General features: G+C 44.3%; 1 protein-coding gene across 1 annotated transcript; it reads left to right on the top strand.

Annotated features, from left to right (window-relative positions):
• Window positions 1–8,628: 8,628 nt before the first annotated feature.
• LOC139580385 (complement C1q tumor necrosis factor-related protein 1-like) lies at window positions 8,629–30,985 on the top strand. Its single transcript, XM_071409013.1, has 4 exons — window positions 8,629–8,846; window positions 25,098–25,477; window positions 25,732–25,868; window positions 27,020–30,985. The coding sequence occupies exons 2-4, from the start codon at window positions 25,098–25,100 to the stop codon at window positions 27,568–27,570; spliced, it is 1,068 nt and encodes a 355-aa protein (XP_071265114.1). The 5' UTR covers window positions 8,629–8,846; the 3' UTR covers window positions 27,571–30,985.
• Window positions 30,986–64,524: the final 33,539 nt, after the last annotated feature.

The following is a 64,524-nucleotide window of genomic DNA, read 5'->3' as shown; positions in this document are numbered from 1 at the left end:
TACCACCCCTGTATATAGCCTCCACATTGACTCTGTACCGGTACCTCCTGTATATAGTCTCCACATTGACTCTGTACCGGTACCTCCTGTATATAGCCTCCACATTGACTCTGTACCGGTACCACCCCTGTATATAGCCTCCACATTGACTCTGTACCGGTACCACCCCTGTATATAGCCTCCACATTGACTCTGTACCGGTACCACCCCTGTATACAGTCTCCACATTGACTCTGTACCGGTACCTCCTGTATATAGTCTCCACATTGACTCTGTACTGGTACCTCCTGTATATAGCCTCCACATTGACTCTGTACCGGTACCACCCCTGTATATAGCCTCCACATTGACTCTGTACCGGTACCCCCTGTATATAGCCTCCACATTGACTCTGTACCGGTACCCCCTGTATATAGCCTCCACATTGACTCTGTACCGGTACCTCCTGTATATAGTCTCCACATTGACTCTGTACCGGTACCACCCCTGTATATAGCCTCCACATTGACTCTGTACCGGTACCACCCTGTATATAGCCTCCACATTGACTCTGTACCGGTACCACCCCTGTATATAGCCTCCACATTGACTCTGTACCGGTACCTCCTGTATATAGCCTCCACATTGACTCTGTACCGGTACCACCCCTGTATATAGCCTCCACATTGACTCTGTACCGGTACCACCTGTATATAGCCTCCACATTGACTCTGTACTGGTACCCCCCTGTATATAGCCTCCACATTGACTCTGTACCGGTACCCCCCTGTATATAGCCTCCACATTGACTCTGTACCGGTACCACCCCTGTATATAGCCTCCACATTGACTCTGTACCGGTACCACCTGTATATAGCCTCCACATTGACTCTGTACCGGTACCACCCCTGTATATAGCCTCCACATTGACTCTGTACCGGTACCTCCTGTATATAGCCTCCACATTGACTCTGTACCGGTACCACCCCTGTATATAGTCTCCACATTGACTCTGTACCGGTACCACCCTGTATATAGCCTCCACATTGACTCTGTACTGGTACCTCCTGTATATAGTCTCCACATTGACTCTGTACCGGTACCACCCTGTATATAGCCTCCACATTGACTCTGTACCGGTACCACCCCTGTATACAGTCTCCACATTGACTCTGTACCGGTACCTCCTGTATATAGTCTCCACATTGACTCTGTACTGGTACCTCCTGTATATAGCCTCCACATTGACTCTGTACTGGTACCCCCTGTATATAGTCTCCACATTGACTCTGTACTGGTACCTCCTGTATATAGCCTCCACATTGACTCTGTACCGGTACCACCCCTGTATATAGCCTCCACATTGACTCTGTACCGGTACCCCCTGTATATAGCCTCCACATTGACTCTGTACCGGTACCACCTGTATATAGCCTCCACATTGACTCTGTACTGGTACCTCCTGTATATAGCCTCCACATTGACTCTGTACTGGTACCTCCTGTATATAGCCTCCACATTGACTCTGTACTGGTACCTCCTGTATATAGTCTCCACATTGACTCTGTACTGGTACCCCCTGTATATAGCCTCCACATTGACTCTGTACCGGTACCACCCCTGTATATAGTCTCCACATTGACTCTGTACCGGTACCACCTGTATATAGCCTCCACATTGACTCTGTACCGGTACCACCTGTATATAGCCTCCACATTGACTCTGTACTGGTACCACCTGTATATAGCCTCCACATTGACTCTGTACCGGTACCACCTGTATATAGTCTCCACATTGACTCTGTACCGGTACCACCCCTGTATATAGCCTCCACATTGACTCTGTACCGGTACCACCTGTATATAGCCTCCACATTGACTCTGTACCGGTACCCCCTGTATATAGCCTCCACATTGACTCTGTACCGGTACCCCCTGTATATAGTCTCCACATTGACTCTGTACCGGTACCCCCTGTATATAGTCTCCACATTGACTCTGTACCGGTACCCCCTGTATATAGCCTCCACATTGACTCTGTACCGGTACCTCCTGTATATAGCCTCCACATTGACTCTGTACCGGTACCACCCCTGTATATAGCCTCCACATTGACTCTGTACCGGTACCCCCTGTATATAGCCTCCACATTGACTCTGTACCGGTACCACCCCTGTATATAGCCTCCACATTGACTCTGTACCGGTACCACCCCTGTATATAGCCTCCACATTGACTCTGTACCGGTACCTCCTGTATATAGCCTCCACATTGACTCTGTACCGGTACCACCCCTGTATATAGCCTCCACATTGACTCTGTACCGGTACCTCCTGTATATAGCCTCCACATTGACTCTGTACCGGTACCACCCCTGTATATAGTCTCCACATTGACTCTGTACTGGTACCACCTGTATATAGCCTCCACATTGACTCTGTACCGGTACCTCCTGTATATAGCCTCCACATTGACTCTGTACCGGTACCTCCTGTATATAGCCTCCACATTGACTCTGTACTGGTACCACCCCTGTATATAGTCTCCACATTGACTCTGTACCGGTACCTCCCTGTATATAGCCTCCACATTGACTCTGTACCGGTACCTCCTGTATATAGCCTCCACATTGACTCTGTACCGGTACCACCCCTGTATATAGCCTCCACATTGACTCTGTACCGGTACCACCTGTATATAGCCTCCACATTGACTCTGTACCGGTACCACCCCTGTATATAGCCTCCACATTGACTCTGTACCGGTACCCCCTGTATATAGCCTCCACATTGACTCTGTACCGGTACCCCCTGTATATAGCCTCCACATTGACTCTGTACCGGTACCTCCTGTATATAGCCTCCACATTGACTCTGTACCGGTACCACCCCTGTATATAGCCTCCACATTGACTCTGTACCGGTACCTCCTGTATATAGCCTCCACATTGACTCTGTACCGGTACCACCCCTGTATATAGTCTCCACATTGACTCTGTACTGGTACCACCTGTATATAGCCTCCACATTGACTCTGTACCGGTACCTCCTGTATATAGCCTCCACATTGACTCTGTACCGGTACCTCCTGTATATAGCCTCCACATTGACTCTGTACTGGTACCACCCCTGTATATAGTCTCCACATTGACTCTGTACCGGTACCTCCCTGTATATAGCCTCCACATTGACTCTGTACCGGTACCTCCTGTATATAGCCTCCACATTGACTCTGTACCGGTACCACCCCTGTATATAGCCTCCACATTGACTCTGTACCGGTACCACCTGTATATAGCCTCCACATTGACTCTGTACCGGTACCACCCCTGTATATAGCCTCCACATTGACTCTGTACCGGTACCCCCTGTATATAGCCTCCACATTGACTCTGTACCGGTACCCCCTGTATATAGCCTCCACATTGACTCTGTACCGGTACCACCCTGTATACAGTCTCCACATTGACTCTGTACCGGTACCACCTGTATATAGCCTCCACATTGACTCTGTACCGGTACCACCCCTGTATATAGCCTCCACATTGACTCTGTACCGGTACCACCCCTGTATATAGCCTCCACATTGACTCTGTACCGGTACCACCTGTATATAGCCTCCACATTGACTCTGTACCGGTACCACCTGTATATAGTCTCCACATTGACTCTGTACCGGTACCACCCCTGTATATAGTCTCCACATTGACTCTGTACCGGTACCACCTGTATATAGTCTCCACATTGACTCTGTACCGGTACCACCCCTGTATATAGCCTCCACATTGACTCTGTACTGGTACCACCCCTGTATATAGTCTCCACATTGACTCTGTACCGGTACCACCCCTGTATATAGCCTCCACATTGACTCTGTACCGGTACCACCCCTGTATACAGTCTCCACATTGACTCTGTACCGGTACCACCCCTGTATATAGCCTCCACATTGACTCTGTACCGGTACCTCCTGTATATAGCCTCCACATTGACTCTGTACCGGTACCACCCCTGTATATAGCCTCCACATTGACTCAGTACCGGTACCCCCTGTATATAGCCTCCACATTGACTCTGTACCGGTACCACCTGTATATAGCCTCCACATTGACTCTGTACCGGTACCACCCCTGTATATAGCCTCCACATTGACTCTGTACCGGTACCTCCTGTATATAGTCTCCACATTGACTCTGTACCGGTACCACCCCTGTATATAGTCTCCACATTGACTCTGTACCGGTACCCCCTGTATATAGTCTCCACATTGACTCTGTACCGGTACCCCCTGTATATAGTCTCCACATTGACTCTGTACCGGTACCACCCCTGTATATAGCCTCCACATTGACTCTGTACCGGTACCACCCCTGTATACAGTCTCCACATTGACTCTGTACCGGTACCTCCTGTATATAGTCTCCACATTGACTCTGTACTGGTACCTCCTGTATATAGTCTCCACATTGACTCTGTACCGGTACCTCCTGTATATAGTCTCCACATTGACTCTGTACTGGTACCTCCTGTATATAGCCTCCACATTGACTCTGTACCGGTACCACCCCTGTATATAGCCTCCACATTGACTCTGTACCGGTACCCCCTGTATATAGTCTCCACATTGACTCTGTACCGGTACCTCCTGTATATAGCCTCCACATTGACTCTGTACCGGTACCCCCTGTATATAGTCTCCACATTGACTCTGTACCGGTACCTCCTGTATATAGCCTCCACATTGACTCTGTACCGGTACCACCCCTGTATACAGTCTCCACATTGACTCTGTACCGGTACCTCCTGTATATAGTCTCCACATTGACTCTGTACCGGTACCACCTGTATATAGCCTCCACATTGACTCTGTACCGGTACCACCCTGTATATAGTCTCCACATTGACTCTGTACCGGTACCACCTGTATATAGCCTCCACATTGACTCTGTACCGGTACCCCCTGTATATAGTCTCCACATTGACTCTGTACCGGTACCACCCCTGTATATAGCCTCCACATTGACTCTGTACCGGTACCCCCTGTATATAGTCTCCACATTGACTCTGTACCGGTACCCCCTGTATATAGTCTCCACATTGACTCTGTACCGGTACCCCCTGTATATAGCCTCCACATTGACTCTGTACCGGTACCTCCTGTATATAGCCTCCACATTGACTCTGTACCGGTACCACCCCTGTATATAGCCTCCACATTGACTCTGTACCGGTACCCCCTGTATATAGCCTCCACATTGACTCTGTACCGGTACCACCCCTGTATATAGCCTCCACATTGACTCTGTACCGGTACCACCCCTGTATATAGCCTCCACATTGACTCTGTACCGGTACCTCCTGTATATAGCCTCCACATTGACTCTGTACCGGTACCACCCCTGTATATAGCCTCCACATTGACTCTGTACCGGTACCTCCTGTATATAGTCTCCACATTGACTCTGTACCGGTACCTCCCTGTATATAGTCTCCACATTGACTCTGTACCGGTACCTCCTGTATATAGCCTCCACATTGACTCTGTACCGGTACCTCCTGTATATAGCCTCCACATTGACTCTGTACTGGTACCACCCCTGTATATAGTCTCCACATTGACTCTGTACCGGTACCTCCCTTTATATAGCCTCCACATTGACTCTGTACCGGTACCTCCTGTATATAGCCTCCACATTGACTCTGTACCGGTACCACCCCTGTATATAGCCTCCACATTGACTCTGTACCGGTACCACCTGTATATAGCCTCCACATTGACTCTGTACCGGTACCACCCCTGTATATAGCCTCCACATTGACTCTGTACCGGTACCCCCTGTATATAGCCTCCACATTGACTCTGTACCGGTACCCCCTGTATATAGCCTCCACATTGACTCTGTACCGGTACCACCTGTATATAGCCTCCACATTGACTCTGTACCGGTACCACCCTGTATACAGTCTCCACATTGACTCTGTACCGGTACCACCTGTATATAGCCTCCACATTGACTCTGTACCGGTACCACCCCTGTATATAGCCTCCACATTGACTCTGTACCGGTACCACCTGTATATAGCCTCCACATTGACTCTGTACCGGTACCCCCTGTATATAGCCTCCACATTGACTCTGTACCGGTACCACCCCTGTATATAGCCTCCACATTGACTCTGTACCGGTACCACCCCTGTATATAGCCTCCACATTGACTCTGTATCGGTACCCCCTGTATATAGCCTCCACATTGACTCTGTACCGGTACCACCTGTATATAGCCTCCACATTGACTCTGTACCGGTACCACCCCTGTATATAGCCTCCACATTGACTCTGTACCGGTACCCCCTGTATATAGCCTCCACATTGACTCTGTACCGGTACCACCTGTATATAGCCTCCACATTGACTCTGTACCGGTACCACCCTGTATACAGTCTCCACATTGACTCTGTACCGGTACCACCTGTATATAGCCTCCACATTGACTCTGTACCGGTACCACCCCTGTATATAGCCTCCACATTGACTCTGTACCAGTACCCCCTGTATATAGCCTCCACATTGACTCTGTACCGGTACCCCCTGTATATAGCCTCCACATTGACTCTGTACCGGTACCACCTGTATATAGCCTCCACATTGACTCTGTACCGGTACCACCCCTGTATATAGCCTCCACATTGACTCTGTACTGGTACCACCCCTGTATATAGCCTCCACATTGACTCTGTACCGGTACCCCCCTGTATATAGTCTCCACATTGACTCTGTACCGGTACCACCCCTGTATATAGCCTCCACATTGACTCTGTACCGGTACCACCTGTATATAGTCTCCACATTGACTCTGTACCGGTACCACCCCTGTATATAGCCTCCACATTGACTCTGTACCGGTACCACCTGTATATAGTCTCCACATTGACTCTGTACCGGTACCACCTGTATATAGTCTCCACATTGACTCTGTACTGGTACCACCTGTATATAGTCTCCACATTGACTCTGTACCGGTACCACCCCTGTATATAGCCTCCACATTGACTCTGTACCGGTACCACCTGTATATAGCCTCCACATTGACTCTGTACCGGTACCACCCCTGTATATAGTCTCGCTATTGTTATTTTACTGCTGATCTTTAATTATTTGTTACTATTATCTCTTACTTTTTTTTGGTATTGTTTTAAAACTGCAGAGTCAATGTGCGGGGGCACCGGTTAGTCGAGGTAATTGAGGTAATATGTACATGTAGGTAGAGTTATTAAAGTGACTAAGCATAGATAATGCAAATATACAATATAGTGCAGAGCCCTATTTTTAACCAGAGCCCTATGAGGCAGCAATCATCTGTCAAGCATTCATTTCTTCTTTAGAATGGAGAGTTTTGATTTACAGAAATCACTGAGCCTTGTCATCACGACAAGGAGCTGGTTACAGAATGTGTGTGTGTGTGTGTGTGTCTAAGGTAAGTGAGTGACTAAGGTAAGTGAGTGAAGTTAGGATTTCCATCAAACAGTAGACGGTTCTTGGCGTTGTTGTGACAATAACTCCGTCAACTTAATGTTCACGTCAGCAGAAAGGCATGGTTTAAGTAGTTCGATATGTCAGCATCCTTTTAAGACCTCTGCTATAATGACTAGACATGTAGCAGCATGAGGGGTATTGTTTTCTGACATCTTGACTATTCTGGCTTCTTTCCAAGTCGACAAATGTAAATGTCAGTCCTGTTTAATTAAATCCTTCTCACATCACAGTGTTATTATCATCACGATATCCAATCAGACCTTTTGTACCCTCAGGCTCAACTTGGATTACTTAAACATGTGTAACGGATGTGAAATGGCTAGCTAGTTAGCGGGTACGCGCTACTAGCATTTCAATCAGTTACGTCACTTGCTCTGAGACTTAAGTAGGGTTTCCCCTTGCTCTGCAAGGGCCGTGGCCTTTGTGGAGCGATGGGTAACGATGCTTCGTGGGCGACCGTTGTTGATGTGTGCAGAGGGTCCCTGGTTCGCGCCCGTGTCGGGGCGAGGGGACGGTTTAAAGTTATACTGTTACATTGATGCTGTTGACCCGGATCACTGGTTGCTGCGGAAAAGGAGGAGGTTGAAAGGGGGGTGAGTGTAACGGATGTGAAATGGCTAGCTAGTTAGCGGGTACGCGCTACTAGCATTTCAATCAGTTACGTCACTTGCTCTGAGACTTAAGTAGGGTTTCCCCTTGCTCTGCAAGGGCCGTGGCTTTTGTGGAGCGATGGGTAACGATGCTTCGTGGGCGACCGTTGTTGATGTGTGCAGAAGGTCCCTGGTTCGCGCCCGGGTCGGGGCGAGGGGACGGTTTAAAGTTATACTGTTACACATGTACATCATTCAAAACGATTGACCTACAACAGATGATTCTCAACAAAACGTTGGAAGAACAATCTGTTTCATTTGTCCAGACAAACTGTTGAATCTACTTACAGCTACTTCACACCTCTATCAATTCAACTCAATTCAAAGGGCTTTATTGACAAGGGAAACATGTTTATATTGCCAAAGCAAGTGGAATAGATCATAAACAAAAGTGAAATAAACAATCCCCCCCCACCCCTCTCCACTTGTTTCAAGGATCCGGTCTTTCCGCAAGCAGCAGGCAGCAGTGTACAGTGTTAGTAGGGAAGCGTTGGAGGTGGAGGACTCTCACACACTGACTGGCTGCAGGGATCTGAGGAAGACTAACTGGGATATAACCTGGATAAACTAACGGTGGGATAGACGTGGGCTAGACCAGGCTAAACCAGGCTACAACCAAGTCAAAGAAACAAGCAGGATCTTTTCCATATAGCCTGAGTGTTGTGGCTCTATAACCACAGAAGAGGTGAGTGTTGTCATATTATCTAGAATGCTCATTTTGTTGCGTTGAATCTGAACGTCAGGAATATGGTGCAGATATATATTACATTGTATTCATACTGAACGAACACATTCGGCTGAGATCCAGTTTCTATTGTTTTTGCCAATTAAATGTGTTAACAAAGCCTGTCAAGACACGCCCACACACACAGCTTCTGTGGAGCCTTGACAAACCATTCCTAGATTTCGTACTCATTTGAATAATACCTAGCATGCGTTGCAAGTGTTTGTTTTCACATGTATGCTCTTATCTGGAGTGACGTACAGTCGGTGCATTCAACTAAAGTAGGAAAACAACAACATATCACAGTCGTATCAACAGCAACAAAGATCATCTGTAACCGTTACTCAGAGTGTTACTGTAGTTAGTCATCTGTGGGTTTATTGTGTATGTTGGAGTGTTTTGAAAATCGTTGCTGCCAGTTTTAAAGTGTTTGAAAAAGCTAACAGAAGTGGATTTCTCCGATGAAGAGGTCAGAAAAGTATTATTGTAATATAACACTCAATTTATTGAAAGTTCCTGGACTTTTGCAACCCTGCTCCCGTGACAATGTAGTCAGAGATGGAAATACCTGGCTCTGTCCCAAATAGCACCCAATTCCCTCTGTAGTGAACTACATTCGACCAGGGCCCGTAGGGAATAGGGTGTGATCTGGGACGGATCCCTTGTCTCTCTGTTAGACACAGAACAATGGAAATGGTATGAACACAATATGACATTATAGTGATATAATCAGAGAACAGAAGCAGAGTGTTTGAGAGGGATAGGCATTGGAGTGTCCTGAGGAGGCAAAGCAGTGAAATGTGAAATGTTGGACAGGAATTCTTTGGGCATGCCATCACAAAGACTTCAGGCTGCTGCTAAACCTGCTGCTACTGCTCAACTTATGTCTTGCCATGTGAGAGAGAGAATGAGAGGGAGAGAGAGGGAGGAAGGGAGGGAGGGGGAGAGAGAGAGGGAGGGAGAGAAGGAGAGAGGGAGGGAGAGAGAGCCCAGGGAGAGCCCAGGGAGAGCGAGAGACCCTTAAATTGAAAATTGAATTGAAAGAGAGTGAGCGAGGGAGGGAGAGAGGGAAAGACAAGGGGGTGGGGGGGGAGCCCAGAGAGAGGGAGAGCAGGAGAGAGAGTGTCAGAGAAAGGGAGAGAGGGAGGGACAGAGGAGAGAGAGAGCGTCCAGAGAGAGGGAGAGCAGGAGAGAGAGAGAGAGTCAGAGAATATGTAAAACAATGTGTTAATGTAATACTTGGACCTTACATAGCAATGTTCTTCTACAGTAGTTCCCAATACTTTTTCTGCCGTCAAAAAGACACTGCACTTGTTCAGTTGTTGTCTGCATATTGTACCAGGTGAGTACAGGTCTGTTTTTAGCCTTCACTATGTCATTAACAGGTCTACGTCCCAAATAGTACCCTATTACCTATTTAGTGCACTACTTTTGGCCAGGACCCACAGAGCTCTGATCTAAAGTAGTGTACTATATGGGGAATAGGGTGCCATTTGGGATGCACCCAACGTGTTTTGTTTATTTGGTGATGCTCTGTCACGCTACAGGTGAAGATGCTCCTGGCATTTTATCATCACTGTGTGCGTGTGTGTGTGTGTGTGCGTGCGTGTGTCTGGTACTCTACGTAAGGTCGTCACGTTTCATACCACTACTGATGGACAGCAGGCTACTGAAGCTGCTCCTCAACTAAAACAATGACACACATACAAGATGGGGAATATCCCTGGGGGTCGACTGGTTACGTCCCAAATAGAAACCCTATTCTCTATTTAGTGCACAAGGGCTCTGGTCAAAAGTTGTGCACTATGTAGGGAAATGGGACGTAGCTTCTACCCCTAACCACAGACCTGGGATCAGATTAATCTTTCATCGGGTCAGATTAACAGATAGAAAACATATATGAGTTTGTATCAATGGAGCAACGCAGAACTATTTCTCAGGGAATAGGCATCAGGGGGGAACGGTTAGGGTGGGATCCAATATTTACTGCCCTCTCAGTGTGTGTGTGTGTGTGTGTGTGTGTGTGTGTGGGGGGGGGGGGGGGGGGGGGGGTTACACAACATATAAGAGATGCATGAAGCTACTTGTCTGTATTATTGAACACTCAGTCAACAAACAGACACACACAGTTGTTGTTGACTTCTGTACCTTACATCTCCTTTTGTCCTGGCAGTCAATATGCAGGAAGACAGGCACAGACACACCAACACACGCAATTATGAAGACATGTAGGTAAGGCAATTAGTCACACGTGTGCACACACACACACACACACACACGCACATTTTCTGACTTTAGACATTCCACCACAGACAAGATCCAGCAGAATCTTCGCTGCATGAGTACAGTTAGTTTTACTGGCGATGGGTCTGCTGTACTACTAGGTTTCTGTTTGTCTCGTCATCAGGAACGGCTCTTTCCATGACATAGACTGACCAGGTGAATCTACGTGGAATCTACAATTCCTTAAATCCACTTCAATCAGTGTAGATGAAGGGGAGGAGACAGGTTAAAGAAGGATTTTTAAGCCTTGAGACAATTTGATTGAATTGCCTTTGAACGTGGTATGGTAGTAGGTGCCAGGCACACCGGTTTGAGTGTGTCAAGAACTGCAACGCTGCTGGGTTTTTCATGCTCAACAGTTTCCGTGTGTATCAAGAATGGTCCACCACCCAAAGGCGGCCAGACAAATTGGGGAGGGGGAGGGGTGCAACTCAATATTAGGAAGGTGTTCTTAAAAGTTTGTACACTCAGTGTATATGGATCTACACAACAAATGGCCTGGGACATGGACTTATGATAAAACATTTTCTGTGTTCATTTTTTTTTTTAAATCAACACTGAAAGTGTGGAGTCTGTGAACCCATATAGACACCGGAACAGTGTTAAATTAAACACTGCTTAGAGTAAAGCCTTATTCAAATATTTCCCGGAGTGCCTTGCTTTTCGAGTAAATTGTAGATTTACCACCCTTGACTGTATATGTGGGCAAATGGAGTGCATCTCAATATTAGGAAGGTGTTCCTAATGTTTTGTACATTTCACTGTTTGCCGAATCAAGGGTCCCAATAACTTCAGCATCCACCGTTGGAATATGAAAGATTTATAGGGAGTGGAGAGGTCACAACATAACCCGTATCAAAGAGACTGCGGTGACAACACTGGGACTTGCTCCAGTTTCTGAGGCTCTGGATGACACGCACGCACACACACACACACACACACACACACACACACACACACACACACACACACACACACACACACACACACACACACACACACACACACACACACACACACACACACACACACACACACACACACACACACACACACACACACACACACGCAGGACTTTCCCTTGATGGCCCCTGATGCAGGGTTCTCAGATATTCTCCTTCAGAAGAGAACCACTGGGTGTGTGTGTGTACAGTATGTGTGTGTGTGGGCGTGCTGGTGTGTGTTTTACATTGCTTCCTGTGCACACACACACACACACACACACACACACACACACACACACACACACACACACACACACACACACACACACACACACACACACACACACACACACACACACACACACACACACACACACACACACACACACACACATACACACACACACACACACACACACACACACACACACACATCCCCAGTGGTTGAGCCCACACACACAAAGAGTTCCCTGGAGATATGGGAAGCAATAACACTGTGAAGGTCAGGACTGTGGTTCGAGATGGACCATTTCTCTCACCGTTCCCTAAACTCACCAGTCCGAGGACTGACGTAATACTGTAGTATATGTGTGTGTGTGTTTGTGTGTGTGTGTGTGTGTGTGTGTGTGTGTGTGTGTTTGTGTGTGTGTGTGTGTGTGTGTGTGTGTGTGTGTGTGTGTGTGTGTGTGTGTGTGTGTGTGTGTGTGTGTGTGTGTGTGTGTGTGTGTGTGTGTGTGTGTGTGTGTGTGTGTGTGTGTGTGCCACTGTAGTGTAAACATCTCTGGAGCGGATCTGAAGGGAAGAGAGGGGAGGGTTAGGAAGATATCAAACTTGGGATTGTAAACATGATAGGGGCCAACTAAAACAAAACATTTAAGAATCGTCCTTTGTTCAAAATGACGTCTTATGAGAGAACAGAAAGTTAATTCTTTACTATTTGAACACTGGTTTTGTCAGTTATCTGCTTGAAATATTACAAATGTACATTAATAACTTAAAAGGGGGATACAAAGGGTGATAAAGCGCCCTCGGTTTGCTGTAAATAGTCACAACCACTGTTTCTAATAAACTTCAATGAGTAAAATGGATCAGAGTATACAAAACAAACACTTAGTTACCATCTCCAAAAAACAAACACTTAGTTACCATCTCCAAAACAAACACTTAGTTACCATCTCCAAAAAACAAACACTTAGTTACCATCTCCAAAACAAACACTTAGTTACCATCTCCAAAACAAACACTTAGATACCATCTCCAAAACAAACACTTAGTTACCATCTCCAAAACAAACACTTAGTTACCATCTCTAAAACAAACACTTAGTTACCATCTCCAAAACAAACACTTAGTTACCATCTCCAAAACAAACACTTAGTTACCATCTCTAAAACAAACACTTAGTTACCATCTCCAAAACAAACACTTAATTACCATCTCCAAAACAAACACTTAGTTACCATCTCCAAAACAAACACTTAGTTACCATCTCCAAAACAAACACTTAGTTACCATCTCCAAAACAAACACTTAGTTACCATCTCCAAAACAAACACTTAGTTACCATCTCGAAAACAAACACTTAGATACCATCTCTAAAACAAACACTTAGATACCATCTCTGTAAACAAACACTTAGTTACCATCTCCAAAACAAACACTTAGATAGCATCTCTAAAACAAACACTTAGTTACCATCTCTAAAACAAACACTTAGATACCATCTCTAAAACAAACACTTAGTTACCATCTCTAAAACAAACACTTAGTTACCATCTCAAAAACAAACACTTAGTTACCATCTCTAAAACAAACACTTAGATACCATCTCTAAAACAAACACTTAGTTACCATCTCCAAAACAAACACTTAGATACCATCTCTAAAACAAACACTTAGATGCCATCTCTAAAACAAACACTTAGATACCATCTCCAAAACAAACACTTAGTTACCATCTCCAAAACAAACACTTAGTTACCATCTCCAAAACAAACACTTAGATACCATCTCTAAAACAAACACTTAGTTACCATCTCCAAAACAAACACTTAGTTACCATCTCTAAAACAAACACTTAGTTACCATCTCCAAAACAAACACTTAGTTACCATCTCCAAAACAAACACTTAGATACCATCTCTGTAAACATCAACTGGGAAAACCACTTGGAAAATAATTCCAGAATTCTTTAAGCCCATTTTACTGTTGTGGAATTGGGTACCATTTAGGATGGATCCTCTGTCTCCAATAGCTTCCCCGTTCCTCCTGCGTCTGGATTTCAGAGAGGAGAGACCTAATAAAAGAGCAGAGGGTGAAGGGTAGACCTGGTCTGGCTTTTACCCTATGGTATCCTGTTCACTATATAATGCACTACTGTTGACCACCAGAGCCCTATGGGCCCTCGTCAAAAGTAGAGCACCATAAAGGGAATAGGGTGCCATTTGGGAAGCAACAAGTTGCATGAAGAATCAGTGTTAGAGGTCAGAGTTCATAAAGTGAACACATGAGATTAACCAGGGGATTAGAGATTCAGCTGTGGCCACAACGCCTTTCAACTTCTTCAGATGCACCTGGCATCAGGGTTATCATGCTCTCAGATGAGGAGACAAAGTCATGCACGCACACACACGCATTCACACACACACACGCATTCACACACACACACACACACGCATTCACACACACACACACACACACACACACACACACACACACACACACACACACACACACACACACACACACACACACACACACACACACACACACACACACACACACACACACACACACACACACACACACACACACACACACACACACACACACACACACACAGACAGACTGATTATACACTTGATATATTCTCTCCTGTTTCATTGACTAGTGTCTTCTCTCTCGCTCTCTCTCGTCCATCCTTGTTAACCGTGACATTCCTGTTTATTCATACTTCAGATTCTTTATTGTTAGTCTCTTGCCATATTACACTGCGTATAAACCTTCTCTGTCAGTACAGACAGTCCCTTCTCTTTCTGTTGAAAGTCTATTCTCTCCTTGCGTTCCAAATGGCAAACTATTCCCTTTCTAGTCTGCTACTTTTGTACTGCACTATGTAGGAAATAGGGCTCTGATCTAAACTAGTGCACTATATGGGGAATAGGGCTCTGATCTAAACTAGTGCACTATATGGGAATAGGGCTCTAATCTAAACTAGTGCACTATATGGGGAATAGGGCTCTGATCTAAACTAGTGCACTATATGGGGAATAGGGCTCTAATCTAAACTAGTGCACTATATGGGGAATAGGGCTCTAATCTAAACTAGTGCACTATATGGGGAATAGGGCTCTGATCTAAACTAGTGCACTATATGAGGAATAGGGCTCTAATCTAAACTAGTGCACTATGTAGGGAATAGGGCTCTAATCTAAACTAGTGCACTATATGGGGAATAGGGCTCTGATCTAAACTAGTGCACTATATGGGGAATAGGGCTCTAATCTAAACTAGTGCACTACTATTGCAACGTGCTCTGCTTCACGGAAACATGGCTAACTCAAGGGACGCTAACGGAGTCGGTGCAGCCAGCTGGTTTCTTCATGCATCGCGCCGACAGAAACAAACATCTTTCCGGTAAGAAGAGGGGCGGGGGGGTATGCCTTATGATTAACGAGAAGTGGTGTGATCATCATAACAACACACAGGAACTCAAGTCATTCTGTTCACCTGATCTAGAACTCCTCACAATCAAATGTCGACCGCATTATCTACCAAGGGAATTCTCTTCAATCATAATCACAGCCGTATATATTCCCCCCCAAGCAGACACATCGATGGCCCTGAACGAACTTTATCTGACTCTTTGTAAACTGGAAACCACACACCCTGAGGCTGCATTCATCGTAGCTGGGGATTTTAACAAGGCTAATCTAAAAACAAAACTCCCTAAATTCTATCAGCATATCGATTGTGCTACCAGGGCTGGAAAAACACTAGACCATTGTTATACTAATTTCCGCGACGCTTATAAGGCCCTCCCCCGCCCCCCTTTCGGAAAAGCTGACCACGACTCCATTTTGTTGATTCCAGCCTACAAACAGAAACTCAAACAACAAGCTCCCGCGCTCAGGTCTGTTCAACGCTGGTCCGACCAATCTGAATCCACGCTTCAAGACTGCTTCGATCACGCGGATTGGAATATGTTCCGCATCGCGTCCAACAACAATATTGACGAATATGCTGATTCGGTGAGCGAGTTCATCAGGAAGTGCATTGACGATGTCGTACCCACAGCAACGATAAAAACATTCCCAAACCAGAAACCGTGGATTGACGGCAGCATTCGCGTGAAACTGAAAGCGCGAACCACTGCTTTTAACCAGGGCAAGGTGACCGGAAGCATGACCGAATACAAACAGTGTAGCTATTCTCTCCGCAAGGCAATCAAACAGGCTAAGTCTCAGTACAGAGACAAAATCGAGTCGCAATTCAACAGCTCAGACACAAGAGGTATGTGGCAGGGTCTACAGTCAATCACGGATTACAAAAAGAAAACCAGCCCCGTCGCGGACCAGGATGTCTTGCTCCCAGACAGGCTAAACAACTTTTTTGCCCGCTTTGAGGACAATACAGTGCCACTGACACGGCCCCCTACCAAAACCTGCGGGCTCTCCTTCACTGCAGCCGAGGTGAGTAAAACATTTAAACGTGTTAACCCTCGCAAGGCTGCAGGCCCAGACGGCATTCCCAGCCGCGTCCTCAGAGCATGCGCAGACCAGCTGGCTGGTGTGTTTACGGACATATTCAATCAATCCTTATCCCAGTCTGCTGTTCCCACATGCTTCAAGAGGGCCACCATTGTTCCTGTTCCCAAGAAAGCTAAGGTAACTGAGCTAAACGATTACCGCCCCGTAGCACTCACTTCCGTCATCATGAAGTGCTTTGAGAGACTAGTCAAGGACCATATCACCTCCACCCTACCGGACACCCTAGACCCACTCCAATTTGCTTACCGACCCAATAGGTCCACAGACGACGCAATCGCAACCACACTGCACACTGCCCTAACCCATCTGGACAAGAGGAATACCCATGTGAGAATGCTGTTCATCGATTACAGCTCAGCATTTAACACCATAGTACCCTCCAAACTCGTCATCAAGCTCGAGACCCTGGGTCTCGACCCCGCCCTGTGCAACTGGGTCCTGGACTTCCTGACGGGCCGCCCCCAGGTGGTGAGGGTAGGTAACAACATCTCCACCCCGCTGATCCTCAACACTGGGGCCCCACACTGGTGCGTTCTGAGCCCTCTCCTGTACTCCCTGTTCACCCACGACTGCGTGGCCATGCACGCCTCCAACTCAATCATCAAGTTTGCGGATGACACTACAGTGGTAGGCTTGATTACCAACAACGACGAGACGGCCTACAGGGAGGAGGTGAGGGCCCTCGGAGTGTGGTGTCAGGAAAATAACCTCACACTCAACGTCAACAAAACAAAGGAGATGATTGTGGACTTCAGGAAACAGCAGAGGGAGCACCCCCCTATCCACATCGACGGGTCAGTAGTGGAGAAGGTGGAAAGTTTTAAGTTCCTCGGTGTACACATCACGGACAAACTGAATTGGTCCACCCACACAGACAGCGTTGTGAAGAAGGCGCAGCAGCGCCTCTTCAACCTCAGGAGGCTGAAGAAATTCGGCTTGTCACCAAAAGCACTCACAAACTTCTACAGATGCACAATCGAGAGCATCCTGTCGGGCTGTATCACCGCCTGGTACGGCAACTGCTCCGCCCACAACCGTAAGGCTCTCCAGAGGGTAGTGAGGTCTGCAGAACGCATCACCAGGGGCAAACTACCTGCCCTCCAGGACACCTACACCACCCGATGTCACAGGAAGGCCATAAAGATCATCAAGGACAACAACCACCCAAGCCACTGCCTGTTCACCCCGCTATCATCCAGAAGGCGAGGTCAGTACAGGTGCATCAAAGCAGGGACCGAGAGACTGAAAAACAGCTTCTATCTCAAGGCCATCAGACTGTTAAACAGCCACCACTAACATTTAGCGGCCGCTGCCAACATACTGACTCAACTCCAGCCACTTTAAAAATGGGAATTGATGGAAATTATGTAAAAATGTACCACTAGCCACTTTAAACAATGCCACTTAATACAATGTTTACATACCCTACATTACCCATCTCATATGTATATACTGTACTCTATATCATCTACTGCATCTTGCCATCTTTATGTAATACATGTACCACTAGCCACTTTAAACTATGCCACTTTATGTTTACATACCCTACAGTACTCATCTCATATGTATATACCGTACTCTATACCATCTACTGCATCTGCCATGCCGTTCTGTACCACCACTCATTCATATATCTTTATGTACATATTCTTTATCCCTTTACACTTGTGTGTGTGTGTAAGGTAGTAGTTGTGGAATTGTTAGGTTAGATTACTGTTGGTTATTACTGCATTGTCGGAACTAGAAGCACAAGCATTTCGCTACACTCGCATTAACATCTGCTAACCATGTGTATGTGACTAATAAAATTTGATTTGATTTGATTTATGTAGGGAATAGGGCTCTAATCTAAACTAGTGCACTATATGGGGAATAGGGCTCTGATCTAAACTAGTGCACTATATGGGGAATAGGGCTCTAATCTAAACTAGTGCACTATGTAGGGAATAGGGCTCTAATCTAAACTAGTGCACTATGTAGGGAATAGGGCTCTAATCTAAACTAGTGCACTATGTAGGGAATAGGGTGCCATGTGGGACGTACAGTAGTGTTTGTCTGATTTACCACCACATTGGTTCACAGATATGCACCACAGCACAGACCTTTGCTCAATGGTCAAGTCGTAGTGCTGTTTTATCTGGTCTCAGCCTGATGACCTAGAGGCCGGAGAGGGACTATACCTGACAGGAACACTGTTTTATCTGGTCTCAGTCTGATGACCTAGAGGCCGGAGAGGGACTATACCTGACAGGAACACTGTTTTATCTGGTCTCAGCCTGATGACCTAGAGGCCGGAGAGGGACTATACCTGACAGGAACACTGTTTTATCTGGTCTCAGTCTGATGACCTAGAGGCCGGAGAGGGACTATACCTGACAGGAACACTGTTTTATCTGGTCTCAGCCTGATGACCTAGAGGCCGGAGAGGGACTATACCTGACAGGAACACTGTTTTATCTGGTCTCAGTCTGATGACCTAGAGGCCGGAGAGGGACTATACCTGACAGGAACACTGTTTTATCTGGTCTCAGCCTGATGACCTAGAGGCCGGAGAGGGACTATACCTGACAGAAACACTGTTTTATCTGGTCTCAGCCTGATGACCTAGAGGCCGGAGAGGGACTATACCTGACAGGAACACTGTTTTATCTGGTCTCAGCCTGATGACCTAGAGGCCGGAGAGGGACTATACCTGACAGGAACACTGTTTTATCTGGTCTCAGCCTGATGACCTAGAGGCCGGAGAGGGACTATACCTGACAGGAACACTGTTTTATCTGGTCTCAGCCTGATGACCTAGAGGCCGGAGAGGGACTATACCTGACAGGAACACTGTTTTATCTGGTCTCAGCCTGATGACCTAGAGGCCGGAGAGGGACTATACCTGACAGGAACACTGTTTTATCTGGTCTCAGCCTGATGACCTAGAGGCCGGAGAGGGACTATACCTGACAGGAACACTGTTTTATCTGGTCTCAGCCTGATGACCTAGAGGCCAGAGAGGGACTATACCTGACAGGAACATTGTTTTATCTGGTCTCAGCCTGATGACCTAGAGGCCGGAGAGGGACTATACCTGACAGGAACACTGTTTTATCTGGTCTCAGCCTGATGACCTAGAGGCCGGAGAGGGACTATACCTGACAGGAACACTGTTTTATCTGGTCTCAGCCTGATGACCTAGAGGCCGGAGAGGGACTATACCTGACAGGAACACTGTTTTATCTATTCTCAGTCTGATGACCTAGAGGCCGGAGAGGGACTATACCTGACAGGAACACTGTTTTATCTGGTCTCAGCCTGATGACCTAGAGGCCGGAGAGGGACTATACCTGACAGGAACACTGTTTTATCTGGTCTCAGCCTGATGACCTAGAGGCCGGAGAGGGACTATACCTGACAGGAACACTGTTTTATCTGGTCTCAGCCTGATGACCTAGAGGCCGGAGAGGGACTATACCTGACAGGAACACTGTTTTATCTGGTCTCAGCCTGATGACCTAGAGGCCGGAGAGGGACTATACCTGACAGGAACACTGTTTTATCTGGTCTCAGCCTGATGACCTAGAGGCCGGAGAGGGACTATACCTGACAGGAACACTGTTTTATCTGGTCTCAGCCTGATGATTGGACTTCAAAAGCACAGCTCTTCTCCAAAGTAGCTACTCGCTTTAAACGTCGATCACACTGCATCACAGGAAACAAAAAAAACAAAACATGTTAATAACTGCTGTGATGTCATTTCCTTGATACGGAGAGAGGAGAGTTAATGGTGATTATAGACTTTAGGGTGATACTATCTCCTAATTGGAGAAGGAAAACAATCAAGCCTTACCAGTACACTGAAAGGTAATGATCTACCCTTTGTTTCAATAGATTAATAAGTACTTTGATTATCCCCAGAGGAGATTCATAATAGCAGCAGACAGAAAGACACAAATACTGAGAGAGACCAAAAAACGAAATACAAAGCGAGGAGCCATGTGGACATAAAACATATGACCTATAATTTCAGATTAGGCTGCACTTTCCTCCTGGTCCTTATGTGAAAACAACATCTCACACATGATCCGTCAGCTGACTCTCACTCATGCCATAGTCCTGATCTGAAGAGTAACATAACATTCCTCTCACACTTCTTCAGGGTGAGAGAGCAGTGACCCTCATTAACTTGACCTTTGATCTTCAAAACATATCTGATCGTCAGGGCGGTTCAAGGGCATTATGTCATCACTACCTTAAAGACGTCCAAAGAACATCAAATTCTCCAGCATAATTTCTCTTGAGTTAGTCAAATCAAATCAACGTTTATTTGTCATGTGTGCCGAATACAACAGTGAAATGCTTACTTACAGGCCCTAACCAACAGTGCAATTTTTAAGTAAAAAATAGGTATTAGGTGAACAATAGATTAGGAAATAATAAAACAACAGTAAAAAGACAGTGAAAAATAACAGCTGTGAGACTATATACAGTAGCGAGGCTATATACAGGCACCGGTTAGTCGGGCTGATTGAGGTAGCATGTACATGTTGGTATGGTTAAAGTGACTATGCATATATTATTAACAGACAGTAGCAGCAGCGTAAAAGAGGGGGTGGTGGGTGGCGGGACACAATGCAGATAGTCCGGGTAGCCAATGTGAGGGGCCACCGGTTAGTCGGGCTAATTGAGGTAGTATGCACATGAATGTATAGTTAAAGTGACTATGCATATATGATAAACAGAGGGTAGCAGCAGCGTAAAAAGAGGGGTTGGGGGGGGACACAATGCAAATAGTCCGGGTAGCCATTTGATTACCTGTTCAGGAGTATTATGGCTTGGGGGTAAAAGCTGTTGAGAAGCCTTTTGGTCCTAGACTTTGCGATCCAGTACAGCTTGCCATGTGGTAGTAGAGAGAACAGTCTATGACTAGGGTGGCTGGGTACTTTGACAATTTTTAGGGCCTTCCTCTGACACCGCCTGGTATAGAGGTCCTGGATGGTAGGCAGCTTACCCCCAGTCATGTACTGGGCAGTTCGCACTACCCTATGCAGTGCCTTGCGGTCTGAGGCCGAGCAGTTGCCGTACCAGGCAGTGATGCAACCAGTCAGGATGCTCTCGATGTTGCAGCTGTAGAACCTTTTGAGGATCTGAGGACCCATGCCAAATCTTTTTAGTTTCCTGAGGGGAAATAGGTTTTGTCGTGCCCTCTTCACGACTGTCTTGGTATGTTTGGACCATTATAGTTTGTTGGTGATGTAGACACCAAGGAACTTGAAGCTCTCAACCTGCTCCACTACAGCCCCGTCGATGAGAATGGGGGCGTGCTTGGTCCTCCTTTTCCTGTAGTCCACAATCATCTCCTTAGTCTTGGTTACATTGAGGGTTAGGTTGTTATTCTGGCACCACCCGGCCAGGTCTCTGGCCTCCTCCCTATAGGCTGTCTTGTAGTTGTCGGTGATCTGGCCTACCACTGTTGTGTCAGCTGCACGCTTAATGATGGTGTTGGAGTCGTGCCTGGCCACGCAGTCGTGGGTGAACAGGGAGCGCAGGAGGGGACTGAGCACGCACCCCTGGGGAGTTCCAGTGTTGAGGATCAGTGTGCCAGTTGTGTTGCTACCTACCCTCACCACCTGGGGGCGGCCCGTCAGGAAGTCTAGGATCCAGTTGCAGAGGGATCCTTAGCTTAGTGATGAGCTTTGAGGGTACTATGGTATTGAACGCTGCGCTGTAGTCAATGAATAGCATTCTCACGTAGGTGTTCCTTTTGTCCAGGTGGGAAAGGGCAGTGTGGAGTGCAATAGAGATTGCGTCATCTGTGGATCTGTTTGGGCGGTATGTAAATTGGAGTGGGTCTAGGGTTTCTGGGATAATGGTGTTGATGTGAGCCATTACCAGCCTTTCAAAGCACTTCATGGCTATGGATGTGAGTGCTACGGGTCTGTAGTAATTTAGGCAGGTTGCCTTTGTGTTCTTGGGCACAGGGACTATGGTGGTCTGCTTGAAACATGTTGGTATTACAGACTCAATCAGGGACATGTTGAAAATGTCAGTGAAGACACCTGCCAGTTGGTCAGCGCATGCCCGGAGCACACGTCCTGGTAATCCGTCAGGCCCCTGTTTAAAGGTCTTACTCACGTCGGCTACGGAGAGCGTGATCACACAGTCATCCGGAACAGCTGATGCTCTCATGCATGCCTCAGTGTTGCTTGCCTCGAAGCGAGCATAGAAGGGGTTTAGCTTGTCTGGTATGCTCGTGTCACTGGGCAGCTCACAGCTGTGCTTCCATGTGTAGTCTGTAATCGTTTGCAAGCCCTGCCACATAAGACAAGCGTCGGAGCCGGTGTTGTACAATTCAATCTTAGCCCTGTATTGGCGCTTTGCCTGGTTGATGGTTCGTCGGAGGGCATAGCAGGATTTCTTATGAGCTTCCGGGTTAGAGTCCCGCACCTTGAAAGCGGCAGCTCTACCCTTTAGCTCAGTGCGAATGTTGCCTGTAATCCATGGCTACTGGTTGGAGTATGTACGTACAGTCACTGTGGCGACGACGTCCTCGATGCACTTATTGATAAAGCCAGTGACTGATGTGGTGTACTCCTCAATGCCATCTGAAGAATCTCGGAACATGTTCCAGTCTGTGATAGCAAAACAGTCCTGTAGTTTAGCATCTGCTTAATCTGACCACTTTTTATAGACCGAGTCACTGGTGCTTCCTGCTTTCATTTTTGCTTGTAAGCAGGAATCAGGAGGACAGAATTGTGGTCAGATATAAATGGAGGGTGAGGGAGAGCTTTGTACACGTCTCTGTGTGTGGAGTTAAGGTGGTCTAGAATTTTTTCCCTCTGGTTGCGCATTTAACATGCTGAGATGAGATGTTAATCTCTATCAAGGAAACTGATTTAAGTTTCCTTGCATTAAAGTCTCCGGCCACTAGGAGCGCCGCCTCTGGGTGAGCGGTTTCCTGTTTGCTTATTTTCTTATACAGCTGACTGAGTGCGGTCTTAGTGCCAGCATCTGTCTGTGGTGGTAAATAGACAGCCACGAAAAGTATAGCTGAAACCTCTCTTGTCAAATAGTGTGGTCTACAGTTTATCATAAGATACTCTACTTCAGGCGAGAAAAATCTAGAGACTTCCTCAGATTTCGTGCACCAGCTGTTGTTAACAAATATGCACAGACCGCCTTGTCGGCTGTTAGCAGTATATACCGTGCAGTATATACCGTGCTTCCTGCTTGTTTAAGAAAAAATATTAATCTGATCCGAGGTGAGTGATCGCTGTCCTGATATCCAGAAGCTCTTTTTTGCCGTAAGATACGGTGGCAGAAACATGATGTACAAAATAATTTACAAATAATGTGAAGAAAAACACATAATAGCACAATTGGTTAGTCGCCTGTAAAACGGCTGCCATTTCTTCCAGCGCCATTTGAATGGATCCCCATTAGCTGCTGTGTCTAATGTGTGAAATTAGTTAGTGAAATTAGTTAGTCTCATGTGTGAAATTAATTAGTTTGTGTTAAATTAATTAGTCTAATGTGTGAAAAACAAAACAAATGTTTTGTGTGTTGTTTTTTACACTGATTAACAGTTTTTAGAGATTGTCTCCATCTCAAATGGCACCCTATTCCCTACATAGTGCACTACTTTTGTTCAGAGCCCTGGTGAAATATATACTGTAGGTAGTAGGGTGACATTTGAGACGCACGCTGTTGTTGTCATAATGAGGTGTCATCACCATCCTAGACATTTGGTTTATCCCACAAATACATTACAGCAGCAGGGCAAACCACTCTGTCTACAGAGACACTGGGTCCTTCCCCAACTTGGCCCGTCATGTAGTAACCACTCTCCTAGAGATAGAGAACCATTCATAGTAAAACTAGAGTGCAAAAAACAACCACTAACAACATCTATGGGTGGATCTCAATTGTATTTCCTTGATTCATTGCATCCTCTCTCCTCACTAGTTACCACAGCCACAAAGTCAAAATTGTCTATATTGTAAAAATTCATGAAAACTAAAAGTTAGTGTTAGGCATAAGGTTAGCAGTGTGGTTAAGGTTAGGGTAGGTTTAAAATCAGATTTTGAGGAAGAGACTTTTTTAGAAATAGGCGGGGTTTAGCCATAATGACTTTGTGGCTGTGGTAACTAGTGATGACCATTCCTCACCCTATGAGCTCAATCACGTCCTGATCATGACTGATGTCACTTCCTGTTTCCTGTTTCCTGAAGATGAAAGTGCGTGGTGGGCCTCCACCCTCTTCCCTGTGTGCGTGGGTGGTGCTGCTTTTTTTGGTGGAGTCAGGTGAACCCTACCGGACCCCATACGACCAGGAACAAGACCAGAACAGAGACAGGGACAGAGAGAGGACAGACTCCAGGCTAGACACCAGGACAGACACCAGGCTAGACACCTGGGCAGACTCCAGGCTAGACTCCAGGACAGACACCAGGACAGACACCAGGACAGACACCAGGCCAGACACCAGGCCAGACACCTGGGACTACCACAGAGATGCCAGGCCAGACACCAGGCCAGACACCTGGGACTACCACAGAGATGCCAGGCCAGACACCAGGCCAGACACCTGGGACTACCACAGAGATGCCAGGTATTACTGCTATAAAACATACTACCTAATAATACTTCTCCAAGTGGCATCCTATTCCCTATATAGTGCACTACTCTTGACCAGGGTCCCTATATAGTGCACTACTCTTGACCAGGGTCCCTATATAGTGCACTACTCTTGACCAGGGTCCCTATATGGTGCGCTACTTTTGGCCCTGGTCAAAAGTGATGCACTAAATAGGGAGTTGGGGTGCCATTTGGGGCTGTGTCCGTTGACATTGTTTCCTCTGCTAGTGAGGTGAGGGGTAAAGAGTGTCAGCGGTGCTGTGACCCTGGAGAGGAGGTCCCTACTCAGTCTGCCAACCCCCAGTACCCACAACACTACCCACAGTACCAGGCGGTGCCACAGATCAACATAACCATCCTCAAAGGTAGGTGGTGCCACAAATACTACTACGTAGCAAATGGGTCTGAGGTTTGCGTTTGATCAACGTCTCAAATACTTCACCTATTTTTGACACAATTGGCTGAAAATGCTCAATGCGTTAGGAAGTTTAATTTCCCCATCACTAGGAATTACCAAACACTTTTCAAACCAGCATATTGTGATTTACAAGTCTGATGTGGCCCATAAGTGATAATTTTCAGACCACAATTTTGAGGATCACTATGCCATAACAGGTTTATGTCTAAATCAAAACACTGAGGCAGTTATTTGGTGACGACTTCAGCAGCAAGAGTTATTGAATGCAACAATTATGTCTCTGTCACTGACAAACACAATCATGGGTGAGTATCTCTCACATTACTTCGAAAAGCATGCTGGGAAATATGCAGTTTTAAAACAACACCCCCTCCAAAATAATGTAACACTACCAGTTATTCCCTAACACACCCATCTCCAAAATAATGTAACACTACCAGTTATTCCCTAACACACCCATCTCCAAAATAATGTAACACTACCAGTTATTCCCTAACACTAAAAAAGTATAATGGCATCAACTCTAATAAAGAGTTCATTTAAGTTGAAATTTGCAGCACCCATGGTGTTGGGGACAAACACTCTAACCCTGATTAACTTCTTTAACACTCTAGGGGTGTTAGTTTGTCAACACTTTGAAAAGTGTTAGTTTAACACAATTTTTTTGGTGAGTCACATATACACACTAAGGAATTGTTACTTTTTACTCTATTTGTCTTAAAAGTCTGATCTCAAATCTGCCAAGTGCATTCCAAATGGTACACTATGTGGGTAATAGGGTGCTATTTGGGACTCAGGCTGTGTCTAGCGGGATAACAATGAGTCGAATGAAGGCTTTGGGCCAAAACTAGTTTTGAAACCAGTGGGTTAGGAGAGGGGATAACAGCTGTGGGTATTTGTATCTGCCACATTGTTATTGCTATGCTAAACAGCGGACCAATCGGTGTCAGACACAAACACAACAAATAGTTCAACGGATCATAAACACATTTCAAATCCTAATCGTCAGTTATTTGAGTACAGAAACGCGGGGGAAACCATCTTGACCATCCACTGACCTGAGGTCATTTCTATAATTTCTACTTTGTCCTTCTCTAGGTGAGAAGGGGGACAGCGGCCAGCGAGGACCCTACGGTAAATCCGGCAAGTCCGGCCAGTCCGGCCCCCGTGGGCCCAACGGCATCAAGGGCACCAAGGGGACCATGGGGGCCCCGGGTGACCCCTGCAAGGCCCAGTACGCTGCCTTCTCCGTGGGCCGCAAGAAGGCCATCCACTCCAACGACTACTACCAGACCTTAGTGTTCGACACTGAGCTCGTCAACCTCTACGGCCACTTCAACATGTTCACCGGCAAGTTCTACTGCTACGTGCCGGGAATCTACTACTTCAGCCTGAACGTGCACACGTGGAACCAGAAGGAGACGTACGTGCACGTGATGCATAACGAGAGAGAGGTGGTGATCCTGTATGCCCAGTCCAGTGACCGGAGCATCATGCAGAGCCAGGGCCTGATGCTAGAGCTGGAGCAAGAGGACCAGGTGTGGGTCCGGCTGTTCAAAGGAGAGAGGGAGAACGCCATCTTCAGCGATGACTTTGATACCTACATCACCTTCAATGGACACCTTATCAAGCCCAAGAGCGAGGGGTAGGGGGTAGGGGTCGGTTGGGACTGTGTCCCAAATGGCACCCTATTAGCTGTATAGTCCACTACATAGGGAACAGGATCCCACTTGGGACGTATTCTGGGGGGGTTGTGGGCTTGTATGATGGACCAGTGTGACGCGAGAAGGAGAACAAAATGTGAAGAAGATTGGTTCCCAGTTCATAGAAGAATATCTTCTTCACTTTCTTATTGTGTCTTTTTATGTGTGTTATAATAACTGTATTTTAATCCAGATATCAAAAGAGACTTTGAGAAGTAAACCAAGCCACTTGTTAATTTGGCAAAAACATGTTGCACACACAGCCTGATGAAGATTGATGATCGTTTGGAGGTTTTGTCAGGAAACAACCAAACAGAATCAATTCAAGATGGCCACAGTTCAAGATGGCCACAATTCAAGATGGCCACAACAACCCACACGGGAAGTAGTGGTGCTGAGGGTGCTGCAGCACCCCCTGATGAATAAAACAATATAATATTAATATGATATAATAAAATAAAAAATAGAATTACACCCCCCCCACCAGATGAGTGCTCTAGGCCTTTATTACTCCTGTATGAGAGGAGAAAAATACTTGTCAACAGAGCGAAGAAAAATTATCCTCAGGGTAGGGACGTCCCAAGGATCTCGGATAGCACTAACCGTGTTCAAAGTGCCTTGATTGCGTGAAGCACTGTCTTGCAGCCATACCATTCTTACAGTACTGGTTTCACTTTTGGCCAATAAATCTTAAAAATGGCACATTGACTCCCTGCAAGACTTAGGCTGCGTCCCAAATGGCACCACATTCCCTATTTAGACACATAAGGTTCTGGTAAAAAAAATAGTGCACTAAATACGGAATACCGGTACGGTGCTATTTGGGACGCAGAACCTTTATGAATCATGTATTTTGAATGTATTTTGTGTGATGCAAAGTATTATGATTCGTATCAACTTTGCACCCAGATAAACTGTATGTTAGGTTAAGAGCACTCCTCATAGCTTTCAGATGTAGAGACAATAATAATAATATTTTTTTGAGTTAGACATAGATTAGACATATTACACTGTAAACACATCCATTTAAATGTCAATATATCTTTATTGTCAATTTCAACTCAATAGATCTTTATTGTCCCCAGTGTAAAACTGTTGTATACATAGATATCATAAAACATGTCATACAATGACCTAGACTAGATAAAGCAACAGGTGCTAAAATGGACTTCATATGAACTTGACAAAGCATTGCATATCTGTACATTCACTCACATAGTTGCATTCTGGTTGTTTGGTGCCTGTGGACATTCAAACCATGTAAGCAAACTGTATCTGTAGGTTTAGGTTATTGTACTAGGGTGGGGTTGCCCTTCTTTGAAATATGAAATGAAAAACCCAGAACTAATATTGACAATGGAAGCATCTCAAATGGCACCCTATTCCTTGGACAGTGCACTACTTCTGACCAGAGCTTTATGGGCCGTGGTAAAAAGTAGTGCACTACATAGGGAATAGGGTGCCATGTAGGGCGCGGAGACAATATTCTTTCATAGTGGATGTAACCTACCATGTATAATACAACAATAGGACCAGCTATACTGAACGTGAGCTGCAAAATCCGACGCATAATTACACGTGGAGCTTTTACTTTTTAAATGGTGTTCGGGTAAAATAAACAATTACATACAGTATATATTGTATTGTATTTTGCAAAGTGTTTGAAATATAATGATATGCTTTTTTTTATTGTTAAATATTATAATGTCAAGTGTAACATCAGTAGTGAAAAAAATATATACCAAAATCATATCAAGTTCGACATAAATTATTATTATTTTTTTGTTTGTTGTTGCTACAAGCCAGTATTCACTTTCCATGAAACCTCAAGTCATTTAGTATGTCAAGGATGGTTTCCCAATATTCTGTTTATACAAGTTGATGACAGCCAATCAGATGAAGAAGTGCCTAGAGCTCACTATTAGCCCCCAAGGCCAGGGCCCCATTACAAAACAAACCCTCACACCCTATCCCTGGGTCCTAGTTGGGCCTTGTTACAAAACCAAACCATCACACCCTATCCCTGGGTCCTAGTTGGGCCTTGTTACAAAACCAAACCATCACACCCTATCCCTGGGTCCTACTTGACTTCCCCTCATGGCTTTTGAATGACAGGTCATTGTCAGTCAAATAATTTATACTGAACAAAAATATAAACGTAACATGCAACAATGACAAATATTTTCATGAGTTACAGTTCATGTAAGGAAATCGGTCAATTGAAATAAATGTATTAGGCCCTAATCTATGGATTTCACATGACTGGGCAGGGGTGCAGCCATGGGTGGGGAAGGCATAAGCCCACCCACTGGGAGCCAGGTCCAGCCAATCAGAATTATTTTTTCCCCATAAAAGGGCTTTATTTCAGACAGAAATTCCTCCTCAGTTTCATCAGCTGTCCAGGTGGCTGGTCTCAGGTGAAGAAGCCAGATGTGGAGGTCTTGGGCTGACATGGTTACCCATGGTCTGCGGTTGAGAGGCTGGTGGGACATACTGCCAAATTCTCTAAAATTATGTTTGTTGGCGGCTTATGGTAGAGAACTGAACATGAAATCTCTGGCAACAGCTCTGGTGGACATTCCTGCAGTCAGCATGCTCCCTCAAAACTTGAGACATCTGTAACATTGTGTTGTGTGACAAAACTGCACATTTTAGAGTGGCCTTTTTATTGTCCCCAGCACAAGGTGCATCTGTGTAATGATCATGCTGATTAATCATCTTCTTGATATGCCACACCTGTCAGGAGGATGGATTATCTTGACAAATGATAACAATGATCACTAACAGGGATGTAAACAAATTTGTACACACAATTTGAGAGACATACGCTTTTTGTGCATATGGAAAATGTTTTATTTCAGCTCATGAAAGACGGAACACTTTACATGTTATGTTTATATTTTGTTCAGTATAAGTGAAACTCCAGTTTTCTTTCCCCCAATCACATGTCCTGACTAGAAAAAACTTTGGTTCCTAATGAATTAGTTCACTTATTGTTCTGGACAGGTAACAGGGTCCAGACAAAGTCATCCAACCCTTTTCGATGAGCTAAAATGGAAGTAAAAAAGGATGTGGAGAGGAAGGCCAGGAAATACTTACCCAAAACCAGACATGACATGAAACTGTTTTAGTGCCTGCAGATGTACGTATTTGATATACTGTCAGTGAAAGCTGTCTACTGTTGACTTTCTTTTAATTGAACCTTTATTCATTCAGGCGAGTCAATTAAGAACAAAATCTTATTTACGATGACGACCTGACAGCCAATACAGTATGGATTGTTTGAAAGTAGTTTTGATATATAAAGATTAAACTGAGAATGTATATGGTTCATATTCATTAAAAATACAAATATAAAATGCTCTGTTGTTTGTTTGAGTGATAGGGAGGTTGAGAGAATGAATGAGAGAAATGGTATCCTTGCATGCTTATTTAGGCGTGTGTGTGTGTGTGTGTGAGCCTGTCTTGTATGGGGTGTGTCTCTAGTTCCTCTGGGTATTTGATGGTGTGTACCTGCCAAGCTCTTTCAGTGGACACAGTGGAATGTGCTGGGTAGATCAGAGCGCTCCAACCCAGACCCAACCTAGAGACGGAGACAGCAAATATTATGCCTCTGTCTTTCTGTAGTTACTGTGCTTTCCCTCTGCCTCTCTTAGGCTTTTGGGGTATGTGAAATTTCTAAAATTTAGTGTGCTTTAAATGCCAGGATGTCATGTTCCTTTTGGCTTTTCATCTATGAAAATTCACTGCACACTATCGAGGAAGAGAATTGTCTTTTCAGACCCACCTGCGTCTTTCTTTTCCCCAACGCAGTTAAGCCAAAACCACACCCCGGGGCATTCTACAACGCTTTGAGCGCCAAGACTCCAAGTCCGATGATTAATTATGTTTGACATCATATTCGCTAAATCCTTAATACATACATATTTTGTCTGTGGCTAACCACTCCCCTTGAGCATTTTGTATTTTATTGAGACAACTTCAAGGGGAACATCATTTGTGCTTTATTGTGCGTTATTCACTTTTAATGTGAATACCAGTATTGAAGAGTTTACTTTTGTTACGTCATGTGAGGAGGACAATTAAGGTCTAGTTCCTGTTACTCTACACTGACCACTGACCTAACTTGACTCTACACTGACCTAACTTGACTCTACACTGACCTGACTTGACTCTACACTGACCTGACTTGTCTCTACACTGACCTAACTTGACTCTACACTGACCTGACTTGACTCTACACTGACCTAACTTGACTCTACACTGACCTGACTTGTCTTTACACTGACCTAACTTGACTCTACACTGACCTAACTTGACTCTACACTGACCTAACTTGACTCTACACTGACCTAACTTGACTCTACACTGACCTAACTTGACTCTACACTGACCTAACTTGACTCTACACTGACCTAACTTGACTCTACACTGACCTAAATGCAACTGGGTTGACAAGGGCCCGATGATGGAGCTGTTTCACCTTGTCCATATCCCTAGCATAAAGCTTCATCCTTCATCTCAATGCCATGTTCTTTACTCCATTGCCACCTCCAGGCTGTTTGGAGCAGGTGAAAAACACAAAGGAGGAGGGTTGCCTCCGGGAAGGCCTAATGCTCCTCTCTCTGCCTTGCAGTCGTCGGATAACAAAAGACGAGGCCCTGCCTGATCTCTCCCAGCAAATGCATCCTCCGCCAATATCTCCTTCAGGAGCTGAAGGCCCTCAAAAATTGTGGCCTCATCTTCTGACTGGGCGAAGATGATCCCAATAGGAAGATAGTAAAAACATTCTGCAGTTTTCTCTGTCCATGTTTCCGGGTGAATCAACTGAAACATTGGTGTTTGAGTTAGGTAGCGTCCCACCTGGCCAAAATCCGGTGAAATTGCAGAGCGCGAAATTCAAACTACAGAATTATAAATATTTATCTTTCATAAAATCACAAGTGTAATACATCGAAATAAAGCTTAACTTCTTGTTAATCCAGCCGCTGTGTCAGATTTCAAAAAGGCTTTATGGCGAAAGCACACCATGCTATTATCTGAGGACAGCGCCCCGCATACAAAAGCATGAAAAACATATTCCAACCAGGCAGGGGCGCCACGAAAGTCAGAAACAGCAATATAATAAATGCCCAGTAAGGGCGCAGCGTCCAACCCAGCTCCATGGCCGGATCCGTGGTCGGGGCGGGGGCTACGACCCGCACCGGAGCCGCCACCGACACTAGTCACCCCCCTACCCTCCCCATTTGGTTTCAGGTTTTTTGGCCGGAGTCCGCACCTTTGAGGGGGGTACTGTCACACCCTGACCATAGAGAGCCCTCGGTTCTCTATTGTGTTTAGGTCAGAGCGTGACTAGGAGGGTGTTCTAGTCATTGATTTTCTATGTGGCTGGGTTGTATGGTTCCCAATTAGAGTCAGCTGGTAATCGTTGCCTCTAATTGGGGATCATATTTAGGAAGCCCTTTCTCCCACCTGCTTTGTGGGATATTGTTTTTGAGTGAGTGCATGTAGCACTACGTTTGTTCACGGTCGGTGTTTGCTTATTGTTTTGTTTGGATGTTTCACTGCAAATAAAGATGTGGAACTCAACACACGCTGCGCCTCGGTCCGTCTTTCCTCACGACCGTGACACCGCTCTGCTCTCCGTTCTCTTTCCTAAAGACTTTCTGATACAATCTGTGCCAAATACATGGTGAAAATGACAAATAAACCTTGTCTCTAAAAATATATTCTACAGAAATAGATTTTTTTACATTTTATTTTGGCTCTGTAGTCTCCCAAGATTTGCAATCTTCAAATCAAATCAAATTGTATTGGTCACATACACATGGTTAGCAGATGTTAATGCGACTGTAGCGAAATGCTTATACTTCTACTTCCCGACAGTGCAGTAATATCTCACAAGTAATCTAATCTTACACTGTCTATGATATGAAAATACACTGTTATAGCCAGATCATATATGAGATGTATGTGGGTGAGACCAATCTATCTGAAACGTGTGTATCTTGCATGGCTTTAATCATTTCTCTAGGGAGCAGCATTTCTTACACACTGGATCATCCCCCTGTGAGTCCACAGCAAAACAACACTGACATCGGTCTCACTCACACATGCCTCATATAGTACTGTATCTGTGTGTAAAGTAAAAAAGAAAGTTACCACTTGTCATAGTGTACACACAGGTCAATCTGAATGACCTTAAATATGTTTAAGAAAGAGAGAAGTAGATGTTGGTGCTGGGAATAAGGCATGTGTACCGCTAACAGAACTTCAGGTCTGGACAGAGAGCTCTATCTGCAGCGGCAAATATTTAATTCTCCCCGTGTTCCATCTGCAGATCACTGGTTAGCACGTCCAAAGCTGATGAAGGGGAAGTGGCCCAATCTCAAATAGCCTTGACAAAGTCTCTGTGGCTTTGGCCCCAACATCCCGGTGTTTAAGTGCATCAGCCACAAAGAGATTGTGGTTGTGGACAATGGGGACAAACGCACCACGGCTGGATACGTAGGAAGATGTTGGTCCTTGCTCCTAGAACAAACATTTGATCGTCTTCGCTTGGATCAAAGTTAGAGAACGATTAATCACAAGGGGCAGGCTTGTATATGTAAATAAACCAATCACACACCTGCTCAGCCTCCCTTTTCCGGTGACACAGCGTATCAGAGCAATACTCATTTTGGATGGACAGCAAGGTTTTTTTGAGGTTCCCTTGTTGTCCGCAGTGGGGTGGATCTACTGTAAATCTTGTGTTGGCACCTGTCTCCAGCCTAAACAGAAGGGGTATTGTATTTATTATCTGAATGTTTGCATGCCTTACATTTTCTCTATCTCACCGACAAAATATAATTTTACCCACTTTAATCAGTACCTTGAAAATAATTGTATGTCCTTTCCTGGGTCTTGTTACACTGCCCCTCCATGTCACTCCAGTGTCTCCAGTGTCTTTAGAAGCCCCTGTTGTAAATCCTCAACACAATTCACTCCTTGGTGTAGACTCAATTCAAAAGTTGAGTGGTCTCTCTGGGTAGGTCTCTCCACAAGTGAACAAATAGGATATTTGTAGCCAAGGGGATAGCCAACTCTAAATAGGAAAACAAATGTAACTTGATGTGTTGTGTGCTATAGTCAGAGCAACTTAAACAATTTTTATAGAAACTAATAGCCAATAAATATTTGAGAAATGATGAATAACAAGCATATGCTTTTACCTGATAATAGACTACTAATGATAATATAACTTTAAATACCGAGCTAGTAACGTTAAGTCGCCTAGGTTAACTTAGCTGACCTTTAATTGAGGGAATTCAGCAGAGATCTGAGACATTTTTACAACTCGTTGAAACTCTGAAAATAAATACATGGGCAAATGTTACCATGTTAATAATAGGCCTGCATTACGCCAGGGGTGTGTGTTAAGCCACGTCTCTCTTTAACAGGCTGTGAGGAAACAGCTTTCGCGAGCCAACAGCTGACTAGAAGCGCTGATCGCCTGTGAGTGAGACAACGCTAGCCAATGGGAGCGTAGTAGAACGCCCCACAGGGCGTGGTTTTGGCTTAACTGCGTTGGGAAAAAGGGGGACGTGCTCTACACAAATGAACACATGTTGGGGAACAGTATGGATGAGTAGTATGTTGATATCTGTTTCTACCTGCATGCCTTTTTACTAAACAGTACGTTCTAAATAGTATGTAGTACATTCAGAGATGGGCAGTATATATATGCTACATCTGAGGAGGCTGGTGGGAGGAGTTATAGGAGGACATGCTCATTGTAATGGCTGGAATGGAATTAATGGAACTGAGCCAAACATGTGGTTTCCATGTGTTTGAAACATTCCATGTAATCCATTCCAGTCATTACAATGAGCCACTCCTCCAATAGCTCCTCCCACCAGCCTTCAATGTGTTACATGTATTTCAAATATGTATTTCAATTACTTATGAGTATTTGTATTTGTCATTTGTATTACATTGGGCTGAACTACACTCCAATGTATTTTGTAACAATATACTTTTGAGAGCTGTCGTTTGTATTTTCAAAATACAAAATGGTGTTCTATACCATTTTTTTTTTATAGCAGTCCACCATTTCGTGGCCCCCTTCACCCTGCATTGGTTTCAGAAGTCTGATGGCACTATGGTGTGATAAGAGCATTTGCTAAATTAACTAATATCAATGGAAAAGTGGACAATTGAAAAGTATTATTATTATTGTTATTAATTATCATATTATTATTATTCTAATGAGCTCCGCCCCGAAATAAGGTTTTGTCTAGAAGGGATACAGCTTTTGTCAAAATATACTTTTTCGTAGCAGGTTTAGGAGAATTTACACAGCAGGTTAGGAGAATTAACGTAGTAGGTTAGGAGGATGAGGTTAAGCTGTATCCTTTCTAGACATAACCCCCAAATAAGGCCAATAATAATACCCAGTGTGCATTGCAGTTAGTTTTGGGATATTCATTTTTACACATACATTTACATTTTGGTCATATAGCAGACACTCTTATCCAGAGTGACTTACAATCAGTGCATTCAGCTACCGTAGATAAACAACAACATATCACAGTCATAGCAAGTAAAACGTTTCTGTAACCGGTACTGAGAATGATGTTGCTTTTCGGGCTGGTTGCTTACAAATGTATTTCTCTATTTTAAAATAGAAAATACATTTATTTTAAATAGATCCATTTCAAAATACAAGTATTTTGTAGTTTATTTTGATACATTGATTTTTATTGTATTTTGTAATTGTATTTTGTAATTTTGCCCATCCGTGAGAACGATTAGTATGCAATTTAAGCAAGCCAGATTTCAACTGCCTCTGTCTTTTACAGCTCCTAATTTGCAGAGGTGTTCTGCTGCCATCGAGTGGTGGTGTTTGGTATAGCAGTTTGTGTTTTATACTGAGCAATTGCCTGTTCTGTCCTGGCTCAACCCCAGCACACCTCCTGTCCATGTACATACCTGGTGCTCTGGCTTCCAGACATTTGGCCACTAGGAAGAATGAGCTGCAAAAATGTTCTCTCTCTCTCTCTCTCTCTCTCAATTCAATTCAATTCAAGGGGCTTTATTGGCATGGGAAACATGTGTTAACATTGCCAAAGCAAGTGAGGTAGATAATACACAAAAGTGAAATAAACAATACAAATTAACAGTAAACATTACACATACAGAAGTTTCAAAACAAGAAAGACATTACAAATGTCATATTATATATATACAGTGTTGTAACAATGTACAAATGGTTAAAGCACACAAGTTAAAATAAATAAGCATAAATATGGGTTGTATTTACAATGGTGTCTGTTCTTCACTGGTTGCCCTTTTCTTGTGGCAACAGGTCACAAATCTTGCTGCTGTGATGGCACACTGTGGAATTTCACCCAGTAGATATGGGAGTTTATCAAAATTGGATTTGTTTTCAAATTCTTTGTGGATCTGTGTAATCTGAGGGAAATATGTCTCTCTAATATGGTCATACATTGGGCAGGAGGTTAGGAAGTGCAGCTCAGTTTCCACCTCATTTTGTGGGCAGTGAGCACATAGCCTGTCTTCTCTTGAGAGCCATGTCTGCCTACGGCGGCCTTTCTCAATAGCAAGGCTATGCTCACTGAGTCTGTACATAGTCAAAGCTTTCCTTAAGTTTGGGTCAGTCACAGTGGTCAGGTATTCTGCCACTGTGTACTCTCTGTTTAGGGCCAAATAGCATTCTAGTTTGCTCTGTTTTCTCTCTCTCTCTCTCTCTCTCTCTCTCTCTCTCTCTCTCTCTCTCTCTCTCTCTCTCTTGATGAAGATATGTAATGTGATTTATAAAGCTTTTACCCTCGGGGGTAGACTGAATAGAGTATAAATAAGCCATGAGAATAGATTAGTGTGTAAAGGTAATGAGCAGATGTCGGAGCTCCCCAGCGCAGCACAAATGCATGGAGAAAGATAGCTGCTAAAATGGCTGACACCAGACTCAGCAGTCTCTGGCCTGTTATTGACCACATCCCTCAGGGAGATATCACTGTCTATGGGTTTTGGTGGTGATGGAGTTGACCGTGTTGTACTTTTCCTACCAGTATATCTGAAGAGCTGTTAGATTTAACCCACTGAATTAGCCCTAATCTTTTTCTATTGGAGTAAAATGGTCCTGTGTTTACAGGTGAAGTACTGAAGTTGTGTTCGGCAGATTCTCTGATAATGCAGTGCCACAAAGAATATTATAAGAGATGTGGTTCTCTGACAGTGCAGAGTGGCATAAAGAATTAAAGAGACGTTTGTAAGAGACAAATGTACGAGAATGGTAGGGCGTGGGGTGTTTCCGCAGGTTTCAATTGCTAGGGTTAGCAACCCTAACCCTAGCCTCAACCACAACCCTAACCCTAGCCTCAACCACAACCCTAACCCTAACCCTAACCCTAGCCTCAACCACAACCCTAACCCTAACCCTAACCCTAACCCTAACCCTAGCCTCAACCACAACCCTAACCCTAACCCTAACCCTAGCCTCAACCACAACCCTAACCCTAACCCTAACCCTAGCCTCAACCACAACCCTAACCCTAACCCTAACCCTAGCCTCAACCACAACCCTAACCCTAACCCTAACCCTAACCCTAGCCTCAACCACAACCACAACCCTAACCCTAGCCTCAACCACAACCCTAACCCTAACCCTAGCCTCAACCACAACCCCAACCCTAACCCTAGCTTCATGCCGAGATCCCGGTTCAACCGCTGGACAGTTCTGTAAATGAGTGTAGGTGAGCTGTAATACACTATGTGACCATGTGGTGGCAGCATTGTTTATATTTTCTTCATGCTACGCTGAACAGTCAGGTATTCTGTATCCCTTCCATGAAGGCCAGCGTTGATCAACTCTCCTCTCCTCTCCAGATATCATTTTGGGAAATCATTAACTTTGATATAATCATAAGCACACACACTCACTGTCATCAAATGGAAATAATTAGTTTTCAATATTTTCTGTTAACAAACATATTACATATTGTACAGCAACCATAGGAAAAGTTACATTCAGAGATGTACAAAAATATACACAAAAAACTGTATACATTGTCAGGAATCCTACCAAACAAATCATATTCATTAATAATTCTACAGATGGAACTCATAAAGCATATAGTATATGGTTAATGAACCTGTGCGGCCGGTAGCCTAGTGGTTAGAGCGTTGGACTAGTAGCCGAAAGGTTGCAAGATCAAATGCCCGAGCTGACAAGGTAAAATTCTGTCATTCTGCCCCTGAACAAGGCTGTCATTGAAAATAAGAATTTGTTTGTAACTGACTTGCCTAGTTAAATAAAGGTAATAAAAAAATGAAAAGGTCTGATGGCACGTGAGCTAAGGGTCAACCAGAGCAGTGGGATCAGGAGTTGGTAGAAGCACACCGTCTTGAGTTAAGCCCAATAATATCAAAGGCAGATCGAATGGAAATGTCTTATAAAATCCAATTAATTAAACTTTTTTTTTAGTCATGCTATGTTTCTTGCATAGGCCTGGAATGTAGAAGAGGATGGATATCAAGGTCTCCATGGCATAAGGCCTAATGCGACTAGTGCAAAAGATTTCGCCCACCAACCAACCAGGCCGTTAAAATACAAAATAAATGATAAAAATATATCTAATATACTGTATATATATATATATATATATATATAACTTCTGACCCACTGGAATTGTGATACAGTGAATTATAAGTGAAATAATGTGTCTGTAAACAATTGTTGGAACAATTTCTTGTGTCATGCACAAAGTAGATGTCCTATCCGACTTGCCAAAACTATAGTTTGTTGACAAGAAATGTGTGGAGTGGTTGAAAAACAAGTTTTAATGACTCCAACCTAAGTGTATGTAGGTCCAACTTCAACTGTATATATATATATATATATATATGGGTCTTCCAAATGGACAATGACACCAAGCATACTTCCAAAGTTGTGGCAAAATGGCTTAAGGACAACAAAATCAAGGCATTGGAGTGGCCATCACAAATCCCTGACCTCAAACCTATAGACAATTTGTGGGCAGAACTGAAAAAGTTAATTAGGGATAGGCGTCCCTCTAGCGGGACACAAGCCGACAACATCCGGTGAAATTGGAGGGCGCGCAATTCAAATAAATAATCATATTAAACATTCATGAACATACAAGTGTCTTATATCATTAAAAGGTTAAATTATTGTTAATCTAACTGCGTTGTCCGATTTCAAAAGGCTTCACGGGGAAAGCATATCATGCGATTGTCTGAGGATGGTGCCCCACATCAACATATTTTTCAACAAGCACAGACTTCATAAAATCACAAATAGCAATTAAATAAATCTCCTACTTTTGAAGATCTTCCTCTGTTTGCAATCCCAAGGGTCCCAGCTACAACATGCATGGTTGTTTTGTTAGATAAAATCCTTTTTTATTTCCCAAAAAGTCTGTTGAGTTGGCACCATCGATTTCAGTAATCCACTCGTTAAACTTCCAGACAAAGGAGTCCAAAAAGCTACCGCTAAAATTTGTCCAAACAAGTCAAACGAAGTTTCTATTTAATCCTCAGGTACTCTAAAATGTAAATGAACTATAATATTTCATGTGGAAAGTAGTATGTTCAACAGGAAAGGAAAATTAGTAAGAGCGCGCCCTCTACCTCTCATATTGTTCCGGCGCTCTTCTCACAAAAAAACAAAAAAACAAGCATGAAACCTTGAATAAAGACTGTTGACATCTACTGGAAGCCATAGGAATTGCAATCTGGGAGATGGATTTACATAGAAATAATAGGCTCCCATTATAAGAGCCTGGGAGCTCAAAAACAAAAAGTTTGCCTGCCATATCAATTCTGTTATAGTCTCAGACATTATTTTAACACTTTTAGAAACTTCACATTGTTTTCTATCCAACGCTACCAATTATAAACATATCCTGGCTTCTGGGCCTGAGTAACAGGCAGTTTACGTTGGGCACGTCAGTCAGGCGGAAATTCAGGAAACTAGACCCTATCACTAAGAAATTAAATTGTTTAACTTGGGTCAAACGTTTTGGGTAGCATTCCACAAGCTTCCCACAATAAGTTGTGTGAATTTTGGCCCATTCCTCCTGACAGAGCTTGTGTAAATGAGTCAGGTTTGTAGGCCTCCTTGCTCGCACACGCTTTTTCAGTTCTGCCCACACATTTTCTATGGGATTGAGGTCAGGGCTTTGTGATGGCCACTCCAATACCTTGACTTTGTTGTCCTTAAGCCATTTTGCCACAACTTTGGAAGTATGCTTGGGGTCATTGTCCATTTGGAAGACCCATTTGCGACCAAGCTTTAACTTCCTGATTGATGTCTTGAGATGTTGCTTCAATATATCCACATCATTTTCTTTCCTCATGATGCCATCTATTTTGTGAAGCGCACCAGTCCCTCTTGCAGCAAAGCACCCCCACAACATGATGCTGCCACCCCCGTGCTTCACAGTTGGGATGGTGTTCTTTAGCTTGCAAGCCTCCCCCTTTTTCCTCCAAACATAACAATGGTCATTATGGCTAAACATTTCTATTTTTGTTTCATCAGACCAGAGGACATTTCTCCAAAAAGTTTGATCTTTGTCCCCATGTGCAGTTACAAACTGTAGTCTGGTTTTTTTATGGCGGTTTTGGAGCATTGCTTTCTTCCTTGCTGAGCGGCATTTCACAAGGTCATTTGCTGTTGTTCTGGGATTAATTTGCACTTTTCACACCAAAGTACATTCATCTTTAGGAAACAGAACACGTCTCCTTCCAGTATTACAGCTGTGTGGTCCCATGTTGTTTATACTTGCGTGCTATTGTTTGTACAGATGAATGTGGTACTTTCAGGTATTTGGAAATTGTTCCCAAGGATGAACCAGTCTTGGCTGATTTCTTTTGATTTTCCCATGATGTCAAGCAAAGAGGCACTGAGTTTGAAGGTAGGTCTTGAAATACATCCACAGGTACACTTCCAATTGACTCAAATGATGTCAATTAGTCTATCAGAAGCTTCTAAAGCCATGACATCATTTTCGGGAATTTTCCAAGCTGTTTAAAGGCACAGTCAACTTAGTGTGTGTAAATTTCTGACCCACTGGAATTGTGATACAGTGAATTATTAGTGAAATAATGTGTCTGTAGACAATTGTTGGAACTATTACTTGTCTCATGCACAAGTAGATGTCCTAACCGACTTGCCAAAACTATAGTCTGGTCACAAGAAATTTGTGGAGTGGTTGAAAATGTGTTTTAATGAATCCAACCTAAGTGTATCCAACCTAAGTGTATGTAAACTTCAGACTTCAACTATATATACATATATATATATGTGTGTGTATATGTATATGTGTGTATATGCATATGTGTGTGTATATATATATATATGTATGTACAGTGGGGAGAACAAGTATTTGATACACTGCCGATTTTCCTACTTACAAAGCATGTAGAGGTCTGTAATTTCTATCATGGGTACACTTCAACTATGAGAGACGGAATCTAAAACAAAAATCCAGAAAATCACATTGTATGATTTTTAAGTAATTAATTTGCATTTTATTGCATGACATAAGTATTTGATACATCAGAAAAGCAGATCTTAATATTTGGTACAGAAACCTTTGTTTGCAATTACAGAGATCATACGTTTCCTGTAGTTCTTGACCAGGTTTGCACACACTGCAGCAGGGATTTTGGCCCACTCCTCCATACAGATCTTCTCCAGATCCTTCAGGTTTCGGGGCTGTCGCGGGGCTATACGGACTTTCAGCTCCCTCCAAAGATTTTCTATTGGGTTCAGGTCTGGAGACTGGCTAGGCCACTCCAGGACCTTGAGATGCTTCTTACGGCGCCACTCCTTAGTTGCCCTGGCTGTGTGTTTCGGGTCGTTGTCATGCTGGAAGACCCAGCCACGACCCATCTTCAATGCTCTTACTGAGGGAAGGAGGTTGTTGGCCAAGATCTCGCGATACATGGCCCCATCCATCCTCCCCTCAATACGGTGCAGTCATCCTGTACCCTTTGCAGAAAAGCATCCCCAAAGAATGATGTTTCCACCTCCATGCTTCACGGTTGGGATGGTGTTCTTGGGGTTGTACTCATCCTTCTTCTTCCTCCAAACACGGCGAGTGGAGTTTAGACCAAAAAGCTCTATTTTTGTCTCATCAGACCACATGACCTGCTCCCATTCCTCCTCTGGATCATCCAGATGGTCATTGGCAAACTTCAGACGGGCCTGGACATGCGCTGGCTTGAGCAGGTGGACCTTGCGTGCGCTGCAGGATTTTAATCCATGACGGTGTAGTGTGTTACTAATGGTTTTCTTTGAGACTGTGGTCCCAGCTCTCTTCAGGTCATTGACCAGGTCCTGCCGTGTAGTTCTGGGCTGATAACTCACCTTCCTCATGATCATTGATGCCCCACGAGGTGAGATCTTGCATGGAGCCCCAGACCGAGGGTGATTGACCGTCATCTTGAACTTCTTCCATTTTCTAATAATTGCGCCAACAGTTGTTGCCTTCTCACCAAGCTGCTTGCCTATTGTCCTGTAGCCCATCCCAGCCTGTTGCATGTCTACAATTTTATCCCTGATGTCCTTATACAGCTCTCTGGTCTTGGCCATTGTGGAGAGGTTGGAGTCTGTTTGATTGAGTGTGTGGACAGGTGTTTTTTATACAGGTAACGAGTTCAAACAGGTGCAGTTAATACAGGTAATGAGTGGAGAACAGGAGGGCTTCTTAAAGAAAAACTAACAGGTCTGTGAGAGCCGGAATTCTTACTGGTTGGTAGGTGATCAAATACTTATGTCATGCAATAAAATGCAAATTAATTACTTAAAAATCATACAATGTGATTTTCTGGATTTTTGTTTTAGATTCCGTCTCTCACAGTTGAAGTGTACCTATGATAAAAATTACAGACCTCTACATGCTTTGTAAGTAGGAAAACCTGCAAAATCGGCAGTGTATCAAATACTTGTTCTCCCCACTGTATATGTATATTTATGTATATGTATGTATATGTATGTATATGTATGTATGCTTATATATATATTTTTTTTTTATATATATATATATATGCACATATTTAATGAGATGCTGCACTATTTGCATATTTTACGACGATACTTCAGAAAGAAAATTATACAGAAAAGTATTAGATTTGTATCTATATTCAACTACTACATGCTGGGCCTTTCAGTTACCAGTTCCAATCCAAGAGCTGACTAATGTAAAAATATGTTGCTGTGCCTTTGAACAGGGCACTGAACTCGAATTGCTCCTGTAAGTTGCTCTGGATCAGTGTCTGCTAAATAACAAACATGTTGATGCTGTGTTATTGAGTTATAACCCAGCGAGTCAGATCTGGAGGCTTGGCTTAGTAGGGATGTGGCTTTCAGGAAGTTATTTTTGGCCACCCGTGAGAGTACACCAAGTCCTGTTCAGGTAATGCCAACCATAAATGATCTTACTTTTGCAGGCCTGCAACAGGTAACTGTCATTGACTCTTGTTTTAGCCCACGTCCTCACTCAAAGGCATAGGCCCCATGGGGAAGTGCTAGACAATCTTGTAGCTAGACTAATTCAAACCAGCTCTATGGTATCTTCATAAAAGGGGTTACTAACTGAGCATAGTATGCTTGTATTACACTGATCTGAAATCCAACAGCTGCGGCATTGGACTGATTCATGCTAGAAGATTGTTATTATTATAACTCCTCTCAAATCAACATGGACATTCTGGTCATTTCTGAAACTTGGTTAAATAATTATATGCCGGATGTGTCTCTGACTGGTTATAATGTTCTTAGATCCGACAGAGTTGGCAGAGGTGGAGGTGTCACCATATTTACAAAGGACAACTTAAAACTTCTTGGAACTATAGGGGGTGCTGTTCCGCATTAGCATATTTGTGTCTCCAAATTAAACTGCCTCGTGCTAAATTCTTGATCGTACAATATGCATATTATTGTTATTATTGGATAGAAAACAGTCTATAGTTTCTATAGGAGTTGAAATTTTGTCTCTGAGTGGTACAGAACAATTTCTACAGCACTTTTCATGACAGGGTTCAGATTTCAGAAATTTTTACCTCTGATCTGGGGTCTGTTTATAAGGCCACAGTGAATGCTATGAAGAAACCGACACTACCTACGTCTTCCTCTGGGTGTCTGTACGTCATCACGTTTTCAATGAAGTCTATGGGACGTTCACAGCCATTATAAATGACAAAAATGTACAGAGACCCCTCTTTCTCAACGTGCGCCTCAAGCGTGAAGGCCATCGGACCTGCCTCGTTCCAAATCGTTTTCTAACCAGCAGTATTTCTCCGGTCATGTTTTCAGTCGTTATAGTTGTTAAAAACATCATAATGTAGTGAATTTTAACCGTTTTATATCAATTTATATCCGTTTAGTGCGATTTTGAGGAATTTCTTTGTCGTGCACTCTGAAAGTTTGGACACGCTTTAGGGTGTCGGTCGTTGGTGATGGACATTTCGAAGGACAGAGGACATCTATCGACCAAAAGACGTTTATAACATAGAAAGGATACATTGCCCAAGAATATGATGGAAGATCAGCTCAAAGTAAGCAATATTTAATATGATAAACCGTGTTTCTGTCGAAATATTTTAAACGCATACATCGCCATTTTGTTTGGTATAGCTTCACTTGGCCAACCCTGTATTGAAAAGTAAGGATAATTTTAAAAATGTAAATCAGCGGTTGCATTAAGAACTAATTTGTCTTTCGATTCCTGTCAACCCTGTATTTTTTAGTCAAGTATATGATTAGCTTTTAATTAAACTAGATCACTCTGATAGATGACGTCAGACATATTGAGGCTTGATTTCCTAGTATTTTCATTGTGTAACCACGGTTTTGTATGGCTAAATATGCACCTTTTCGAACAAACTGTATATGTATGTTGTAAAATGATGTTACAGGAGTGTCATCGGAAGAATTCTGAGAAGGTTAGTGAAAAAATTAATATCTTTTGGCGGTGGTTACGTTATAGCGCTCTTTGCCTGGAATCGATGCTCTGGTAACGTTGGAACATGTAGTATGCTAACTTATCGATTTATTGTGTTTTCGCTGAAAAACGCTTAGAAAATCTGAAATATGGTCTGAAATCACAAGAACTGGGTCTTTCCATTGCTATGCTTTGTCTATTTTTATGAAATGTTTTATGATGAGTAAATTGGTCATACACGTTGCTCTATCTAGTAATTCTAGTGGATTTGTGATGGTCGGTGCAATTGTAAACTGTGATTTCTACCTGAAATATGCACTTTTTTCTAACAAAAACTATCCTATACCATGAATATGTTATCAGACTGTCATCTGATGGTTTTTTTTATAGGTTATTGGCTATCAATATCTTAGTTGAGCCGAATTGGTGATAGCACCTGAAGGAGTAAGAAACTGATGGAGTTAGAATAGTGGTGTATTTTGCTAACGTGTTTAGCTAATAGATTTACATATTTTGTCTTCCCTGTAAAACATTTTAAAAATCTGAAATGGTGGCTTTATTCACAAGATCTGTATCTTTCATCTGGTGTCTTGGACTTGTGATTTAATGATATTTAGATGCTACTATCTACTTCTGAAGCTATGCTATCTATGCTAATCAGTGTGTGGGGGGTGGGGGGTGCTCCCGGATCCGGGTTTCTGAGGCAGTAGAGGTTAAATGTTTTTGTATCTCTCACTACCTCTGTTGCTAAGCAATCTGAATGTCTTGTCCTAAATGTGGGACTTGGTAATAATGCCCAACTTACTGTAGTGGGAGTTTATCGCCCTCCCTCTGCCTCAACATGTGCTCTTAGCCGATTGTCTGACTTGTATCAAACTATACTAAATCTGAATTATTAATGTTGGGTGATCTTAATTTGGATTGGTTGATGCCAGCTTATTTTAAGCTGAAAGATATCTGCGTTGAGTTAGATCTAACTCAGCTGATAACTAAACCAACTTTAAACACGCTGAAAAATATACTCTTTAAGATATTATTTAGACCAGCGCCCCTCATAAGTATACAGCCAATGGAATTTTTGCTAATGAGTTCAGTGAGCATTGTCCCATTGTCTGCATAAGAGATGCAAAGCTACCTAAATCTTAACCTCCTATTATTACAAAGATAAATGATAGGAATTTTTATGAGCAACAACTCTTGTCTGACCTGGGATTGTGTGAATTGGGGGGTTGTGTCAGATATCTCTGACTCGGATCAAGACCTAAATTGTTTTGCTTCTTTGCTTAACTCTATTGCAGCACCGATCAAGAAACTAAGGGTAAAGCATACTGTAGAGCTAATCCCTGGTTCACACATGAACTATCAGAAACTTCAGGAGTTACATTTGGCTTGGGCTAAGGCTGACTGATTCTATGTCTGACTGGTAGTCCTTCAGATGCTTGAGAAATGGATGTCTATCCCTGGTTAGAAAAGCAAAATAGACTTACTTCTTGAACTGTGTATCTGAGAATGGTGGGAATCCAGCTGCCTTCTGGAAGGTAGTCAAATCTCTGAAATAAAACTCCACGCCCTCATTAACCCAGCTGGTTATGACAGCCTCTGGTCCCATAACAGATACGATGGAAATTTGTGGTGCTTTTAATAACCACTTTGCCTCAGCAGGCCACCTATTTGATAGAAAAGCTTCTAAAAACTCTGATCCCAGTAGAGGGAGTCCTTGACTCACCTCGAGCCAGGTTGCAGAGAACAATACATTCCCAAATACATTTTCATTTTAACCATTTGATGTCTATGATGTACTAAGTGCCTTATTGTAGATCGATGTAAAACAATTCACTGGGGCTGACTCACTTGATCCCCTTTTTGCTGCAGCTTTCTCTCCCACTTCTTTTTATTTTGACAATTGTTTCTGGGGTTATCCCTAAGATCTGGAAAACGGCACACAGTCCTCCCCCGACATAAAGGAGGCAATCCTTCTGACTTGGATAACTACTGTCCAATTTCCAAGCTATCTTGCCTTGCCAAAGTTTTAGAGTTCCTGGCCAATTCTCAGCTTAGAACTTTTTTAAACTTCTCATTCTATTCTTAATGAGCACCACTCTGCTGTTAGACCTGGATACAGCACTGTTTCAGCAGCTACACTGGTCTTTGATGATGTGTTATGTTGTTTAGCCCATACAAGTGATTGTGCTGCCTTGTTTTTTGACCTGTCAAAGGACTTTGATACGGTTGACCGTTTCCTACTTGCTCAAAGGTTGTCTGAAATAGGCCTAGATCAGGCATCTTTGCAATTGGTTCAAGAACTATCGAACAGACAGGACACAATATCTGCTTTCTGACGGTATCAAATGTAGTTTCCTCAATATTACGAAAGGTGTGCCGCAGGGGTCGATTCTGGGCCCTGTTCTCTTCACTATTTATATAAATAATATTGGTCCATCTGTTAACACCTGTTAACAAAACAGATGATACAGTTATTCACTCCTGTGCCCCCTCAGAACAGCAGGCCATTTATGTCCTTCAACATGGTTTTGACTCAATTCCCAAATCGCTTACTGAACTTAAACTAGTGCCAAATGCTAATAAAACCAAATTCATGTTGTTCTCTAGGTCTCGTAATATTGCCCCTGAGGACCTGTGTATTTGCACATTACAGGGAGCCCAAACTGAGCAAGTTCCCCATTATAAGTACTTTGACATTTGGATTGACGATAAGCGCTCTTTTAAAAGACACATTGGAAAAACTGACAAAAAATAATATAATTAATATTGGTTTCTTTTATAGAAATAAATCCTGCATCACTTTTGAAAGTATATGGCAGATTGTTCATGGTGATATATATGCATGCAGCAGCTTCTGTTTTAAAACCTCTGTTTTAAACCCAGTCAACACAGGCACTGTGTTTTTATCACTGCATTTTGTGTAGTTCTGTTGGTTGGGAATCTCTGTGTCACGGCCGGTGCTGGAAGAAGACATGCAGCGTGCTGAGCGTACACATTCCTTTTTATTTGAATGTCGCCAACAAAACAATAAACAATACAAAATGACCGTGAAGCTTAACAGGGCTATGGCGCCTCTAACAAAGTTAACTTCCCACACTGAAAGGAGGGAAAAGGGCTACCTAAGTATGGTTCCCAATCAGAGACAACGATAGACAGCTGTCCCTGATTGAGAACCATACCCGGCCAAAACATAGAAATAAAGAAACATAGAAAACAAAACATAGAATGCCCACCCCAAATCACACCCTGACCAAACCAAATAGAGACATAAAAAGGCTCTATAAGGTCAGGGCGTGACACTCTGACTACCAGAAGGGCCCAGCATTGGCTACTCTTTATATATAAAGCTGTTCATCAAAGACTACCTCAGCTCACGTATAAATTGGAGATCCAGACATTTTTAGACCCTCTCCCTGGACTGGTTGGTTCTGGAGGTCCGCCGGTCTCCACTGAGCTGAGGAACATGCTTTTAGTTTTTATGCCCCCAGCTCAGTGAATAGCCTTCAAGGCCACCTTGAAGCTGGTCTCCATTGGACAGTTTAGATACATTTTGAGGGATAATATGTGATAGTTGTGTTTGTTTCGATTAATCTTATTTATTGTGTTGTGTTGATGTTACTATTTTGCTTTATTTTGCATTGAATTCAAATCAGATCAAATTAAACTTTACTTGTCACATGCACAGAATACAACATGTGTAGACCTTACAGTGAAATGCTTACTTACAAGCCTTTAACCAACAGTGCAGTTCAAGAAAGAGTTAACTTCTTGTCAATAGGGGGGCGCTGTTTTCACTTTGGAAAACATCGTGCCCAAATTAAACGGCCTCGTACTCTGTTCTAGATCATACAATATGCATATTATTATTATTATTGGATAGAAAACACTCAGGAGTTTCTAAAACTGTTTGAATTATATCTGTGAGTAAAACAGAACTCATTTGGCAGCAAACTTCCATACAGGAAGTGAAAAATCAGAAAACGAGGCTCTGTTTCAGGGCCTGCCTATTCAACTGGCTTTTATTTATCGATATGTATGCACTTCATACGCCTTCCACTAGATGTCAACAGGCAGTGGAAGGTTGAATGGGGTGTCTAGCTTGATCTGAGGCCGAATAAAAGCTTTTGGAGTGGCAGGTCCGGTATTTTGTTTGTTGTCGACGGCGCGCAGGGGACCTCGACATTGTCTTCTGAAGAGCGTTCGGTATACACGCCGAATTGCTCCGGCTCTGATTTTATTTGATACATATGAGAAAAACATCATAAAGTAGGGTTTTTCAACCGAGTTGTATCAGTTTATTCAACGTTTATTGGGACTTTTGGAATTTTCCGTTCTTTGCGCCAAGAGTTGATGGGCATGTTCGCGCCACATGGCTAGCCAAGGTTGCTAATTCGACAGAAGAAATGGACATTCTAAAACCAAACAACGATTTATTCTGGACCAAGGACTCCTTGCACAACATTCTGATGGAAGCTCAGCAAAAGTAAGACACAATTTATGATGTTATTTCGTATTTCTGTGGAATATGTTGACCCTAACAGGGCGGAGAATATGTGAGCGCTGTCTCACAATAATGCATTTTGTATGTTGTAGTAAAGTTATTTTTAAAAATCTAACACAGCGGTTGCATTAAGAACCAGTGTATCTTTCATTTGCTGTACAACATGTATTTTTTAGTAAAGTTTATGATGAGTTCTTTGATTAGATTAGGTGACTGTCCAAAATATCTCCGGAGATTTTGGTGAATTGTTGCTACATATTCACAATGTATAACCACGATTTGCAGCTCTAAATATGCACATTTTCGAACAAAACATAAATGTATTGTATAACATGATGTTATAAGACTGTCATCTGATGAAGTTGTCCAAAGGTTAGTGATTAATTTGATCTATATTGCTGTTTTTGTGAAATATATGCTGGCGGTGGATAAATAGCTTTGTGTGTTTGGCTATTGTGATGAGCTAATATAATTCTATATTGTGTTTTCGCTGTAAAACACTTAAAAAATCGGAAATATTGGCTGGATTCACAAGATGTTTATCTTTCATTTGCTGTACACCATGTATTTTTCATAAATGTTTTATGATGAGTATTTATGTATTTCACGTTGCTCTCTGTAATTATTCTGGCTGCTTTGGTGCTATTTGTGATGGTGGCTGCAATGTAAAACCAGGATTTGTAGCTATAAATATGCACATTTTCGAACAAAACATAAATGTATTGTATAACATGATGTTATAAGACTGTCATCTGATGAAGTTGTTCAAGGTTAGTGATTAATTTTATCTCTATTTGTGGGTTTTGTGAAGGCTACCTATGCGTTGGAAACATGGTGAAAATATGCCGTTGTGTGTTTGGCTATTGTGGTTAGCTAATATAAATACATATTGTGTTTTCGCTGTAAAACATTTTAAAAATCGGAAATGATGGCTGGATTCACAACGTGTTTATCTTTCATTTGCTGTATTGGACTTGTGATTTCATGAAATTATATTATATGATATCCCTGTCCCGTTAGGCTAGGCTATGCTAGTCAGCTTTTTTGATGAGGATGCTCCCGGATCCGGGATGGGTATTAAGTAAAGTTAAGAAAGTATTTACTAAATAAACTAAATTAAAAATAATAAAAAGTAACACAATACAATAACGAGGATATATACAGGGGGTACCGGTACCGAGTCAATGTGCGGGTGTACAGCTGAGTCAAGGTCATTTGTACATGTAGGTAGGGGTGAAGTGACTATACATACTGTAGATGATAAATAGCAAGTAGCAGCAGTGCAAAAACAATTATGGAGGAGGGTGTCAATGTGGTGTTCATGTTCACAGGGCTCCCTTGAGAATGAGACCCTGGTCTCAAAAGTGACCCCTGTGTCTAAATAAAAGTGTATGCATATACAGTGCCTTCGGAAACTATTCAGACCCCCTGACTTTTTCAACATTACAGCCTTATTCCACAATTGATTAAATTTATACAATTCTTCAGCAATCTACACACAATACCCCATATAGACAAAGTGAAAACCGATTTTTTGACATTAGATTATTAAAAAAACTAAACTAAATAGCATATTTACATAAGTATTCAGACTGTTTGCTATGAAACTTGAAATTGAGGTCAGGGACATCCTGTTTCCATTGAACGTCCTTGAGATGGTTCTACAACTTGATTGGAGTCCACCTGTGGTAAATTCAATTGATTGGACATGATTTGGAAAGGCACATACCTGTCTATATAAGGTCCCACAGTTGACAATGCATGTCAGAGCAAAAACCAAGCCATGAGGTAAAGTTGGAAATTTAAATACACTTAGTTTCGTGTCATTAAAACTTGTTTTTCAACCACTCCACAAATATCTCGTTAACAAACTATAGTTTTGGCAAGTCAGTTAGGACATCTACTTTGTGCATTACATAAGTAATTTTTCCAACAAATGTTTACAGACAGATTATTTCACTTATAATTCACTGTATCACAATTCCAGTGGGTCAGAAGTTTACATACTCTAAGTTGACTGTGCCTTTAAAATTCCTGAAAATTATGTCATGGCTTTAGAAGCTTCTGACAGGCTAATTGACATCATTTGAGTAAATTGGAGGTGTACCTGTGGATGTATTTCAAGACCTACCTTCAAACTCAGTGCCTCTTTGCTTGACATCATGGGGAAATCAAAAGAAATCAACCAAGAACAGAAAAACATTTGTAGACCTCCACAAGTCTGGTTCATCCTTGGGAGCAATTTCCAAATGCCTGAAGGTACCACGTTCATCTGTACAAACAATAATACGCAAGTATAAACACCATGGGACCACGCAGTCGTCATACCGCTCAGGAAGGAGACGCGTTCTGTCTCCTAGAGATGAATGTACTTTGGTGAGAAAGTTCAAATCAATTCCAGAACAGCAAAGGACCTTGAAGAAGATGCTGGAAGAAACAGGTACAAAAATATCTATATACCTATATTGACATAACCTGCAAGGCCGCTCAGCAAGGAAGAAGCCACTGCTTCAAAACCGCCATAAAAAAGCCAGACTACAGTTTGCAACTGCACGTGGGGACAAAGATCAAACTTTTTGGAGAAATGCCCTCTGGTCTGATGAAACAAAAATAGAACTGTTTAGCCATAATGACAATCGTTATGTTTGGAGGGAAAAGGGGGAAGCTTGCAAGCTGAAGAACACCATCCCAACCATGAAGTACGGGGGTGGCAGCATCATGTTGTGGGGGTGCTTTGCTGCAGGAGGGACTCGTGCACTTCACAAATTAGATGGCATCATGAGGAAAGAAAATTATGTAGATTTATTGAAGCAACATCTCAAGACATCAGTCAGGAAGTTAAAGCTTGGTCACAAATGGGTCTTCCAAATGGACAATGATCCCAAGCATACTTCCAAAGTTGTGGTAAAATGGCTTAAGGACAACAAAGTCAAGGTATTGAAGTGGCAGTCACAAAGCCCAGACCTCAATCCCATAGAATATTTGTGGGCAGAACTGAAAAAGCGTGTGCGAGCAAGGAGACCTACAAACCTAATTCAGTTACACCAGCTCTGTCAGGAGGAATGGGCCAAAATTCACCCAACTTATTGTGGGAAGCTTGTGGAAGGCTACCCAAAACGTTTGACCCAAGTTAAACAATTTAAAGGCAATGCTACCAAATACCAATTGAGTGTATGTAAACTTCTGACCCACTGGGAATGTGATGAAAGAAATATAGCTGAAATAAATCATTCTCTCTACTATTATTCTGAGATTTCAAATTCTGAAAAATAAAGTGGTGATCCTAACTGACCTAAAATGGGGAATTTTTACTAGGATTAAATGTCAGGAATTGTGAAAAACTGAGTTTATATGTATTTGTCTAAGGTGTATGTCAACTTCCGACTTCATCTGTAGAAGGAATAGTCCGCAGAGCTCCAAGTCAGGATTGTTTCAAGGCACAGATCTGGGGAAGGGTACCAAAACATTTCTACATCATTGAAGGTCCCCAAGAACACAGTGGCATCCATCATTCTTAAATGGAAGAAATTTGGAACCACCAAGACTCTTCCTAGAGCTGGCCGCCTGGCCAAACTGAGCAATCGGGGGAGGGCCTTGATCAGGGAGGTGACCAAGAACCCGATGGTCACTCTGACAAAGCCCTAGAGTTCCTCTGTGGAGATGGGAGAACCTTCCAGATTGACAACCATCTCTGCATTACTCCACCAATAAGGCCTTTATGGTAGAGTGGCCAGACAGAAGCTACTCCTCAGTAAAAGGCACATGACAGCCTGCTTGGAGTTTGCCAAAAGGCACCTAAACAAGATTCTCTGGTCTGATGAAACCAAGATTGAACTCTTAGGCCTGCATGCCAAGCGTCACGTATGGAGGAAACCTGGCACCATCCCTACGGTGAAGCATTGTGGTGGCAGCATCATGCTGTGGGGATGTTTTTCAGCGGCAGGGACTGGGAGACTAGTCAGGATCGAGGGTAAGATGAATGGAGCAAAATATAGAAAGATCCTTGATGAAAACCTGCTCCAGAGCGCTCAGGACCTCAAACTGGGTGAAGGTTGACCTTCCAACAGGACAAAAACCCTAAACACACAGCCAAGACAACACAGGATTGGTTTCGGGACAAATCTTTGAATATCCTTGAGTGGCCCAGCCAGAGCCCGGACTTCAACCCAATCCAACATCTCTGGAGAGACCTGAAAAAAGCTGTGCCGCAACGCTCCCCATCCAACCTGACAGAGCTTGAGAAGATCTGCAGAGAAGAATGGGAGAAACTCCCCAAATACAGGTGTGCCAAGCTTGTATCTATGTAGCTTCATACCCAAGAAGACTTGAGGCTGTAATCGCTTCCAAAGGTGCTTCAACAAAGTACTGAGAAAAGGGTCTGAATAGTTAAGTACTTGAATACTGAATACTTAACTTTGATTCTTTTTTTTTTATACATTTGCAAAAATGTCTAAACCTGTTTTTGCTTTGTCATTATTGGGTACTGTGTGTAGATTGATGAGTAAAAAAAAACTATTTAATACATTTTAGAATAAGGCTGTAACCTAACAAAATGTGGAAGAAGTCAAGGGGTCTGAACACAGAAGGCTCTGTCTACAATGTTCTGTTGATTTGATGTCAGATGTATTGATTTGATGTCAGATGTATGGGCAAACACTGACATTTTTGGAGCTTTAATGAAAAGCCTATGCAAATCCTTAAAAGCCTATGCAAATACCAATGTGATATCCCCAATGGGATAGTAGCCACTTTGTAGCAATATGTAAATAATAATGTTAACAATATTCAAGGAAAAAATAACATTGCAGTGTACAAACGTAACATTATCAACATGCATTATATTAAAAAAGAACTAGCTGCTCGGTCAATCCAGAACAAAAGTGAATCAAAACCCAATTAACAGTTAAATTAACCCATGTTTGGGTAATCTAAACAACTCCAACATGTTGGGTTATTCACACAACAATGTCACATTATGCTGGCTTGCATAATGTGTAGTTCCTATTGAAATCCAGCCAGAGTGGGGATATCAAATCAAATCAAATCAAAATGTATTAGTCACATGCAACGAATACAACAACCTTACAGTGAAATGCTTACTTACGAGCCCCTAACCAACAATGCAGTTTAAAAAAATAATATGAATAAGGAATAAAAGTAACAAGTAGTTAAAGAGCAGCAGTAAAATAAGAATTGCGAGACCACAGACAGGCGGGTACCGGTACAGAGTCAATGTGCGGGGGCACAGGTTAGTTCAGGAGATTAAGGTAATATGTATATGTAGGTAGAGTTATTAAAGAGACTATGCATAGATGATAACAACAGAGAGTAGCAGCGGTGTAAAAGGGGGGGATACAAATAGTCTGGGTGGCCATTTGATTAGATGTTCAGGAGTCTTATGGCTTGGGGGTAGAAGCTGTTTAGAAGCCTCTTGGACCTAGACTTGACGCTCCTGTACCGCTTGCCGTGGAGTAGCAGAGAGAACAGTCAATGACGTGGGTGGCTGGAGTCTTTGACAATTTTTAGGGCCTTCCTCTGACACCGCCTAGTTTAGAGGTCCTGGATGGCAGGAAGCTTGGCCCCAGTCATGTACTGGGTCGTACGCACTACCCTCTGTAGTGCCTTGCGGTCGGAGGCCGAGCAGTTTCCGTACCAGGCAGTGATGCAACCAGTCAGGATGCTCTCGATGTTGCAGCTGTAGAACCTTTTGAGGATCTCAGGACCCATGCCAAATCTTTTTAGTTTCCTGAGGGGGAATAGGTTTTGTCGTGCCCTCTTCACGACTGTCTTGGTGTGCTTGGACCATGTTAGTTTGTTGGTGATGTGGACGCCAATGAACTTGAAGCTCTCAACCTGCTCCACTACAGCCCTGTCGATGAGAATGGGGGCGTGCTCGGCCCTCTTTTTCTCGTAGTCCACAATCATCTCCTTTGTCTTGATCACGTTGAAGGAAAGGTTGTTGTCCTTGCACCACACGGTCAGGTCTCTGACCTCCTCCCTATAGGCTGTCTCATTGTTGTCGGTGATCAGGCCTACCACTGTTGTGTCATCAGCAAACTTAATGATGATGTTGGAGTCGTGCCTGGCCGTGCAGTCACGAGTGAACAGGGAGTACAGGAGGGGACTGAGCACTCACCCCTTAGGGGCCCCTGTGTTGAGGATCAGCGTGGCAGATGTGTTGTTACTCACCCTTACCACTTGGGGACAGCCCATTTGGAAGTCCAGGACCCAGTTGTAGACGGAGTTGTTCATACATACATACATTCATAAATAATTACATTTCAATAACCTAGTTGTTCAGAATCTCACTTGGTGATGTCCGCAGAATTTAAAATTGATGAATACAACAACCATGTCTCTGTCGCTAAGAAATATAGTCTTGGGTGGTAACTCTACAATTCACTCGAAAGGCAAGGCACTCTGGGAAATAAGGCTTTACACCAAGCAGTGTGTTAATTTAACACTTTCCAGGGTCTATACGGGTCACATTTTCAGTGTTATTTTAACACTAGTATTGATTTAACACTGGTGAATTTGCTGTGTAGGAAAGTGTTCTTTATGGCACCATACGGGTTCCATATAGAACCTTAGGAGCATGGTTCTTTATAGAACCTTCAAAGAAATGTTTATTACTGAGCATCATAAAAGGATCTGCTATGGTTACAAGCCAAAGAACCCTTATCTGGTACTATATAGAACCTTTTGTTTTTAGTGTATTGGTAACCGCACAAGACTCACTGGTCACCATCCCGACCCCGTCCCACCATCCCCCTCCATGCCAGTGACATCCGCACTGGCAAAACATAACAACAGGCTGGGGAAGTACGGAGGGCTATCAAGGCTCCGGATACGAAGGATTCAATATGTGAGGGCCACAAGCAATATACATATTTAATTCTGAGTTCACTTTGAATGCCCACAGTAAATTTATTAGCAGATGCCAATATGTAGCCTAATAAATAATCTACCTCCCAAGGCTGGGGCGCGACATAAATATTTAATATGAGACGTAGGCCCTACCTCATTGTATCACTGCATTTTTAAACATATATTCTTGTGGGTTTAATTTTCATTATGTGTTACAAAAGATTGAACTCCTGCTAGCCTATCGTTCAGATGAGGATGAGACATCGCGGGACAAGCCCACTCTTTACAGGAGAGACGCTCTCAACTCTTCTGTACTTGCAGGGTGGGATTCCAGGAGAAAACCAGAGACTTCTGTACTTGCAGGGTGGGATTCCAGGAGAAAACCACAGACTTCTGTACTTGCAGGGTGGGATTCCAGGAGAAAACCACAAATTTGGAAGGTGAAGGTGGACGATGAGAAAGAGAGAGAGAGCGAGAGAGAGAGAGAGAGAGTGAGAGTCAGAGAGTGAGAGGATTGAAATGAGAGTCAGAGAGTGAGAGGATTGAAATGAGAGTCAGAGAGAGAGAGAGGAATAGAATGAGTCAGAGAGAGAGATGAATAGAATGAGTCAGAGAGAGATGAATAGAATGAGAGTCAGAGAGAGAGAGAGGAATAGAATGAGAGTCAGAGAAAGAGGAATAGAATGAGAGTCAGAGAGAGAGATGAATAGAAAGAGAGTCAGAGAGAGAGGAAACGAATGTGAGTCAGAGAGAGAGAGGAATAGAATGAGAGTCAGAGAGAGAGAGAGGAATAGAATGAGAGTCAGAGAGAGAGGAATAGAATGAGTCAGAGAGAGAGATGAATAGAAAGAGAGTCAGAGAGAGAGGAATAGAATGAGTCAGAGAGAGAGATGAATAGAAAGAGAGTCAGAGAGAGAGGAATAGAATGAGTCAGAGAGAGAGATGAATAGAAAGAGAGTCAGAGAGAGAGGAATAGAATGAGTCAGAGAGAGAGATGAATAGAAAGAGAGTCAGAGAGAGAGGAATAGAATGAGTCAGAGAGAGAGAGGAATAGAAAGAGCCAGAGAGAGGAATAGAAAGAGAGTCAGAGAGAGAGGAATAGAATGAGTCAGAGAGAGAGATGAATAGAAAGAGAGTCAGAGAGAGAGGAATATAATTAGTCAGAGAGAGAGATGAATAGAAAGAGAGTCAGAGAGAGAGGAATAGAATGAGTCAGAGAGAGAGAGGAATATAAAGAGTCAGAGAGAGAGAGGAATAGAAAGAGAGTGAGGGAGAAAGACACACAGAAAGAAAAGACAGTTCAGAATTGAAAAGGTCTGTCACGTTCCAACAGGGCCAGTCGTTGGCTAGTCGGCGCATCGTTCCCAGATAAATCCTAGGGAATTGAAAGCGCACTGTGGCTGTTTTAGGCATATTAATGTAGAATCAATACAACGCACACCAACCGGGCCCTCCCCTCAGTCCCACAGATTAAAACAGACTCCCCCATCTCTCTCTCTACCTTTCTCTATCTCTCTCGCTCTCTCTCTCTCTTTCTTTCTCTCTTTCTCTCTCTGGCCAATCGATACAGCGACAGCAGCGGCTGTGTCAGCACCACGGAGAGCACCCTGTCTGCAGCTAGACGACATCAATGCCGCTTCTCAGGTGTGTGTGTGTGAGGGTGTGTGTGTGTGAGGGATTGTGTGTGTGTTTGTGTCGGAGTGGCTTGCATGCTTGTGTGTGTGTGTTTATAACAGGGGGAGAAATGGTCTGTTTTTGAAAGAAAGAAAGAAAGAAAGAGAGAGAGAGAGTGAAGTGGTTCTCAGTGAAGTCCTCCCCTCTCTTAGCCTGCAGCCTGATACTGTGAGCCGTGCTTTGAGCGTCACTGTTAATTATGCAACAGCAATCAGTGCAGGTAAAAGATACACTCCCTCTCCCTTTAATGGCTCTACAGCTGTCAGGGGATAGAGGGAAGGAGAGAGAGAGAGATGGATAGAGAGGAAGTGAGAAACAAATCTAGAGAAAGGCATTGTTCAACACTATAATGGAGTACTGTTCCAGTCTGAGTGATACTATTACTGTTATTGATCAAAGATAGGTTGTTGTTACTGCCTTCATTTTGGTATCATCCCATTCCTATTGTAGTTATCGATTCAAATAAATATGTGTGATGATTATTATTCCCTTTCTGATGGCGCAATGTAAAATACTTACCCCGCCCCAGATTCGAATTGTTTTTATCCCGAGTCTGACGTCCTGTCAACAAGTTCCAGTTTACCCACGCCCCGAGTCTGACGTCCTGTCACCAAGTTCCAGTTTACCCACACCCCGAGTCTGATGTCCTGTCACCAAGTTCCAGTTTACCCACGCCCCGAGTCTGATGTCCTGTCACCAAGTTCCAGTTTACCCACGCCCCGAGTCTGATGTCCTGTCACCAAGTTCCAGTTTACCCACACCCCGAGTCTGATGTCCTGTCACCAAGTTCCAGTTTACCCACACCCCGAGTCTGATGTCCTGCCACCAAGTTCCAGTTTACCCACGCCCCGAGTCTGATGTCCTGTCACCAAGTTCCAGTTTACCCACGCCTCGAGTCTGATGTCCTGTCACCAAGTTCCAGTTTACCCACACCCCGAGTCTGATGACCTGTCACCAAGTTCCAGTTTACCCACGCCCCGAGTCTGACGTCCTGTCACCAAGTTCCAGTTTACCCACACCCCGAGTCTGATGTCCTGTCACCAAGTTCCAGTTTACCCACACCCCGAGTCTGATGTCCTGTCACCAAGTTCCAGTTTACCCACGCCCCGAGTCTGATGTCCTGTCACCAAGTTCCAGTTTACCCACACCCCGAGTCTGATGTCCTGTCACCAAGTTCCAGTTTACCCACACCCCGAGTCTGATGTCCTGCCACCAAGTTCCAGTTTACCCACGCCCCGAGTCTGATGTCCTGTCACCAAGTTCCAGTTTACCCACGCCTCGAGTCTGATGTCCTGTCACCAAGTTCCAGTTTACCCACACCCCGAGTCTGATGACCTGTCACCAAGTTCCAGTTTACCCACGCCCCGAGTCTGACGTCCTGTCACCAAGTTCCAGTTTACCCACACCCCGAGTCTGATGTCCTGTCACCAAGTTCCAGTTTACCCACACCCCGAGTCTGATGTCCTGTCACCAAGTTCCAGTTTACCCATGCCCCGTGTCTGATGTCCTGTCACCAAGTTCCAGTTTACCCACGCCCCGAGTCTGATGTCCTGTCACCAAGTTCCAGTTTACCCACGCCCCGAGTCTGATGTCCTGTCACCAAGTTCCAGTTTACCCACACCCCGAGTCTGATGTCCTGTCACCAAGTTCCAGTTTACCCACGCCCCGAGTCTGACGTCCTGTCACCAAGTTCCAGTTTACCCACACCCCGAGTCTGATGTCCTGTCACCAAGTTCCAGTTTACCCACACCCCGAGTCTGATGTCCTGCCACCAAGTTCCAGTTTACCCACGCCCCGAGTCTGATGTCCTGTCACCAAGTTCCAGTTTACTCACGCCTCGAGTCTGATGTCCTGTCACCAAGTTCCAGTTTACCCACACCCCGAGTCTGATGACCTGTGACCAAATTCCAGTTTACCCACGCCCCGAGTCTGACGTCCTGTCACCAAGTTCCAGTTTACCCACACCCCGAGTCTGATGTCCTGTCACCAAGTTCCAGTTTACCCACACCCCGAGTCTGATGTCCTGTCACCAAGTTCCAGTTTACCCACGCCCCGTGTCTGATGTCCTGTCACCAAGTTCCAGTTTACCCACGCCCCGAGTCTGACGTCCTGTCACCAAGTTCCAGTTTACCCACACCCCGAGTCTGATGTCCTGTGACCAAGTTCCAGTTTACCCACGCCCCGTGTCTGACGTGATGTCACCAAGTTCCAGTTTACCCACGCCCCGAGTCTGACGTCCTGTCACCAAGTTCCAGTTTACCCATGCCCCGAGTCTGACGTCCTGTTACTAAGTTCCAGTTTACCCACGCCCCGAGTCTGACGTCCTGTCACCAAGTTCCAGTTTACTCACGCCCCGAGTCTGATGTCCTGTCACCAAGTTCCAGTTTACCCACACCCCGAGTCTGATGTCCTGCCACCAAGTTCCAGTTTACCCACGCCCCGAGTCTGATGTCCTGTCACCAAGTTCCAGTTTACCCACGCCTCGAGTCTGATGTCCTGTCACCAAGTTCCAGTTTACCCACACCCCGAGTCTGATGACCTGTCACCAAGTTCCAGTTTACCCACGCCCCGAGTCTGACGTCCTGTCACCAAGTTCCAGTTTACCCACACCCCGAGTCTGATGTCCTGTCACCAAGTTCCAGTTTACCCACACCCCGAGTCTGATGTCCTGTCACCAAGTTCCAGTTTACCCATGCCCCGTGTCTGATGTCCTGTCACCAAGTTCCAGTTTAGCCACGCCCCGAGTCTGATGTCCTGTCACCAAGTTCCAGTTTACCCACGCCCCGAGTCTGATGTCCTGTCACCAAGTTCCAGTTTACCCACACCCCGAGTCTGATGTCCTGTCACCAAGTTCCAGTTTACCCACGCCCCGAGTCTGACGTCCTGTCACCAAGTTCCAGTTTACCCACACCCCGAGTCTGATGTCCTGTCACCAAGTTCCAGTTTACCCACGCCCCGTGTCTGATGTCCTGTCACCAAGTTCCAGTTTACCCACGCCCCGAGTCTGACGTCCTGTCACCAAGTTCCAGTTTACCCACGCCCCGAGTCTGATGTCCTGTGACCAAGTTCCAGTTTACCCACGCCCCGAGTCTGACGTGCTGTCACCAAGTTCCAGTTTACTCACGCCCCGAGTCTGACGTCCTGTCACCAAGTTCCAGTTTACCCACGCCCCGAGTCTGACGTCCTGTTACTAAGTTCCAGTTTACCCACGCCCCGAGTCTGACGTCCTGTCACCAAGTTCCAGTTTACCCACGCCCCGAGTCTGACGTCCTGTCACCAAGTTCCAGTTTACCCACGCCCCGAGTCTGACGTCCTGTCACTAAGTTCCAGTTTACCCACGCCTCGAGTCTGATGTCCTGTCACCAAGTTCCAGTTTACCCACACCCCGAGTCTGATGACCTGTCACCAAATTCCAGTTTACCCACGCCCCGAGTCTGACGTCCTGTCACCAAGTTCCAGTTTACCCACACCCCGAGTCTGATGTCCTGTCACCAAGTTCCAGTTTACCCACGCCCCGAGTCTGACGTCCTGTCACCAAGTTCCAGTTTACCCACACCCCGAGTCTGATGTCCTGTGACCAAGTTCCAGTTTACCCACGCCCCGTGTCTGACGTGATGTCACCAAGTTCCAGTTTACCCACGCCCCGAGTCTGACGTCCTGTCACCAAGTTCCAGTTTACCCATGCCCCGAGTCTGACGTCCTGTTACTAAGTTCCAGTTTACCCACGCCCCGAGTCTGACGTCCTGTCACCAAGTTCCAGTTTACTCACGCCCCGAGTCTGATGTCCTGTCACCAAGTTCCAGTTTACCCACACCCCGAGTCTGATGTCCTGCCACCAAGTTCCAGTTTACCCACGCCCCGAGTCTGATGTCCTGTCACCAAGTTCCAGTTTACCCACGCCTCGAGTCTGATGTCCTGTCACCAAGTTCCAGTTTACCCACACCCCGAGTCTGATGACCTGTCACCAAGTTCCAGTTTACCCACGCCCCGAGTCTGACGTCCTGTCACCAAGTTCCAGTTTACCCACACCCCGAGTCTGATGTCCTGTCACCAAGTTCCAGTTTACCCACACCCCGAGTCTGATGTCCTGTCACCAAGTTCCAGTTTACCCATGCCCCGTGTCTGATGTCCTGTCACCAAGTTCCAGTTTAGCCACGCCCCGAGTCTGATGTCCTGTCACCAAGTTCCAGTTTACCCACGCCCCGAGTCTGATGTCCTGTCACCAAGTTCCAGTTTACCCACACCCCGAGTCTGATGTCCTGTCACCAAGTTCCAGTTTACCCACGCCCCGAGTCTGACGTCCTGTCACCAAGTTCCAGTTTACCCACACCCCGAGTCTGATGTCCTGTCACCAAGTTCCAGTTTACCCACGCCCCGTGTCTGATGTCCTGTCACCAAGTTCCAGTTTACCCACGCCCCGAGTCTGACGTCCTGTCACCAAGTTCCAGTTTACCCACGCCCCGAGTCTGATGTCCTGTGACCAAGTTCCAGTTTACCCACGCCCCGAGTCTGACGTGCTGTCACCAAGTTCCAGTTTACTCACGCCCCGAGTCTGACGTCCTGTCACCAAGTTCCAGTTTACCCACGCCCCGAGTCTGACGTCCTGTTACTAAGTTCCAGTTTACCCACGCCCCGAGTCTGACGTCCTGTCACCAAGTTCCAGTTTACCCACGCCCCGAGTCTGACGTCCTGTCACCAAGTTCCAGTTTACCCACGCCCCGAGTCTGACGTCCTGTCACTAAGTTCCAGTTTACCCACGCCTCGAGTCTGATGTCCTGTCACCAAGTTCCAGTTTACCCACACCCCGAGTCTGATGACCTGTCACCAAATTCCAGTTTACCCACGCCCCGAGTCTGACGTCCTGTCACCAAGTTCCAGTTTACCCACACCCCGAGTCTGATGTCCTGTCACCAAGTTCCAGTTTACCCACACCCCGAGTCTGATGTCCTGTCACCAAGTTCCAGTTTACCCACGCCCCGTGTCTGATGTCCTGTCACCAAGTTCCAGTTTACCCACGCCCCGAGTCTGACGTCCTGTCACCAAGTTCCAGTTTACCCACACCCCGAGTCTGATGTCCTGTGACCAAGTTCCAGTTTACCCACGCCCCGTGTCTGACGTGATGTCACCAAGTTCCAGTTTACCCACGCCCCGAGTCTGACGTCCTGTCACCAAGTTCCAGTTTACCCATGCCCCGAGTCTGACGTCCTGTTACTAAGTTCCAGTTTACCCACGCCCCGAGTCTGACGTCCTGTCACCAAGTTCCAGTTTACCCACGCCCCGAGTCTGACGTCCTGTCACCAAGTTCCAGTTTACTCACGCCCCGAGTCTGATGTCCTGTCACCAAGTTCCAGTTTACCCACACCCCGAGTCTGATGTCCTGCCACCAAGTTCCAGTTTACCCACGCCCCGAGTCTGATGTCCTGTCACCAAGTTCCAGTTTACCCACGCCTCGAGTCTGATGTCCTGTCACCAAGTTCCAGTTTACCCACACCCCGAGTCTGATGACCTGTCACCAAGTTCCAGTTTACCCACGCCCCGAGTCTGACGTCCTGTCACCAAGTTCCAGTTTACCCACACCCCGAGTCTGATGTCCTGTCACCAAGTTCCAGTTTACCCACACCCCGAGTCTGATGTCCTGTCACCAAGTTCCAGTTTACCCATGCCCCGTGTCTGATGTCCTGTCACCAAGTTCCAGTTTAGCCACGCCCCGAGTCTGATGTCCTGTCACCAAGTTCCAGTTTACCCACGCCCCGAGTCTGATGTCCTGTCACCAAGTTCCAGTTTACCCACACCCCGAGTCTGATGTCCTGTCACCAAGTTCCAGTTTACCCACGGCCCGAGTCTGACGTCCTGTCACCAAGTTCCAGTTTACCCACACCCCGAGTC

The sequence above is a fragment of the Salvelinus alpinus genome, chromosome 7, assembly GCF_045679555.1.
Source record: "Salvelinus alpinus chromosome 7, SLU_Salpinus.1, whole genome shotgun sequence".
Classification (NCBI taxonomy): Eukaryota; Metazoa; Chordata; class Actinopteri; order Salmoniformes; family Salmonidae; genus Salvelinus; species Salvelinus alpinus.
This window is presented reverse-complemented; position numbering and strand designations above follow the sequence as displayed.

Coding starts and splice junctions, on each gene's coding strand:
- LOC139580385 (XM_071409013.1), top strand. CDS start 25,098: ATGAAAGTGCGTGGTGGGCCTCCACCCTCTTCCCTGTGTGCGTGGGTG. Junction 25,478..25,731: donor GACTACCACAGAGATGCCAG/GTATTACTGCTA, acceptor TTCCTCTGCTAG/TGAGGTGAGGGGTAAAGAGT. Junction 25,869..27,019: donor CAACATAACCATCCTCAAAG/GTAGGTGGTGCC, acceptor GTCCTTCTCTAG/GTGAGAAGGGGGACAGCGGC.